Source organism: Moschus berezovskii, chromosome 18 (assembly GCF_049115385.1).
Source record: "Moschus berezovskii isolate FMDL1 chromosome 18, NW_MosBer_1.0, whole genome shotgun sequence".
NCBI classification, from domain to species: Eukaryota; Metazoa; Chordata; class Mammalia; order Artiodactyla; family Moschidae; genus Moschus; species Moschus berezovskii.
The window spans coordinates 33,358,716-33,430,804 of NC_142477.1; positions in this window are offsets into that span (position 1 = coordinate 33,358,716).

Consider the following 72,089-nt stretch of genomic DNA (forward strand, 5'->3'; position numbering starts at 1 on the left):
ACTCCCTTATAATTATACAGTGGAAGTGAGAAATAGATTTAAGGGACTAGATCTGATAGAGTGCCTGATGAACTCTGGACAGAGGTTCGTGACATTGTACAGGAGACAGGGACCAAGAACATCCCCATGGAAAAGAAATGAAAAAAGCAAAATGACTGTCTGAGGAGGCCTTACAAATAGCTGTGAAAAGGAGAGAAGCAAAAAGCAAAAGAGAAAAGGAAAGATATAAGCATCTGAATGCAGAATTCCAAAGAGTAGCAAGGAGAGATAAGAAAGCCTTCCTCAGTGATCAATGGAAAGAAATAGAGGAAAACAACAGAATAGGAAAAACAAGAGATCTCTTCAAGAAAATTAGAGATACCAAGGGAACATTTCATGCAAAGATGGGCTCGATAAAGGACAGAAATGGTATGGACCTAACAGAAGCAGAAGATATTAAGAAGAGATGGCAAGAACACACAGAAGAACTGTACAAAAAAGATCTTCATGACCAAGATAATCACAATGGCGTGATCACTGACCTAGAGCCAGACATCTTGGAATGTGAGGTCAAGTGGGCCTTAGAAAGTATCACTATGAACAAAGCTAGTGGAGGTGATGGAATTCCAGTTGAGTTATTTCAAATCCTGAAAGATGATGCTGTGAAAGTTCTGCACTCAATATTCCAGCAAATTTGGGAAACTCAGCAGTGGTCACAGGACTGGAAAAGGTCAGTCTTCATCCCAATCCCAAAGAAAGGCAAAGCCAAAGAATATTCAAACTACCGCACAATTGCACTCATCTCACACGCTAGAAAAGTCATGCTCATAATTCTCCAAGCCAGGCTTCAGCAATACGTGAACTGTGAACTTCCAGATGTTCAGGCTGGTTTTAGAAAAGGCAAAGGAACCAGAGATCAATTTGCCAACATCCACTGGATCATGGAGAAAACAAGAGAGTTCCAGTAAAACATTAATTTCTGTGTCATTAACTATGCCAAAGCCTTTGACAGTGTGGATCACAACAAACTGTGGAACATTCTGAAAGAGATGGGAATACCAGACCACCCGACCTGCCTCTTGAGAAACCTGTATGCAGGTCAGGAAGCAACAGTTAGAACTGGACATAGAACAGACTGGTTCCAAATAGGGAAAGGAGTACATCAAGGTTGTATATTGTCACCCTGCTTATTTAACTTCTATGCAGAGTACATAGTGAGGAACTCTGGACTGGAAGAAGCACAAGCTTGAATCAAGATTGCCAGAAGAAATATCAATAACCTCAGATATGCAGATGACACCACTCTTATGGCAGAGAGTAAAGAGGAACTAAAATCCTCTTGATGACAGTCAAAGAGAAGAGTGAAAAAGTTGACTTGAAGCTCAACATTCAGAAAACAAAGATCATGGCATCTGGTCCCATCACTTCATGGGAAATAGATGGTGAAACAGTGGAAACAGTGTCAGACTTTATTTTTTTGGGCTCCAAAATCACTATGGATGCTGATTGAAGCCATGAACTTAAAAGACACTTGCTCCTTGGAAGGAAAGTTATGACCAACCTAGATAGCATATTAAAAAGCAGAGACATTACTTTGCCAACCAAGGTCCATTTAGTTAAGGCTATGGTTTTTCCAGTGGTCATGTATGGATGTGAGAGTTGGACTGTGAAGGAAGCTTATCACCGAAGAACTGATGCTTTTGAAGTGTGGTGTTGCAGAAGACTCTTGAGACTCCCTTGGACTGCAAGGAGATCAACCAGTCCATTCTAAAGGAGATCAGTCCTGCATGTTCATTGGGAGGACTGATGCTGAATCTGAAGCTCCAATACTTTGGCCACCTTATGAGAAGAGTTGACTCACTGGAAAAGACTCTGAAGCTGGGAGGGATTGGGAGCAGGAATAGAAGAGGACGGCAGAGAATGAGATGGCTGGTTGACATCACCGACTCGATGGACATGAGTTTGAGTGAACTCCGGGAGTTGGTGATGGACAGGGAGGCCTGGCGTGCTGTGATTCATGGGGTCACAAAGAGTTGGACACGACTGAGCAACTCAACTGAACTTGACTGAACTCTCATGTGGAGGCCAGATTGTATCATGCTTCACTGTACCAAGTTCATAGTAATTCAAAGAGGAGACTGTGAGGAGTGTGTTGAGTCATCTCTCTCCACACAGGAGAACTGAAGGGTCATTCTCCCCTCCCATTATCTGATTAGAAATAATAGCAGTAGAAATGTATTTCTAATATTCGGTCTGTGTTTATTTATGTATTATTAACATTAAAACAGTAGCATTTACTCATGAAATTCAAGGAGAAATTTTTCACTTTAAAAGGTGAGCTATCTACCATGTAAGTACACAAAATATTTCAATAATAGAAGGAGGAAAACCTGTCTGTCCTTATAACTGACAGGTTGATAAAAGCATTGCATTGTCAATGGATGTTAACTTCTCTAAGCCATAAATTTTTTCTGGCAAGATGAAAGAGTTTATCTTAAAAATCTCATGAGGTTCTAACTGTTGGTGATTCAATATACTACAGAGAAATTACAGGATATTCATGTGAACCATAAATATATGTAATGAATTTTGATCAATTTGGATATCTTCCTTCTTTAGCAAAATAAACATCAAAATAAAAATTAGGAAAAGCAAAACTGTGCTAGCAGTAAGGGCAGTCTCAAAGATGTTCCTGTCTTCAGTTTAAGGAGCTTACCATCACGGACATAAGAAATTTAAGCATTTGTTTTTTCTAATTCCATTCCGTTCAGTTCAGTTCAGTTCAATCGCTCAGTTGTGCCCGACTCTTTGCGACCCAATGGACTGCAGCACACCAGGCCTCCCTGTCCAACACCAACTCTTGGAGTTTACGCAAACTCATGTCCATTGAGTTGGTAATGCCATCCAACCTTCTCATCCTCTCTCGTCCCTTCTCCTCCTGCCTTCAATATTTCCCACTGTCAGGGTCTTTTCCAATGAGTCAGTTCTTCGCATCAGGTAGCCAAAATATTGGAATTTCAGCTTCAACATCAGTCCTTCCAATGAACATTAAGGACTATTTCCTTTAGGATGGACTGGTTGGATCTCCCTGTGGTCCAAGGGATTCTCAAGAGTCTTCTCCAACACCACAGTTCAAAAGCATCAATTCTTTGGTGCTCAGCTTTCTTTATAGTTCAACTCTCTCATCCATACATGACCACTGGAAAAACCATAGCCTTGACTACATGGACCTTTGTTGGCAAAGTAATGTCTCTGCTTTTTAATATGCTGTCTAGGTTTGTCATAACTTTTATTCCAAGGAGTAAGCATCTTTTTATTTCATGGCTGCAGTCACCATCTGCAGTGATTATTACTAATTCCATAATAATAAACAAAAGTTGACAGACCTGAGCTACTGCAATACTGAATCACAGTCTATAACCAGAAAAGCTCTACAGAAGCATGTGTACCTTATATCCATCTCCCTTAAGAGACTTCAGATACCAGGTTAATTAAAGTAAATATTATTCTGTTCTTTATAAATGTTTAGTGTGTACTACTGAATCTTAATAAATATTTAATAATATTAGGAACCAACAGAGTGACAAAGTCATTTTCCATTTATAGATACAGCTTTTTAACTGAAGTCAAGGAATTTTATCTATAAAGGTCAAATGTTCTATAACTAGCGTATTCAGAACCCATAATCTTTAAGAGATCACCATAGCAGTATCTGCGTCAGCATTTAAATGGAGCAGAGTTTTTTGAAACCGGTACCTCTGTTGAAATAATATGGCAGATTAACACAAAACAATCTGTTGAGCTATGATTTTTTCAATAAAATACATACACTGCTTCTAGAATTTGCCTAGAATAGATTTCATTTCTGTTATTTAATTTTAGTTCCAACAAAACTTTCTATTTCTCATCCCAGGAAAATTCCTTCAAAGCTCTCATTGCTTAGAAATAATAAAACTGACATGTAAAGGTGTTTCTATGTAGGATTGTATATATATCATATATGTAGCTGTAAATAAATCTTTAAAGTTTGTATTATGAAGAAAAATAACTGAAGACTACAATTAGATTTGTTTTTGATAATGATTTTCCAAAAGTCTATGGAAAACTAATGTGCCTTTTTTTTCTGTTTTGTTTTGCATGAATATTATTGGAAACCCTCTTCTTGTTAAACATCTTCCCTAACTGTTCTAGTTAGCTTGGATTGCATAAAGTGAATATGAGGTATAAGCCATGTTTCAGCTGCCTTTTGCATACCATGTGTGCTATGAAGTAGAAAAGTTCTTTCATGGACTGAGCAAGGAAAGAAGGAATATATGTATGAAAAAGAAAATGTACCATTTCCCTTGGTTCCTCACCTTTGCATTTTCCTAACAGACTTCCCTTCATTGACCAATGTATTCTTCTATTTCCTGAAACTTAAGGATTTTGAGTGAGAAATCTTAAAATATTAAAATTTCTAGAGTCTAAATGAGTATGTAGGAAAAAAGATAAGGCTAATTATTGATTTTATTTCTTTCACATAAAATAGTAAACTCTGCTAAGTAGACAACATACAAATATCTTAGGAGATCTTGTTTCAAAGAAGTATAGTAATTTCAAGGACTTAGTATCCAAATGGTGGGTTAAGACAATCAATCTGTCTCATGCTACTACCAGAGTTTAGATTTGTTCACAGTGAGCTTATTCAGAATTGGTTGAGGTGGTCTGATGGACTTTACATGAAAATTTTAAGCTAGGTTCAAATGGACTGAATATACATAAATAAATAGGCTTAATTTTTGTATTATCTCTGATATTTACTTATGTAAATATTAATTTGGAAGTTTTTTTTAGATCAGTGTTTTGAAAAACGCAAAAATGTTTCAACTCAAAGCACTGTGGAGAATTTTAGCACAGGATTAAGATCTGTTATGATTCTGCTGCTGCTGCTGCTGCTGCTAAGTCGCTTCAGTCGTGTCTGACTCTGTGCGACCCCATAGACGGTAGCCAACCAGGCTCCCCCGTCCCTGGGATTCTCCAGGCAAGAACACTGGAGTGGGTTGCCATTTCCTTCTCCAATGCATGAAAGTAAAAAGTGAAAGTGAAGTCACTCAGTCGTGTCCGACTCTTAGAGACTCCATGGACTGCAGCCCACCAGGCTCCTCCATCCATGGAATTCTTCAGGCAAGTGTGCTGGAGTGGGTTGCCATCTCCTTCTCTGGTTATGATTCTATTTTCAGAATATCAGAATAAAGCTTAATTTCAACACTGCATTCTCTAAGATTTTAACCTCCAACTAGGTATAAAAATGACTTATTTTTGTATTTACTGTTGTTTTTTACAGCAGAGTCATGATGCTTACTGCCTACTTGGAAGATGGGACACCTGCTTAATTCAGAAAAGCCAGTGCTAGACAATGTATATAATTAGATGACATCAAATAATGACCCCTAGTCTGTTTTCTAAGGATACATTTTTGTTGGTTCAGTAGATTACACTGATTTGTTTTTTACGATTCAACACAGAAGAGCATACATTTCATAAGGTAGCACAGGTATTTCAATGTCTTAGGAAACGCCTCTACATAGAAACACATGTTCAATATGAATAAACTTAAAAATAATGAGTTCATCTATTTTTGTTCCTGTTAATATTGTGCCTAGATCTTTGCACATGTTAAAGCAATTAATCCTGATGTTGGGAAAGATTGAAGGCAAGAGGAGAAGGGGACAGCAAAGGATGAGATGGTTGGACAGCATCACCAACTCGATGGACATGAATTTGAGTAAGCACTGGGAGTTGGTGATGAACAGGGAAGCCTGGCGTGCTGCAGTCCAGGGGCCATGAAGAGTTGGACGCAAATAAGCAACTGAACTGAAAGCAATTAAACAAGAAGTCATTAGACTGAGGTGTCTCTAATCCCTTGGTGACTTATATAAGCTAACAAAAACCTAATCCAGTCAATTGTGTAAATTCATTCATATCCCAGAAAACAAAATTTAAGAACAGCCAATCACAAACAGCAAAGTCAGTAAGTTCAGTTGCTCAGTTGTATCTGACTCTTTGCGATCCCATGGACTGCAGCACATCAGGCTTCCCTGTCCATCACCAACTCCCAGAGTTTGCTCAAACTCATGTCCATTGAGTCAGTGATGCCATTCAACCATCTCATCTTCTGTTGTCCCCTTCTCCTCCCACCTTCAATATTTCCCAGCATCAGGGTCTTTTCCAAGGAGGCAGTTCTTTGCATCAGGTGGCCAAAGTATTGGAGTTTCAGCTTCAGCATCAGTCTTGCCAATGAATATTCAGAAAATTAGGCTTTCCCAAATAAGGCACTTAAGCTATAGCTAATCAAGCAATGTCCTCACTTAGCTTCTGGGTCTGCCTTATGAGGGCTTCCCCAGTGGCTCAGTAGTAAATAGACAGACAGCCAGTGAGAATTTGACGTATGATGCAGAGAACCCAAAGCCAGTGCTTTGTGACAACTTAGAGGGGTAGGATGCATGCGTGCATTGGAGAAGGAAATGGCAACCCACTCCAGTATTCTTGCCTGGAGAATCCCAGGAACAGAGGAGCCTGGTGGGCTGCAGTCTATGGTGTCACACAGAGTCGGACACAACTCAAGTGACTTAGCAGCAGCAGGGGGTAGGATGGGGAGGGAGGTGGGAAGGTAGTTCAAGCGGGAGGGGCCATACCTATACCTATGATTGACTTATGTGGCTGTATGGTAGAAACCATCACGACATTGTAAAATAATTATCCTCCAATTAAGCATAAAAATTTTAAAAAAAGAAAGAATCTGCCTTCCATGCAGGAGACACAGGAGATGTGGGTTGGATCCCTGGGTCAGCTTCCCCTGGAGGAAGGCATGGCAAGCCATTCCAGTATTCTTGCCTGGACAATCTCATGGACAGAGGAACCTGGTGGGGTACAGTCTATAGGGTCCCAAAGAGTCAGATGCAACTGAGCAAACTCACATGCACTGCACTATTTCCCAACTTCTGTTGGCAGAACACTGCTAACCACTTTTGATTTGTCCACTGTAAGATTAGAATCAATCTAATCAAGTAAACTCTTAATAATTCTAATATAGTTCAGCTTATCTTGGACCAAATTGTAGATATGGCTTTTCATACTCAGTGCATTCAACACTGGGTGAGAAATACACTTATAACATAGAAAGAGCACATTTATCTGACTCAAAAGACTAAAGTAACAATTTTTTAAGATATAATTCTAGGTAATTTGAATTTTGAATAATACCACTCAGGAAAGAAACCTATGTCTAACCAGTTCTGTTGTTTTCTAGATAAGGACAGTTCAATTCCAAACCATGAAATCCCCTTTGCCACTGTAGTCAGAGAAGATACTGATGATGTTACACAAAAAGCATCATGTTTTTTTTTTGTCCTTGTCTAAGGCAGGATTTTTGCAGCTTAGATTCAATCATGAAATTACTACTTAGCAAGAAAGAGTTCTAAAATATCACTCTCATTTTTATGAAGAAAGTAGAGTACAGGTGGATCAATATGTTGATTTCAGATTTAAAAAAGAGGAGAAGTGTAGATTACTGGGAGAAGAAACAACAGCCATTGTGGTATAGCAGACATAATTTTATTTTCTAAAAAACAATTCACTTTTCCACTAGACACACAAGAATAAATTATCAGTTACCTTTAAGTGTGACTTTGCTCTGGCCACAGGAATATGACATTTTAAGCCTGGTTTCCTAAATTCTGTCTGTTCTCCTGCATATATATTGGACTCTGTCCTCAGGGGTGAATCTGAAGAATAATGATATGACAAAGCCACACAATGGAAGAAGCCTCGATACTTCTATGAGTATATAGATACTGCAGATTTCAAGAATCAGGTGAGCCAGATTCTTTGTATGCCTTTCATTCTTTCCCTTTCTAAGTAGATTTCATTCTGGTTATTTTTTCTCATTACATCCATGTATATTTAGAGAGAGTATGTGTGTGTGTGTGTGTGTGTGTGTGTGTGTGCGTGTTTGTGTGTGTGTGTTTGTGCATATCCCTGCAACAATTTGTCTATAATTATCCATAGGTCACTTTTCTGGAAAGAAATATCTGGACTTAGTGGGAAAACCTATGAATAAACTGGAGATTGGGGATTTGATCTGTGAAGATCGAGAGATGAAATTTTTTGTTATCACTCTTAGGACAAAAGGGAGGGCATTCTATGTATTAAAAGAAAAATGAAATGCAATGCTTGGAAAAAAGGATGGAGGATATGTCCAAGAGAGCCACTCAACCTTCATGAAACTATGAAATTAACTAGAAATTGTTTTAAGATGCTGAGATTTGGGAGGTTTTATTATAAAAATTATCATGACTTGTCCCTCTTAACACACACAAAAATACAGATGGTAGTGTTTAAAAAATGGTGGTTAGAGCAAAATAACTCTTTTGAAAAGTATGACTGAAAAATATGTAATTATTATAAACTGAATATTTAGAGACTTAGAATTATCTGTGTATGGTAATATGGATACAAATATAGGGTGTGGTCAGCCAAGAACATGATGATATGGACATGAATAGCATGAATCAGGCACAAGAGGATCAGTAACAGAAGAGAAATTCAAAACAAAAGAGAACAGAGTTTGTGCTGGGTTTTAAAATGTCATAGTTAGGAAGAAACTAAAAATTAGTGTCTGAACCCCCATAGCCTATCATTTAGATGTTTGTGCATATGTAGTTAATTTACTAATAAAATATTCATCTAGGTTCTACCACTATCTTAGGTTAAATTCTTTATCTTAATTTATAGAACATTTATTTCCATTGTGTTTCAGAGTATGACTCCCATAGTTTTCCTGCTTCACAGTTTCATTAACTTCATCATCACTAAGAATTCTTAATATAACTGTTATTTGGTAGACCACATATGACATGTGCAGGGGGATAACATTGCCAAATTGGGCAAACAAGTAGAAAACAATATTGCACATGGTCAAATCTTAAGAGATATTACTGTTCACTCTGCATTACTATAGAATGTTTAAAAATTATTACGGGAAATAATATTATGTCTTTTGATGTAGAATCATTGCCACAATTCCATCTGTTATCATTATTTTACAAAGTAGTATGGGAATAACACATGATCAGGTACTCCTTAGAATTAAGTATATCCCAGATATAAATCATTCTCTTAAGGATACATTTCTCAGTTCCTTGATTTGTATTGTTTCTTTCAGTTCAACCAAAATGGCTTAGCAATCTTAAAATGAATAGTTTGTTCCTATATAATATGCTTATCTACAGGAAGTAAAATATAGACACAAGTAAAATTTTATACTCCTTCCACTTTTTTTCCAGTAGCATTAGTGGTTCTGATAATGATCAGCTCTATTTTTCTTCATGATAATAACATTCTTTGACACTGTCTCATTCATAAACATATTATTATCCAGGCTACATGCTGTAAATATGTTATTAAGTCTTCCTTTGGAGCATTTGGAATACCCTGGTTTTATTGTCTAAGAAAGTACACAAAAGCAGAACATACAAAGTCACACACAATATCAGAACTGAGGTCAATATCACTGGGCTAATGTGTCAATGGAAAGTGGGAAACTAATTCACAATTCTGTTCCTCTCATCTTTATAAACCAGCCATTCTTTAGAATTGTGAATCTTTGTTTTCATATGTTTGGGGGTAGGCAAAGAGTAGGGACAGTTCATTATAGTCATCTTTAGAGGATGAGGAAAACAGAAAATTAAACTAAATATTAAAGTAATTAATGACAAAATCATTGCTTTCAATTCTGAGATCATCCTTTCTATGCAATTTGAATAGTTTATAGAGAAAATTGCCTAGCTAAAATGCAGCTTTGGATATTCTGATTCCTCATCTGATTCACAGTGACCAAGTTTTCATTGTTTGGAGCCAGGGTATTTGTGTCCACTGCCATAATTTGTGAGGTGTAAAACTGAGACATGCTTTTAATTTGCATTCTTGTATTTTCTCAAGCAATGCAGCTTCCTCCAGGATGTTATTTCTCATTACTCATGATTTTGTCCTTTATGCATGGAAGTAAAATGCTCAATGGGGGGAAAATCTCCATGAAATCAAGTCTTTATCAACTATTTGGTTATCATATTGGTTTTAACAGTGGTTTTACTGCAAGACAATTCTGGACTTCTTGAGAAATAGAAGTTTTAAAAAGTTTAAACATGGATAGTATAATGTAATTTTATTGCAAGTCTTGTTTTTTCAACTAGCCTAAGGCTTAGAAGAAAATGGATAAATGAGTTTCTGACTGTTGGTGATTTAACATACCATCTGGTTGAAGGAAAGTATTCACAGCATTTTAAAGCCTATGAAACACAAGAGTTTATTCTTTGAAAATTCTATTTAATAGTTACTAGATAAATATCTGTCAATATAATTCACATAAAGTAACTTCCTTGAGAGTTGTGTGTGCGTGTGTGTGTGTGGCTCATTGTCAATTTCCAATCAGGAAATTGATGGCACAAAATAGACACTTGATAAATAAATGTTATTTAAATTGAAATAGTTGGATGGATATTATGAAAGAACAAAACGCTTAGTTTTTTTTTGTAAATTCACACTGTATACTACTTTTTAAAAAAACGTGTCATATAAAACATACCTTCCCTAGTCATCAATTTTTGTATTTATAAATGAGGGATTCTGCCGTTCAATTTCCATGGCAGTTTTTGCTCCAAAAAAGTAAAGTTCTAGCTTCATCTCAAGAGTTCCACTTGCAACAATATGTGGTAGACAATGATGTGAGTCCCCAAGCCTCACCCATAGCCTCTGGCTTCCACACTGTTAAGAGAGAATCTTCTTCTCCTTCTCTTGTTCTAATCCCTGTCAGTGACCTTATATATTTGGTATCACCACAGAGTGTTTAACAGGCTCATCTCTTCCCCACAAAAGCCATAGAGGAAGCTGACTGATAATTCTCTCTCTTCCTGGATCTTGAGGGGAGTTATTAAAATAGCACTTGTGTTGAAAAGGGAAACATATTTTCAGCTTAGGCAGACTAAATTAACTAGAATGGAAGTGAAATAGGGTACTTTAGGGATATGAGCCAAAAACAAATATTATGTCAGCTTCCTGGAGATAAGATAAAGTGCATTTTCTGCCTCAGGTTAAGAAGCACATTCTTGCAAATAACCTGGAGTCTACATATCCATAGTTCAGGCCCTGGTTAATTTTTTTTTTTTCCATGAGAAGAATTTACATAAACTACCCTTATGACAACCTACGTTCATGTTTCTTATGCCATTACATTTAAATGAAATAGTAAGATGTAACTCAGGCTAAGGTGATTAATTTTATATGCTGACAGCATAGAAGTTATGTTAAAAAAGAATACAATTTTAAAGTTTACTCTTTTCATTTCTATGGTATTTACACATAGTTTAATACCCCCCAAAAGAGTGCACACTCTTTGACATTGAAGACTCACAGTATTTAAACATTTTTTTCTTTACATGTATGGCAATAGTTGATTTCTTGATTTCTAAAATTTGACAAATAAAATGAAAATTTACCTGGAATGAACCCTTTTCCTAATCTCTCCTTGCTGATGCTTCATTTATTTAATTTCTTGATGACCTGATACTTTCATCACAAAAAGAATAGATTCATGTAGGAAAAACAGAATTATGGAGTCAAGATTTCATCCAAACTGAAAACTGAAAATCATATATATCTATTGGCTTCCCTGGTAGCTCAGCTGGTAAAGAATCCACCTGTAATGCAGGAGCCCCAGGTTTGATCCCTGGTTTGGGAAGATCCTCTGGAAAAGAAAAGGCAACCCACTTCAGTATTCTTGCCTGGAAAATCCCATGGACAGAGGAGCTTGGTGGGCTATAGGCAGTCCATTGGTCACAAAGAGTTGGACACAACTGAGCACCTACACACACACAAACATACACACAAATAATTTATAACTTGCAATGTGTTATGGAGAAGGCAATGGCAACCCACTCCAGTACTCTTGCCTGGAAAATCCCATGGACAGAGGAGCCTGGTAGGCTGCAGTTCATGCGGTTGCTAAGAGTCGGGCACGACTGAGTGACTTCACTTTCACTTTTCACTTTCATGCATTGGAGAAGCAAATGGCAACCCACGCCAGTGTTCTTGCCTGGAAAATCCCAGGGATGGTGGAGCCTGGTGGGCTGCTGTCTATGGGGTCGTACAGAGTTGGACATGACTGAAGTGACTTAGCAGCAGCAGCAAGGTGTTAAAACTATCATAAAGAAAACAAAGATATGTCTTCAGAGTAAACCCGCTTAAACTTTATAAGTTTCTTCTGGTTTACATCTATGTGTAACATCAAGAAAAAAGAGCTAAGGAAATATTTCATTCTGTGTAAATCAACTATAAGAGAATGTATGAGAAAAGCAGTATTGAGCAAGAAACCTGGCTCTTACAAGCCCTTCTTCTTTTTCAGTTGATTAATTCTGGGGAATTTTAGTGATGGGCAGCTTAGGGCTTAGCTTGCCTCTCTTTGGTGAAAGCCATGGTCCCAAGAATAAGTAAAGTTTATTTCCAGTTAGTCAGAAAAATATGTGGTTACCAGTACCAGATTGAGGACTCTTAGATAAGTAACATGGGGTCCAAGAACCTTTTCACCTGGGTGATTTTAATTAGCAATATATAACTACACAAAGCACCTATTTTTACATAAAAAATTAACTGAACCTCTCTTTAAGTAATTTCCAGTAAATGAAGCTATAATAATTTATGTTTTTATGGAAATAGAAATACTTAGTTAACATCATAACCTAAAACTGACTTGATAGCATATTTCGATAATTGTGTTCTAAACACTGGGAAATAGATTCTCCCAAAGAACTTCAGATTATTAGTTTAATTATAAATTTCATCCACTAAATATAATTTGTAGAAAAAAACTGCAAAGATCTTTCTCTTTTTCTAAAGCAACAGTAGTATGTTTTATATTATTCATTTTCCCATTTTCTGTTTTATTATTTGTAGGTATTTCACAAATATAGAGTACATTTTATGAGTTTATCACTTTCCATAATAACTTTTGTCTAGCTAAGTAGACTGTAAATTATTTAGGATTATGGAAAAGTTCAATTTTCTTTCCCTACAGAGTAACTTGCTTAGATTTTATATCACAAGAGATGTTTTTATTTATAGATGAGAAATAGGTCATAAAGGAAAATGCACTTGGTTATTTTAGTAGTTTACTCAAACTCAAGTTTTTCACAACCATTGAAATATATTAAAATAGTAATAATTTGCACCATTAATCATTCCATTCATATTAACAGTAGAAGTATTGTTTCCCCTACAGTAGAACTCTTCCTTCTTCTACAGACTAGGTATTGTAAGTGAACTTTAACTGGAACTGTACTTGAAAAAGTCACACCATTCCACTATCAGCAAACACACAATTTGATTAGTTCTGACACTAAGACCTTTCTGGTAATCTAAAGTATGATGTCTCATGCAAGTTATTGTATAACAATCACACAGAAGGTTAAGTAGCAAAAAGAAGATGAGTGTTCCTGGACACCAGCAGTATATCATCAGCAATATTTCTGACAAATAAAAGTCATTAGTTTGCCAAAAATTTTAATGAAATCATGATTAATAAATGCATCTCAAAGGTCTGCATCAAAGTCAAGGCATTTGGGTGATAAATGTAAACATGCAGAACTTGCTTTGCCAAAAGCTGTGTGTTTCACTTATACAGCTCCACTGATTGATCTGTCCATTATTCTAATGCATAATTTATCACATCAAGGGAGACAATTCATTATATGCATAGTATAACCAGGGAGTTCCAAACACCAAAACCTGTTTAGGAGACTTAACAGGTTGCTTAGGTACTCAAATTATTTTTTCATTATGGAGACTTCAAAAAATTAACAAAAATATCATTTACCAAAACAAAAAACATCTCAAATGTTTTAATTTACTTGAGAACATCTGACACATTCTTTCCTCAGGTAACATTTCTACAGCCCTCACTGTTTTCATTCCTTATGAGGGGTCCATCTTCTGTTAAACTTAAATCAATAAGAAATGGGATGGTGTTCCAATCCCTGTCAAGTAAGAATTTTGCGACTGTATTGCTTGAACCATAAACAGCAGTATGTACCATTGCTTCAAAGCTCATTGAATTGAATTATAGACTATGGCATTCCTCTCTCTTTAAAACATGAGATATGGAATAGTATAGCACATTGGGGTTTCCAATCATTCTTTCTTTGATGCAGTCATCCAAAGAACTCAAAGCTACTGTCATATTTTGATGTAATCTAGAACTCAAGAAATGAATTTAAGAGATCCTATGAATATCTTATTAGGAAAAAAATACATTCTTTTGTTGAAGATAAAAACTGTGGTGATGGATAGGATATTCCTCTGAGTTTTTGATATGTACTTGATTTTAAGAAAGCTAAGAATTTGAATATAACCTTCAGATAAACAAAGAAGGTAGCACTATAGAAATGCTTTTACTTTTTAAAACATAAAGTGAGAACAGATGACTGAGCATAGTTATTAGTTGATAGTACCAAAGTTTTTGCCCCCAGAGCTCACAATCACTTAACTGTACTTCCTTCCTTCTCATCAGCAGAATTTAAAAAAAAAAGGGAACATTTAAATTGCATGTATGTGTGTAAGTTAGGGGAAATGCACTTAGAAATATCTAGTTCTGAATTACAACTTTAAAACTATATTTTAAAGTTAAGTTAATCTATTTCAATTTGATATACAGAAACAATGAGCCCATTTAAAAGGATCAAATGTTTGACATTGTTTTTCTTAAGGATAATATAAAAAGTAATTGAAATGGAATATATGTATTTGATAGTAGCATCTAGTTTAGTAAGGAAAACTGTCAGAAATTATAAAAGGAGACAACTTTGCAGGTTTATATCCACAAGATTATGTTTTCGATCTGAGTGGCAATATAATCAAAAGAACATAATAAACAGTCACAGTATTAAAGACCTCCATTTTCTACTTCTAAAACAGTTTTATATCCTGCTCCAAAAACTGTCTGATCAACTTTCATTCAGCCTTCAGTACATTTAGTGGCTATTTTGGCATAGGGAGATATAGAATCAAAGCATTTTGGAGGCTTCTAGAACTGATTTCGGAGAAGGCAATGGCAAGCCACTCCAGTACTATTGCCTAGAAAAGCCCATGGATGGAGGAGCCTGGTAGGCTGCAGTCCGTGGGGTCGCTAAGGGTCGGACATGACTGAGCGACTTCACTTTCACTTTTCACTTTCACACATTGGAGAAGGAAATGGCAACCCACTCCAGTGTTCTTACCTGGAGAATCCCAGGGACGGGGGAACCTGGTGGGCTTCCGTCTACGGGGTCACACAGGGTCGGATACGACTGAAGTGACTTAGCGGCAGCAGCCCCAGAACTGATTTACAAATCCTAAGTCCTAAAGTTTGAATTTTAGTTTTGTTAAGTAACTGCCATTATAACTGCATTACTTTACACTCCAAATAGTCCATTTAACATTATTTGGATAGGGATTATCAACATGGTGGGATAAAAGTCTAAATATTTCACATATTTTATTTAATATATTCTATTTGCATCTATAAATGTTTATTTAGCTTTTCAGTTCATATAATTAGCATCTCTCCTGCTCTTTGACTCAATCACCTGTGCCTTCTTTCAGGCCCATATCACCAGAACACCTGCTTCTGAGAGGAGCTATTTGATCCCTCACAAAAGTATTTGATGGCTGTGTCCCTAAATGATTCTATAAACCACTTCAGAGTGTGAGAGAAAAGGATCTGTCTTACCTACAGCTTTGTCCATAAAGTTATGGACTGAATGTTTGTGTCTCCCCCAAAATTCATATGTTGAAAACCTAGCCCCAGTGTGATGATATTTGGAGGTGGTGCTTTTAGAAGATAATTAGATGATGAGGGTGGAACCGTCATGAATGGAATTAGTGTCCTTATAAGAGGAGACCAGAGAGGTAGCTTGCTTTCTGCCTTGGGAAGACACAGCAGTAAGATGGTTGTTGGCAACCAGGAAGAGTTCTCACCAGACACTGAATCAGACTGCAACTTGATCTTGGAATTCCCAACCTGCAGAATTGTGAAAAATAAATTTCTGTGTTGATAAGCCTCCCAGTTTATGGTATTTTATTACAGCAGCATAAGCTAAATCAATAATATCTGTTGAATTTCAAATAAGACAGTCAATTTGCTATCAAATTGCCTTTAAAAGTATTTATTTATTTGTACTTATTAACACTGATTTTAATTTTTTAAAATATATGTATTTGCCTGTTTTTAATCAACAGATGCTTTCAATTTGAATCAACCAAACTATTTAACTGATAAAATATTTCTGAAGGGATCAAAAATGTGTATGTCATCAAAGACCGTGAGGTAGAGTGAGAAAGTGCACAGAGGTGTCATATCCCAGGTTAAAATCTCATCGTGCTCTGCACTGAGCAGTCCTGAGTAATGACCCACTCTCTTTAAACTCCAGTGTCCCATAAAATCAGAGGTTAATTTTACCATCTCATCTCTAAGATAACTTATGAAATGGCTGATGTATAGGGAAAAAATAGCTAATTTAACCTTCAAGTAATATTTGACGTAATGGGTCTGTATCCAAAATTCATAGAACATCTGTCTTTACTTTCTAAAAGAAGTATAATACAATTCTGAAAATAAATAGAACAAATTAAAGGCTAGAAATAGTTCCTTCTCAATACTTACTGTGCTAACAATAACCAGAAAGCAAAGAGGACAGTTGATAAGAGAATCTTATTGATTTTTCTCCCAAATTACGTTAGGCAGATTCTGTTCATCCACTCTCTTAAATGGATATGAATATGAATTCCCAGAGGTATTTTTAACGAGATTTCAGGGAAAGGTTTCCATATCACTGCACTAACAGGATTTGCATGTAGTTGACAGCTGTGGCACATAAATTAAATAAAATTTTATTGATGTGTTAAAAAACATGGCATTTACACAAAACAAAGCAAAGCTAATGTTTATTTTACATGAAACAGAAAATAAGAAACATTTGCCCTGAACCAAATGTTAGTTTCACTAGAAAAATACTTGTTTGTTTGATTTTGTTTTATTTTTGTACATATGCTTTGCAACAGCAACAAGCAAATGAAATAAATGTGAAATTTCAGTAATTATGAAATAGGAACTCATGTATGTCTCTAAAATAGATTACTTGGATGAACAATTTAAAGTTAAAGCAGAAAACTAAACAGAATATGACAAGACCTGAGTACTAGTTCTCAGTCTGTTATTAACCATATTTCTTATGTGATTTGAATAGTTTCTTTACTGTTGGGTTCCTTATTGTTAAAAATAAGGTTTTCAAGGGCGACTGCTAGCTATAAAATTCTATAGTACTATCGTAATTTGAAACTGAACAAAATCGTACTGCCAACAAAGAATAATTTACATAGGAAATAGCTTAACACAGGGAGCATCTTGTTCACAAAATGTTCATGTATTTGTTACCATCTCCCATTTGCTTTTCAGCAATTTAGTCAAACATGATTCATGCACTTATCTAAAATGTTATGATCAGCACATTTTATAAAGCAAAATAAAACAACAACAGCAACACCCAGAAATATTCTTCAATGAATTGCTCGAGAAAGCAAATCAGAAATCAGCCTTTCTGACAGACCAATGGTATCATGTACTTCACACATTGAAGGAATCACTTTCATAAAATCAGCTCAGTAAGCTTTCAAATTGATAAAGAAATGTCTTCAGTTAATCCCAGGAAGAGCACATGGCTATAGGCCAACAGAATATGCATTTCCAGAAAATAGTTGGGGGGGAGTCTTGATATTGGTCATTGTCATGCAATAAATCCAAAGGCTAGTTTTCAACACATGAAGACTGAGGAAGAGACAGTGAAAGAGTAAGCTCTGCCCTGAAGTAGCACACACATGAATCAGAGAAGCAGAGCATCTTGTCGATAGCTCTTATCATGCTCTTAGGTTTCTCTGCAAAACACTACAGTTAATGGGCTTGGAAGGAATCATACACAGAGAATCAGCTGTTTTACCCAAATTGCCAAGGGCTAGATATAGGTAGAGATGAGTGTAAAGAAGTGTGTTTCACATGACTTCTTAATTACACATGACACATTTTTCCTGTTAAAGCAATGACATGGACAATTGTGTATCTGCATATTTCACATTCAACTAAAACCAGTTCTGTCATCTGCAATGGTGGTTTTCCAAACACGAGTGGTACATCTTCTAACTTGAACATAAGAAAGATGATAAAATGATCACCATACTTAATTGAAGAAAGAAGAGAAGAGAAAGAAAGGGATAAAGGGAAATTTATACCCAACTGAATGCAGGGTTCCAGAGAATAGCAAAGAAAGATAAGAAAACCGTCTTAAATGAACTATCCAAAGATATCAAGAAAAACAATAGAATGGGAAAGACTTAGAGATCTCTTCAAGAAAACTGGAAATATCAAGGGAATATTTCATGCAGGATGGGCATGATAAAGTACAGAAATACAAGGACCTAACAGAAGCAGAAGAGATTAAGAAGAAACGGCAAGAATATACAGAACTATACTAAAAAAGTCTTGAAGACCCAAATAACCACAATGGTGTGGTCACTCGCCTAGAGCCAGACATCCTAGAGTGTGAAGTTGTGGGCCTTATAAACTTTTACTATAAACAAAGCTGGTGGATGTGTCAGAATTCCAGCTGAACTTCTTAAAATCCTAAAGGATGATGTTGTTAAAGTGCTGCACTCAATGTCAGCAATTTGAAAAACTCAGAAGTGAACACAGAAGTGGAAAAGATCGGTTTTCATTCCAATCCCAAAGAAGCGCAATGCCAAAGAGTGTTCAAACTAAAATGAAATTGCACCCATTTCACATGCCAGCAAGGTTATACTCAACATCTTTCTAGCTAGCCTTCAGCAGTATGTTAACCAAGAATTTCCAAATGTAAAATCTGGGTTTAGAAAAGGCAGAGGAACTAGAGATCAAATTGCCAACAGCTGTGGGATCGTAGAGACACAAGGAAATTCCATAAACCATCTAATGCCGCTTCATTGACTATGCTAAAGCCTCTGACTATGTGGATGACAACAAACTGTGGAAAATTCTTAAAGAAATGGGAATATCAGACCACTTTATCTGTTTCCTGAGAAATCTGTATGCAGATTAAGAAGCAGCAGTTAGCACTGTACATGGAACAATGGACCGGTTCAAAATTGGGAAAGGAGTATCTCAAAGCTGTATATTGTCACCCTTATTTAACTTCTATACAGAGTACTTCATCTGAAATGCTGGGCTGGATGAATCACAAGCTGGAATCAAGATTGCTGCGAGAAGTATCAACAACCTCAGATAAGCAGATGACACTACTCTAATGACAGAAAGTAAAGCAGAACTGAAGAGCCTCTTTATTTGTGTGGAAAAAAAAGAGAGTGAAAAAACTGGTTTTAAATTCAACATTCAAAAAACTAAGACCATGGCATCAAGTCCCATCACTTCATGGCAAACAGAAGGAGAAAAAGTGGAAGTAGTGACAGATTTTCTTTTCTCTGGCAGCAAAATCACTATGGATGGTGACTGAAGCCATGAAATTAAAAAAATGTTTGCTCCTTGGAGGGAAAACTAAGATAAATCCTCATAGCAGAGTCATCACTTTACTGACAAAGGTATACATATAATCACTGTTATAGTTTTTCCACCATGGATGTGAGAGTTGAACCATAAAGAAGGCTGACAGCCAAAGAACTGACGCTTTCAAATTGTGGTACTGGGGTAGACTCTTGAGAGTCTCTTGGACAGGAAGGGGATCAAACAAGTTGATCACTGGAAGGACAGATGCTGAAGCTGAAACTCCAATACTTTGGCCACCTGATGCCAAGAGTTGACTCATCAGGAAAGGCCCTAGGTCTGGGAAAGATTGAAGACAAAGGAAAAGTGGGCAGCAGAGGATTAGATGGTTAGATAGCATCACCAACTCAATGGATATGAATTTGAGCAAACTCCGAGTGATAGTAAAGAGCAGGGAAGCCTGGCATGTTTCCATGAGGTTGCAATGAATTCGCAAAGAAATTGAACAGAGATAGGACAGCATTTACAATCTTTCATTTTAAATCTATAGATAAGTATAATTTTGAAATTTATACACTATCTCATGAGTGGATATTCTTTGATTTTAGGTCAAAAATTAATGATGGTTTGCTAAATGAACCAAGGAACAGGCAAGATTATAGTTTTGATTTTATCTGTACTGAAAAATTGATTATCAGTTATCTTAAGGATAAATTGTGGACAAAAATGGAAACACCAAAGAGTAAAACAATGGATTAGTTATACAATAAAAGAATATACCTACTCTTTAAAAGTAACACCATTGAAAAGTTCATTGAAATGATAAATATTCCTTTGGAGTTTCCTCCAATATGCCTTACTTGTCAATCATTGAGAAAAAGGAATTTAAATATGTGATAACTGGCACTGGCAATTGTAGCAAGTTAAGTTTAAGAACAACTACCTACCAAGTTCATTTATTACACAACTATCTGCCCATTACTTCCATATACTATATTTCATATGGGGAAGCATCACACTTGCAAAACAAATCTTGCCTGCTGTAAAAAGAAAACACATACACACACACACAGGAAATGTTTCAAAAATGTAGCCACAACAGGGGCAATTGCAATATTTATGTTGAAGATAAAGTGAGGAATGCCTAGCAGAGCTCAAATTCACCTTTGGTATAGTACTGACCTTCTTTGACAATGTTTTGAGTATTACATCTTGTTGCTTTAGAATTACATAATTGTGACCAACAGTGATATTTTGTGATAAAAGGATCTTGAAGCTACGTTAACAGTAACTTATTTGCATGTATGTACTAGTTGGGGCTTCCCTGGTGGCTCAGATGGTAAAGAATCTGCCTGCAATGAAGGAGATCCAGGTTCGATCCTTGGGTTAGGAAGATCCCCTAGAGAAGGGAATGGCAACCCACTCCAGTATTCTTGCCTGGTGAATCCCATGCTTAGAGGGGTCTGGTGGGCTACACCCCATGGGGCCGAAAAGAGTCAGACACCACTGAGTGACTAACACTTTTTCACTAACTGGTAAAATGTGTCACAAATACACTGTTTCATTTGTTCATCACCAAAATCATGCAAGGTAATAAAATAGGTTTTGGTAATTTCCATTTCACAGATTAGGAAACTAATGCATTATAGGATTATAATCCCCAAATCTAAAATCTGTGTGTAATTAGTACAGACAAGTATTTATACCTGTGGTTTTCTCCATTCCTCTGCCACTCCTCCCACCCAAGACAACATAAAATCATCTGGAATGTTCTGCATATATAAAATATCATCAGATCTCTGAAGGCAAGGCCTAGGGACTAGGGTTTACTTAACATTATAGAGGTGATTTTTGGGTTTCCCAGGTGGCTTAGATGGCAATGTGTCTGACTGCAATGAGGGAGACCCAGGTTCGATCCCTGGGTCAGGAAGATCCCCTGGAGAAGGAAATGGCAATCCACTCCAGTATTCTTGCCTGGAGAATTCCACGGACAAAGGAACCTAGTGGGCTACAGTCATTGGGGTCGCAAAGAGATGGACACAACTGAGCAACTTCACTTCACTTCACTGTAGACGTGATTCTTAATAACATGGTCAAGACCACAGCTTTATATCAAGTATTCTGACTCTAAATTTACTTTCCTTTCTAGTCTCCCACAATGGATTTGATAAACAACCCCTGAATATAAAATCAGCCTAACTAGAACAAATAGCCAGCCTTTGACATAGCATAACATAACAGTTCACATCACAAATTTTAGATGCAGAAAGTCTGGATATGAACTACAGTATAGTAGAAAATATTTGCAAACCATCCACTGGATAAAGGGTTAATATTCAAAATATATAAAGAACTCAAACAGCTCTGTAACAAGGAAACAAACAATAAATTTTAAAAATGAGCTGAGGAACTGATAGATATTTTTTCCAAGAATACATCCAAATGGTCAAAAGGTACATGAAAAGATATCCAACATCACTAATCATAAAGGCAATGCAAATCAAAACCACAATGATTTATCACCTCACATCTGTCAGAATGGCTTTCATGACAAAGACAACAGAAAGAAAGTGCTGACGAGGAAGTTAAGAGAACTCTCATACACTGTTGGTGTAAATTGGTGCAGCCACTATGGAAAAAAAAATATGGAGGTTCCTGACTATGTCCAGACTGTATATTATCATGCTTCTTATTTAACTTATATGAAGAGTACATCATGAGAAATTTTGGACTGGATGATGTACAAGCTGGAATCCAGATTGCAGAGAGAAATATCAATAATCTCAGATATGCAGGTGACACCACCCTTATGGCAGAAAGTGAAGAGTAACTAAAGAGCCTCTTGATGAAAGTGAAAGAGGAGAGTGAAAAAGCTGGCTTAAAACTCAACATTCAAAAAAAGAAGGCATCTGGTCCCAATACTTCACGGCAAATAGATGGGGAAACAATGGAAACACTGAGAGATTTTATTTTCTTGGGTTCTAAAATCACTGCAAATGGTCACTGCAGTCATGAAATTAAAAGACACTCTTTGGAAGAAAAGCTATGACCAACCTAGATAGCATATTAAAAAGCAGAGACATTACTTTGTCAACAAATGTCTGTCTAGTCAAATCTATGGTTTTTCCAATAGTCATGTACAGATATGAGAGTTGGATCATAAGGAAAACTGATCACTGAAGAATTTCTGCTTTTGAATTGTGGGGTTGGAGAAGACTTTTGAGAGTCCCTTATACTGTAAGGAGATCCAACCAGTCTATCCTAAAGGAAATCAGTCCTGAATATTCATTGGAAGGACTGATGGTAAAACTGAAGGTTCAATACTTTGGCCACCTGATGCAAAGAGCCAACTCATTAGAAAAGACCCTGATGCTGGGAAAGATTTAAGGTGAGAGGAGAAAGAGACTACAGAGAACGACATGGTTGGATGGCATCACCTACTCAATGGATATGAGTTTGAGGAATTTCCGGGAGTTACTGAAGGACAGGGAAGCCTGGTGTACTGCAGTCCATGGGGTCACATAGAGTTGGAAATGACTGAGCAACTGAAGAATCACAAAAAATTAAAAAGGGAACTACAATATGACCCAAACCCCACTTTAAGTACATCCTCCAAAGAAATGAAAATGTGATATTGAAGAAATACGTGGACTCCCATTTTGACTACAGCATTATTCACAACAACCAAGATATGGAAACAATACAAATGTCCATCAATGGGTGAATGTGTAAGAAAAATGGACTTTATACATACATCTGAATATTACTGAGCCACAAGAAGGGTGAATGTGTAAAAAAGATGGACTTAATACGTACATCAGAATATTACTGAGCCATGAGAAGGAAGGAAATACTACCATTTGAAAAAACGTGGGTGGATCTAACAAGCCCTATGCTAAAAGAATAAGCCAAAGAGAGAAAAATAAATACTGAGAGGCATGTCTTACACATGGAAACTAGAAAAATAACCAAACTCACAGAAAAAGTGGATTAGAAAAGTGGTTGTCAGGGACTAATAGGTAGAGGGAATAGGGAGATTTTGTCTAAAAAGATACAAATTGTTACCTATAAGATAAATAAGTTCTGAAGATCTAATATATAACATGCATTAAATGGTTATAGTTGTTAATATTGTATTGTGTAATGGAAATTTGCTGAAAGAAAAACAAAGGTTCTCACTAAATGTGTGTATACACACACACACACACACGTAAGGTAATGGATGTGTTAACTAACTAAATTATAGGTATGTTTTCACATACATATGTGTAACAAACCATCATCATATATATTTAAAAAGCTTTCAATTATACTACCTCAGCTATGCCTCAATAATGACAAAAAATAATATTTATAAAACTAGCAAATAAACAAACAAAACATGAGACAAAAGATGGAGTTAATATTGTCAGAACTCCTTGTAAAACACTCAGAATCTGGTTTTTCTTTACACTTTAAAACTGCATTCAGTTCAGTTCAGTTCAGTCGCTCAGTCGTGTCTGACTCTTTGCGACCCCATGAATCACAGCATGCCAGGCCTCCCTGTCCATCACCAACTCCCGGAGTCCACTCAAAGTCATGTCCATCAAGTCGGTGATGCCATCCAGCCATCTCATTCTCTGTCATCCCCGTCTCCTCACACCCCCAATCCCTCCCAGCATCAGAGTCTTTTCCAGTGAGTCAACTCGTCACATGAGGTGGCCAAAGTATCGGAGTTTCAGCCTTAGCATAAGTCCTTCCAATGAACACCCAGGATTCATCTCCTTTAGAATGGAATGGTTGGATCTCCTTGCAGTCCAAGGGACTCTCAAGAGTCTTCTCCAGCACCACAGTTCAAAAGCATCAAGTCTTCAGTGCTCAGCTTTCTTCACAGTCCAACTCTCACATCCATACATGACCACGGGAAAAACCATAGCCTTGACTATATGGACCTTGGTTGGCAAAGTAATGTCTCTGCTTTTTAATATGCTATCTAGGTTGGTCATAACTTTCCTTCCAGAGAGTAAGCGTCTTTTAATTTCCTGGCTGCAATCAGCATCCACAGTGATTTTGGAGCCCCCCAAAAATGAAGTCTGACACTGTTTCCACTGTTTCCCCATCTGTTTCCCATGAAGTGATGGGACCAGATGCCATGATCTTAGTTTTCTGAATGTTGAGCATCAAACCAACCTTTTCACTCTCCTCTTTCACTTTCATCAAGAGGCCTTTGAGTTCCTCTTCACTTTCTGCCATAAGGGTGGTTTTCATCTGCCTATCTGAGGTTATTGATATTTCTCCCGGCAATCTTGATTCCAGCTTGTGCTTCTTCCAGCCCAGAGTTCCTCATGATGTATTTAACCAGCACAATTGTAAATGCTCATTATTACTTATTAGATTTTTACTTAGAAAATTGTCCAGATATTTTAAGTAGTCACCATTTAGGATAAAATTAGTTTTAGAACCAAAGCAAAATTAGTCCTGTTCAATCAGAGAAACATCCTTAGGCTTCTGCAAAAGAGTGCAATAAAATTTCCTAAACTTAAAATTACATACAATTTAAAAATTAAGAAATGGGATATTTGATCTATTATATACTGTCAGTAGGAGGATACTTGAATTAATAAATGATATTGAGTAACACCAAAAGGACTCTACACCAAATTCAAATACATTTGTATACCCATGTATGTGAGTGAAAGAATAGCAGAAAATTAGGAGCACAAATGATAGGATTTAGTAGTCATCTAACAGGACTTCCAGAAACAAGGAAATGAAAAATATAGTGGTAATATTTGAAAAGGACATTGCTTAAAAATTTCCAGAATTACAGAAAAGTGCAAGTTTTCATATCTGAAACAAGCTCTACTGTGAGCAGAAAAAATAAAAAGCAATTTTGCCTACAGAAATCCTAATGAAACTTCATAAAACAAAGAATAAAAACATAACGCTTACCAATGTATAGCTTTATTTAAAAAAAATAAAGAGTATCATTAAGGGATAATTGAAAAGCATATAATCACACAGCGGCAAAAAAGCAAAGCATAAACTATAAAAACAAAATGGTAGTTCAGTTCAGTTCAGTTGCTCACGGATACAACACGGGTTGCGTCCCTAGTTTGAAAAGATTGGATGTGCCCCGGGACAACTAAGCCCATGAGCTGCTGTGAGCTGCCACTACTGAGCCCATGAACCGTAACAACTACTGCAATAAAAGAAGTCGCTGCAAAGAGAAGCCCGTATACCACAAGAGAAAGCCCGCTCACAGCAATGAAGACCCAGCACAACCAAAAATAAATAGAATTACACATTTTTCAAAAATGAAAACCTTAGGAAAGAAGACATACTGATATTAATAATACTAGTATTTGTATAAGAGCCACTTAATTGGCTAAATGAACTATCACATTAAAATACCATTATTTTTCAATCCTTTTCCCCCCTTTATTTTCAAGATAATTTAACATCAGCCTATTTTTGTGTCCTATATTTCTAGTCCAACACACCTTGAAGGGACAAAATATAATTTTTGTCAAAAGAAGCTATTTTTTTTTTGAAATGTGATGAGGAAATATAACTCTTCTGTATGTCAAGGAAATGTGATGGCAAAACAAACACAATTTGTTATTTTAAGCATTTCTTTTCAAATGGAAGAGTTTCAGCTTTAGAAAGTATTTGTTTTACTCTTGGCGGTTTGTGCACCCTGTGGAGAATAAGTGCATAGAGAAGGTAACCTTTCTTGGGCCTCCATTTTAATCACACATTGCCTAATCTTCATTTTATTCCTTGGAGGCACGAGTCATCCTTCAAGAATGCCTTATTGTAATTAAAAAAAAAAATACACTGGGTTTGATGTGTTGATTTTGCAGATATTTTTGTTGGAAGTGTACTCAAGTATAATGTAAGTGGAGTACATTATAATTATATTTATATTATGAACTCAGTAATAAACAGAAGTCACAGAATTGCAATCTACAGGTTTTGTAGACATCTCACACCTCTGTGATTGCTTCATTAAAGGTATTAACATCTATGTGTGTATATATATATATATAATTTAAAAGGCTTTTGATCATTCATATAAAATTTGATAGATCTGCCACTAAAGAAATAAATTAAAAAATATTGTCCTGAGGAAAGCAGAGCAGGAAAAACTTCATTTTTCAACGATCAAAATATGTAGGGACAAAAATACAGTTCTGACAGGCTAGAGTACTAGCCTGTTACTCATATTGTTAGGGGAAGCACACTGACCGAAACTGCCCACCCTGGACAGGCACCATAGTAGCCATTTGAATGAATTTTTTCATGACACGAGGTCCTGGTAAGGAACACAGAACTAATAAGCCACCACCAACCAGAAGAGTTCTGGAAAGATCAAAAGGAGACACCGCATATCTGACCACCTCACAGGATCCTCGCTGGTGTCCATCTTGGCTGAACAAAGCATGCGCTACCAGGAAGAATTATGTGTCAGAACGATCAGTTAAAGATCATCAACCCAGAAACAAATCCCATCATCATAAAACCCAAGACTGTGAGCAACGTGGCAGAGCAGTTCTTCTGGGTTCCCTTACCCTACTGCCCTCCTCCCAGGCACCCTTTCCCAATAAAATCTCTTGCTTTGTCAGCACATGTGTCTTCCTGGACAATTCATTTCCGAGTATTAGGCAAGAGTCCAGTTTTGGGCCCTGGAAGGCGTCCCCCTTTCTGCAACAATATCATTTTTTTTTTCAAGTACAATATATAAAAACATTTGACCTCTATACTCAGCCTCAGTATTTCTACATGTAGTTGGGTTATTTATGTATCCAGGCTTCCAAAGGTAAAATGGTGAGAGCAACTAGCTGCCTTAGCATCACTCCACTTAATCCCTATAAGGCATCACACTGCATGATCTAGTGCTTAACCCCACTTACAGGGAGGATTTAGAAAGTAGGTAGTTTGTATGTGTGTGTGTGTGTGTGTGTGTGTGTGTGTGTGTCTTGGAAGAAAGGAGGACAGAGGAGGAAGGATGGAAAAAAAGACAGGGAAAGAGAGGGAAAATGTGAGCTTGAGAGAGAGAACAAGAAAGAGCAAGGGAGCATGCCATTTGTTAGAAAATTATTGTAGTGTTCACTTCAGGTCCTGTTTGAGGAATTTCTCCAACTGCAGATATTTGTTTCCAAACTCTGTGAACTCAAGTTCCCCAAATCACTGACCCTTAGGAAAATTCCTCTGGGGCTCAGGAAGTCTCACAGAACTCATTTATCACACTGTGTTATTACTTATTTCTGGATGTATGTATTAGTTTCCTGTTGCCACTGTAAAAGATTATCACAAACTGAGTTCCCTAAAAGAGCACACATTTATTCTCTTAGAATTCTAGAGATCAGAAGTTTGGAGTCAGTAACACTGAGCTAAAGTCAAGCTGTCGGCAGGGCTGGTGTTCTCTGGAATCTAGGGGAATCTTCTTGTCATCTTTAGCTTTGAGTAGCAACGGCAAGCCACTCCAGTACTCTTGCCTAGAAAACCCCGTGGATGGAGGAGCCTGGTGGGCTGCAGTCCGTGGGGTCGCTAAGGGTCGGACACAACTGAGCGACTTCACTTTCACTTTTCACTTTCACTTTTCACTTTCACACATTGGAGAAGGAAATGGCAAACCACTCCAGTGTTCTTGCCTGGAGAATCCCAGGGAAGGGGGAGCCTGGTGGACTTCCATCTATGGGGTCACACAGAGTCAGACATGACTGAAGTGACTTAGCAGCAGCAGCAGCAGCCTCCAGTATTCTTTGATATATGGTCACTTTCTCTGAATACAAGTCCAGTTTGTCTTTCCATCATCACATTGCCTTCTCTTTTCCAGTGTCTCTGATCTCCTACCTTCCTCTTAGAAGGACTTATTTGATTAACATCATACTTTCCTGGTTAAGCCAGAATAATCCACCCCTCCCACCCCCCATCTCAAGATCCCTAAACACATTTGCAAAGTCTCTGTTGTCATATAAGGTAACATACTGGGATATGGACTTTTGGGGGTGCCATTATTCAGCATATTACAGTGTATAAAACCATCAGGTTAAGAAAAGTAGGTTTTTCATCCTGGTATTCAATAGATTTATGATAATACAAGAGTTTATTCTGAACTTAGAATACAATAAAAAGACACCAACATCAAGACATATGTTTTGTACTTTATAGTACTAACAAAAATCTTTCATATCAGTCACTGAATTTAACTTTCACATTGTACTTATACGAGATGTATTGTTTCACATTTTGCAAATGCATAGCAATCAGAGAAGTTAATGACTTGATCAAACAAGCCTAATTTTTATGTCACCAAATTGACTGGTATCAGCTTTTAACATGTAAAGAGCTTGGAGTTGTGTGCCTTGCCCTTGTGTTAAGAAAAACCTCTGGACAAACTGAAAGTCAATGACTTTTCTTGGATCCACCAGAGAAGTAAAGTCAGAGAATAATCTGTTGCCCTGAGATTTGAAGAACAGGTGCCTCCAGAGTAATAAAGTAACCTAGAGCTGCTTGCTGCTGCTACTAAGTCATGTCAGTCGTGTCCAACTCTGTATGACCCCATAGACGGCAGCCCACAAGGCTCCTCCATCCATGGGATTTTTCAGGCAAGAGTACCGGAGTGGGTTGCCATTGCCTTCTCCCAGTGGTAAAGAATCCACCTGCCAATGCAGGAGATGCTGGCGACAAGGGTTCAATCCCTGGGTTGGGAAGATTCTTTGGAGGAGGAAATGACACCCACTCCAGTATTCTTGCTTGGAAAATTCCACAGACAGGGAAGCCAGATGGGCCCCAGTCCATATGGTCTCAAAGAGTCGGATATGACTGAGCACTGCATTGTTCTGTACTATGTGAGATATTAACCTAAATATATCAATAAGCATTGGCTTCCCTGGTGGTTCAGTGGTAAAGAATCCACCTGCCAAGCAGGAGATATGGGTTCAGTCTTTGGGTCAGGAAGATCCCCTCGAGAAGGAGATGGTAACTCACTCCAATATTCTTGCTTAGGAAATCCCATCAACAGAGGAGCCTGGTGGGCCAGTCTATGGGGTCACTAAAGAGTCGGGCACGACTTAGGGACTAAACAACATGGCCACCAAATATCAATAAGCACTTTATATGTGAATGTCCTAACTACACCACTGACAGATATTTTTCAGAGGAGAAAAAACTTGACCTAAATATACTCTGCGTAAAAGAAATCACTTAAAATATAAAGAATCCACTAAGTTAAAAGTAAAAAAAAAAAAGAAAAAATATACCACACTAACAATAATCAAAAGAAAGCTGGCACAGCTATACTAACCTCAGACAAATTCAACTTCAGAACAAGGACTAATATCAAGTTTAAGGAGAGTATTATATAATGATAAAGGGGCCAGTTCTCCAAGATGATATTATAATCATAAATGGCTGTGTCTGTGACAAAAGGGCTTCAAAATATATCAAGCTAAAGTTAACACATTTAAAGGAATAATAAATTGCATTATACAACAGTTCGGGAATTCAATACCCTTTTTTCAGCAATTGGTTAAGCATGAGTTAAATCAATAAGGATACAAACAAACTGAAAGCACTATCAACCAACCTGATCTAATTGACATTTATAGAATATAATACACAAATGACAGTATAATACATACCTTATTCCTCTATCGTACATGGAACATTTATAAGACAATATAAAGACAATATTCTTGGCCATAAAACCCCTTAAGAAGAAATCACACAAATTAAGTGCTCAAGTAACAATGGAATTAAACTAGAAATCAGTATCTAGAAGACATCTGAAAATCTCCAAATATCTGTAGATTAAAAGACACATTTTTAAATAAATATATGCATTATAAAGGAGAAAATATAAAAATAACTTAAGCTCTGCACTAGAAATCTTGAGAAAGAAGAGCAAATTAAGTCTAAAACCAAACTTAAAAGGAAATAATAAAATTAGAGCCGAACTCAACAAAATTGAGAAAACAAACTGAGAAATATAAGAAATCAAAACCTTTTTTTAGCTAAACATTAATAAAACTGATAAATCTTTAGCCAGACTAACAGAGAAAAAAATAGATCACATACAAATTACAAATATCAGAAATGAAAAATGGTTTATCACTACTAATACATGGACATTAAACCGTTAACAAGGGAAAATGATGAATATATGTAAATACAATTGAAAATTTAAATGTAATGGGCCAATGTCACAATAACCAAAATTCACACCAGGAGAGACAGATAACATTAACCTATAACAAAACTTTATCAATAATTGTAAATCTTCCAAATAGAAAGCACCAAACTTAGATGATTTCACTAATTAACTCTACTAAATATTTAAGAAGAAAATATTTATTTGCCAAAATCTCCTCAAGAAAATAAAACAAGAGAATCAGTCGTTACATATGCTGTGATGCAAGGATAATCCCAAAACAAAACTGATTCAAATATTCCAAGAAAGAATAGTACAGACCAAACTCTTTCAAAAAATTCACACAAAATCCTCAACAAAGCTAACAAAGTATAAAAAGAATTATTCACCAAGACCAGGTGGGATTTATTCTAAGCATATAAGGCTGTTTCAGCATTCAAACTCTACAGATTTAACCTACTATATCCACAAGTTAAAGGGAAAAAATTTACATGACCATATTCATTGATACAGAGAAAGTATTTGAAAAAAACTTATTCCATTCATGGTAAATAATTTCACAAATGTTCCAATTAAGGAACATTCTAAAAATTACCTCATCAGTAGTCTTCAAAATTGTCCAAGTCATCAAAACAAGGGAAGTATGAAACATAACAAAAGACATAACTGTAGTTTCCTGGATGGGATCCTGAAATAGGAAAATGACATTAAACAACCTAAGGAAATCTGAATAAAGTAGCTTCTTTAGTTAATAATTATGATGTGTCAGTACAAACATACTATGTATATATGTACGAATTATTAATAGTTGGCAACAATGGGTGTGGGGTATGTGAACACTCCATTCTTTTGCAACCTTTCTATAAATCTAGAACTCTTCAAAATTCAGAAAGGTTTACTTCAAAACAGTCAACAAAAATTAGACTAAGTAAACTAACATATTCTCTTCAAATATTGGTCCCTTTAGAAAGAATATTAAGCATTTCTACAAATACAAATGGTGCTATTGTTGAGGGTCATTAACTAATTTGAAGAAATAAGGAGAAAGTATGTATAATGCTATATGAGATAATAATATTGCAACTTACAAAGAAAATTTCTGATTCATTGTCAGAACTCTTTAAAGACAGCTTTCAATTAGACCTTTAAAATGTTTGTACTTAAAATTGTTTTAAATTGTAAATTTGTCCTCTACCACCAACTCTTTTTCTAATGTAAAAATACCTAGATTCTCTCATTTGAATTTTAAAGTATTCTCAGATCTTCAGTGAGTGTTAAAACCATGTCTTTATTTAAATACATGTTTTAGTATAGTAAAAGAGTGCGTGTGTGTGCACTCACATGTGCATTTGGGCAATTTATATATTTTGTCAACAGATTCTATGAATTACACGTTTTGAAATGCCTCAACTCATAGAACAATAAAGAAGTGATTTATATGACTGCTTCTTTGAAGGTAGAGTAAGTATATTACTTCCACATGTACCATGAGAAAAAATAGTTGAACTGGGGGTTAATTATTCAGTCCTTTGGATTTGCTCCATTTAACCCAATATCTTTCACAGGCTAAATTTTGTGGAGTGTGTGTGCACACACATTTGTGTGTCAGCACACAGGAAGGTATGTACACTTTTGGGGCATTAGTCTGACTTTTAATTTTTTCCCTTTGATATAATATTAAGTAAAAAATATTAATATGAGACAAACAGAAATGCATAAAAAGAGTATTGATTGGTACTATTTTTTGAAAGGAAGACATAGGCCAGCTTATTTGAAAATTACCAGTACCACTACCCCACCCAAGAGAGGAGGTTGATATTGTGTTTTTTCTTGCTTTCCAACACTGCTTTTTAAGAAGGGAGAAAATGAAGATTGATGTTATTATTAAGGGCTTTCCCAGTGGCTAACCAGTAAAGAATCTGTCTGCAATGTAGGAGATGCAGGAGAAGCTGGTTTGATCCCTGGGTCAGGAAGATCCCCTTGAGGCAACCCACTCCACTGTTCTTGCCAGGAGAATCCCATGGTTAGAGAAGCCTGGCAGGCTACGGTCCATGGGGTCGCAGAGTCCGACACGACTGAAACTACTGAGTAGGCACGAACGTTGTTATTAAAATGCACATTTAACTATTTTATGACTTAATCCTTTCCATATAAACCACTAACAACTGTTGTCTTAGCTCATTTTAATATATTCTCAGTTGATTATATAATAAACTGCATTCAAAAAAAGAAAATTTCTTTTTGAGCATTTTAAATTAGGAACTCTCCCAAATCCTGAATGGATTACCATTATCTTCTTCTCTCACCCTGTATCTACACTTCCAGGCTGTATTGAAAAGGGAAGAGGTAAAGGAAAGAAAAAAGGAGGGAGGAAGAGAGGGACAGAAAGAAGGAGGAAGGGAAAGAGGAAAGAAGGAAGGAAGGAAATGGAAAAATCTAAACTTTATGTTGATGCCCAAAGCAATTCATCTACGTAACTATCCTCAGAATGTTTTCCAAAAATGCTCATGTCTATAAAAAGGTTAAAGAGGGAAAGTAGTGATATGAAAAGTTATAAATTCTACAAATGATCTGATTGTTTTTTAAGAATGGATTCTGTATATGATAAATCATATTCTTGGTTTAATTTCATTTTTAAAATACTGCTCTTCAAAAATAATATTTAAAATACAAATTATCTACAGTCTTCTTAAAGTTCCAAGGACATTATATAATAATATTTCCTTAAAAATTTTTTAAATTACAGATTTTTATTACTATAAGAAGTAGACTTGCATATTTCCTCTTGTATATATCCATGCTGTGTACATGCTCTGTTCCTGCAGTTGTGTCTGACTCTTTGTGACCTTATGGACTATAGCCTGCCAGGCTCCTCTGTCTATGGGATTCTCCAGGCAAGAATACTGGAGTGGGTGTCATGCCCTCCTCCAGGGGATCATCCTGACCCAGGGATCGAACCTGCATCTCTTGGATCTCTTGCAATGGTAAGTGGGTTCTTTATCACTAGCGCTACCTGAGAAGCCCATATATATATCCATATTTATTATCAAATAAAATAGCCTGTACTTTACTTTATAAAATATCAAGCATATAGGCTTCCCATGTGGCCCTAATGGTGAAGAATTTGCCTGCAATGCAGGAGACACAAGAGATGCCACTTCTATCCCTGAGTTTGGGAAGATCCCCAGAGGAGGGTGTGGCAACCCAATCCAGTATTCTTGCCTGATGAATTCCATGGACTGAGGAGCCTGGAGGGCTATAGTCCAAAGTGTAGCAAAAAGTTGGACTTAACTGAGCAACTAAGCACTAGCAAGCAAGTATATATAACAAAAATGTGGCTTATTTTAAAATGATAAACTGCCTAACGTATTTTTTAGAAAATAAATTTTTGAATGTTAACATATAATAAGTAATATGTTTATTTTTTCATAAAGCATATGAAGAAATTACGTTTGAAATACTTTCAATTTTTTAAAAATTCTTTTTAAAATGTGTCTGGGTTACTCTTGGTTATTTTCTATTGAAGAGCAAAGTTACAAAGACAGATTATAGACAGGTAGATAGACTGAAATGTATAACAAGGAGCTTCCCTGGTGGCTCAAATGGTAAAGAATTTTCCTACAGTGCAGAAGACCCAGGTTCAATCCCTGAATTGGGAAGATTCCTAGGAGAAGGAAATGGCAATCCACTCCAGTATTTCTTGCCTGGAGAATTCCATAAAGAGTGCAGCCTGGTGGGCTACAGTCCATGGGATCACAAAGAGTCAAACACAACTGAGCGACTAACTTTGATCAGTATCGCCTTATTTTATTTTTCTTGATCTTCTTTATCTGTGATAAGAATAACAATTTATTAGATGTCCATTCTTCTTTCCAAACTTTACATCTTTGTTAGAGTAACCTGTATATTTAGAGCAGAAATCAAAATCTGAACAAAGAAAGAAAAATAAAAATTTTGGTGTGAACAGTTTTACAAAACACTATGGATTAATTTCAACTTTCACACCATAAACTTTATATCTGGGCAGAGGAATTCATTGTGTTGCAGGTTAAGCAACATTAAATTTTAAAACACCACCATGATTTCATCCTATGAGCATTTGAGAAACTTTTATATTTTAGCCCAGTTGCATATTTAATGGGTTATACTCTACTAGGCAGCAGCAGCATTATGAAACTTCTGAATAATTGAGGTCTATGGGAATGACATATAGGAATGTTATTAGGATTTTTCATTTTTTATTACAGTCAATTAGATACTGATATGCTAATAACTTTTGAGATCATGCATTTATCTGCTTAAGAGAGCAGGCAGGGAAAAAAATTATCTGTGTTCTAAGCCATAGAATAGAGTAGCATAGAAATATTCACAACCAAAATTTCAAAGATCCTGTTTACTCAGCAGATCGAGACAGCTCTGGTGACAAGAGGGACAAATGGGTTAGCTATTATTTACCAAGCCTCTTAAATAACATTAATGGATGCAACATTTAAATTACCAGTCCTAGTAAATCTGTGTCTATCTTAAATTTATGCCTGCTTGGGCAAAATACAAGCATGTTATTTCAAGGCATACTGCTGGGCTCTCAGGGTCCCACTCCACAAGACTACAATTGTAGTTCGCAAAAGCTATGCATCAGTATTAGGTATTGTGCAAAAGTATCAGTTAACCATGTATATGTTCAAAGTTAGTAGAAAGAATTAGCTTTCACTCATCAGAGTTTGTCCATCAGGTCACATTATGCTCTGGCTATTCTGAAATATGGTCCTCTCTCTCCTCATGGAGTCTTCTACAGTGATTTAGATGTCTGACTTTCACAGTTTTCTTAGTTTCTTTCCACTGTTCCTGCCTCAACCCTCACTTGATTTAGGCTGGCCCATACACTCATACATCACATCTCTGTCAGCCCATAAAGAAAGTCACACAAGGTGTCAGTTATAGCAACAGTTTGGTTTCTTCTGAGACCTCTGTCCTTGGCCATCTTCTTGGGGTATCATCACATCTTTTTTCTCTATGCAGGCATTCCTGGCTTCTCTTCCTCTTCTTATAAGGACACTAGCTATGCTGGATTAGTCTCCACTCTTAAGAGCCTCATTTTAACTTAACCCCCCTTTTAAACAGACTTCCCTGGTGGCTCAGACGGTAAGCATTTGCCTACAACACGGGAGACCAGGGTTTGATCCCTGGGTTGGGAAGGTCCCCTGGAGAAGGAAATGGCAACCCACTCCAGTACACTTGCCTGGAAAATCCCATGGATGGAGGAGCCTGGTAGGCTACAGTCCTTGTGGGAACAAAAAGTCAGACATGACTGAGTGACTTCACATTCTTTCTTTCCTCTTTAAACAGCTTATGTCCAAGTTTGGCTATATTCTAAAGTACTGGATTTGGGACTAAGAAATATGACCTTTTGGAGACAAAACTCAGCTCCTAACAACGATCTTTGGGTGGAAAGTGAAATTCAGTCATAAAATGCCACAGAGGATGCTGCTCAAATCTGTTATAACCTAAATGGGAAAAGAATCTGAAAAATAATAGACACATGTGTATGTATAACTGAATCACCTTGCTCTACACCTGAAACTAACACAACAGTGTTAATAAACAATGCTCCAATATAAAGTAAAAGAAGAAAGAAAGAAAGAAAAATAAAGTGCCAATACATAAAAAATGCTTGAGGAAAGTGAATGTCAGGGATTGTAGTAGCTCATCAGAGCCAGAGAAGAGATTCAGAGGAGGCCAGAAATAGAAAGAGGTATTCTAAGGCAAGCAGGATCAGAGGACCAGATCACAAAATTCTTCAAGATAAGTGGTTACCAAAACCCAGTGTTCTTCTCTTTCTCCTGAGTGCACAGCCTGATTTCATTTTTCAGGCTTCTTTGCAGCTATTAATAGATGTTACTGTAGAATTGATTTCTATCCAACAGAAAATGAGCACTATTTCTAGGTTTTTAAAAAGTGGTAGTGCCTTTTTATATTACCCATGATTTGTTTTCTGATGGATGTAACCAGACTATAAAGAGCCAGAAGATGGTAAGAATGTGGGTCCTTCAGTGAGTGTACAGTGGAGATCTGTCTGAAAAAAAAATATGAACATTCATGAGGCTGATTCATAAGCAAGAAATTTAACATCTTCTGTCACCAGCTATTGTACACTTTGGGGAATTTATTTGATTCTACCGTCTAATCCACACTAACCTATCTATATAATTGGATTTATACACAGTCAGCAAAAATAAGACCTGGAGCTGACTGGCTCAGACCAAGAGCTTCTTATGCCAAAATTCAGGCTTAAATTGAAAAAAGTAGGGAAAACCATGAGGCCACTCAGGCAAGACCTAAATCAAATCCCTTATGATTATACAGTGGAAGTGATGAATAGATTCAAGGGCTTAGATCTGGTAGACAGAGTGCCTGAGAACTATGGAGGAGGGTTTATAACACTGTATAGGAGGCAGTGACCAAAACCATTCCAAAGAAAAATAAAAACAAAAATGCTAAGTGGTTGTCTGAGGAGGCTTTACATATAGCTGAGGAGGGAAAAGAAGTGAAAGGCAAGGGAGAAAGGAAAAGATTTACCCAACTGAATGCAGAGTTCCAGGAAATATGTACAGCAAGGAGAGATAAGCAAGCCTTCTTCAATGAACAATGCAAAGTAGTAAAGAAAAGCAATAGAATAGGAAAGACTAAAGATTACTTCAAGAAAACTGGTGATATCAAGGGAACATTTCATTCAAGGATGCACATGATAAATAGAAGAAATGATAAGGACTTAATAGAAACAAAAAAGAGATTAAGAAGATGTGGCAAGAATACAAAAAAAGGTCTTAAATGACCTGATACCAAGACAGTGTGTTCACTAACCTAGGACCAGACATCCTGGAGTGTGAAATTCAAGTGGGCCTCATGAAACAATACTAGGAGTAAAGCTAGTGGAGCTGATGGAAATCTAGCTGAGCTATCCCAATAATCCTAAAAGGATGCTGTTAAGTGTTGCACTCAATATGTCAAATTTGGAAAACAGCAGTGGCCACAAACTGGAAAAGGTCAATTTTCATTCCAGTCCCAAAGAAGGGCAATGCCAAAGAATGGTCCAGCTACCATACAAGTTTACATGATAACAAGGTATGCTCAAAATCTTTCAAGCTCGGCTTCAACGGTTCAACTGTGAACTTCCAGATGTACAAGCTGATTTAGAAAAGGCAGAGGAACCAGAGAACAAATTGCCAACATCTGCTGCATCACAGAAAAAGCAACAGAATTCCAGGAAAACATCTGCTTCACTGACTATACCAAAGCCTTTGACTGTGTGGGCCACAACAAACTGTGGAAAATTCTTAAAGAGATGTGGGTACGAGGCCATCTTACCTGTCTCCTGACGAACCTGTATGCAGGTCAAGAAGCAACGGTTAGAAATGGCTGTGGAACAATGGACTGGTTCAAAATTGGGAAAGAAGTGTATCAAGGCTGTTTGTCAGCCTGCTTATTTAACTTCTTTGATGAGTACATCATGTGAAATGCCAGGCTGAATGAATCACAAGCTGGAATCAAGATTGCTAGGAGAAATATCAACAACCTCAGATATGCAGATGATACCAATCTAATGGCAGATAGTGTAGAGGAACTAAAGAGCCTCTTCATGAAAGTGAAAGAGGAAAGTGAAAAAAGCTGGCTTAACACGCATCATTAAGAAAACTAAGATCATGGCATCCAGTTCCATCACTGCATGGCAAACAGAAGAGGAAAAAGTGAAAACAATGACAGATTTTATCTTCTTGGGCTCCAAAATCTCTGCAAACTGTGACTGCAGCCATGAAATTAAAAGATACTTGCTCCCTGAAAGGAAAGTTATGATAAACCTAGACAGCATATTAAAAAGAAGAGACATCAATTTGCCCACAAAGATCCATGTAGTCAAAGCTACGGTTTTTCCAGTAGTCATCTACAGATGTGAGAATTCTACCATAAAGAAGGCTGAGTGCCAAAGAATTGATGTTTTTGAATTGTGGTGCTGGAGAAGACCCTTGATAGTCCCTTTGATTGTAGGGAGATGAAACTTATCAATCCTAAAGTAAATCAACCCTGAATATTTATTGGAAGGACTGATACTGAAGCTGAAGCTCCAACTCTTTGGATACCTGATGCAAAGATGCCAACTCACTGGAAAAGACCCTAATACTGGGAAAGATTGAGGGCAAGGGAGAAGGGAGTAGCAGAGGATGAGATGGTTAGATAGTATCACTGACTCAATGGACATGAATTTGAGCCAACTCCAGGAGACAGTGAAGGACAGGAATTCTGCAATGTTGCAGTCCATGGGGTCACAAAGAGTTGGACATGACTTGTCAATTGAACAACAACACTGTATTTCCTGAAAACGCTTGGAACACTATAAAACTGAAAGAAGGGGAGTGACCTAATCAATTCTGACTTAGAAACTGTTCTCAATACACAGTGAGAAATATGATAAAGAGAAATAACTATCCAGACAAATTGGAGTCTCAGTGATCATCATGAAATGATAATAGCCTGAATTAGTGAGTAGGGATTTAAAAACGGCAGATAGTATGACAAAATATTTTATTGTTGTATCTATTTTCTGGCAGTGATTGACTTTTATACAGCAGGAGAGATGGTAGGAGGGGAGAAGGAAAAGAAAGATTTTGGAATGATATCCCAGTATTTACTTTGAGATCTGGTTGAATTAGGTCTTGTGTGAAGAAAAGGGAAGATGGACACATAATGTACTCAATTTTAAGCAAATTTAAGTTTCCACACAATTTCTATGTAGAGACAGGTGTGAGTTTGCTATACAAGTCTGTAACTTAAGAGAACAACATTAGGTGATAAAGATCTGTGAAACAGAATTCTATTTGCATTTCTAGTTTCTACAGGTGAAAAATATCAATCTGAATCCTTGACTATTTTCTGGTCAAATCACTTGCAAAATTCTCATGCAAAGTTTTACATGAATATTTGACCTATTAAGCTAGTCAATAGTTTTATTATTCCTCTAAAATACTGGGAGTTTGAGCTAGCTCCAAGAGATGGTGAAGAACAGGGAAGCTTGTTGTGCTGAAGACCATGGGGTCACAAAGAGTTGGACACGACTGAGTGACTGAACTGACTGAAAATATTGGGAAGAGCAAATAAACTACATAGCATAATAAAATATTATAACAAATGTACCCACGTGTAATTTATGAAAAATTATCTTTGAAATATTTTACCAAAATGGCTCAGACAGTAAAAGCATCTGCCTACAATGCGGGAGACCTGGATTCAATCCCCGGTTTGGGAAGATCCCCTGGAAAAGGAAATGACAACCCATTCCTGTATTCTTGCCTGGAAAATCCTATGGACTAGGAGCCTGGCAGGCTACAATCCATGGGGTCGCAGAGTCGGACACGACTGAGCAACTTCACTTCAAGTGATATGTTAGTCATTTTGAGCTATTTGCTTTTCCGTGTGCACAATGCACACCTGTTTGTGTATGTGTGTGTGTATGATTCAGATTGTTGAGAGAAATTCTTTGCAGATTTTAATTTTATTTTATTATGGGTTTTATTTAATATGTTTCAGATTAAATCTATTGGACAACTTCTTAAGTACTGACATCTTAATTTAAACTCTTCTACTCTATAACATGTTATATATCTCAGTTTATGTACGTCTTTTTTGTTGATATTGTTCTGTCGCTCAGTCATATCCAACTCTTTGCAATCCTATTATAAAGGTTTATTAAAATATTTTCTCTACTGGTCGTATACAGCTTTTGTTAGGTATATTCATTTTGTTTATGCTTTGAAGCAAATCATCTATGTGATTTTTAATTACATTTACTTTTGGGTAATGGTGTCATTTTTAATGTCAATTTTGTATCCAGAATCCACGTTAAATTCTCCACAGAATTTGCCTGCAATGCGGGAGACCCAGGTTTGATCCCTGGGTTGGAACTCTCTCCTGGAGAAAGAAATGGCAACCAGTATTCTTGCCTGGAGAATTCCACGGACAGAGAAGCCTGGTGGGCTACAGTCCATGGGATCACAAAGCCATGACTGAGAGACTAACAAACAATACTTAATGTATAGCATTTAGGGGTTTCTATAAAAATAATCGTTATTATTGGAAAATAACAACACTTTTAAATACCTTTACAAACTTTGTACCTCATATCTCATTCATCTCTGGGTAGTATTTCCAAAATAATATTAAATAAGATTGTGTAACCTTGTTTTTCTTTTGATCTTGAGTTACCATTCTTTTAGTATTTCAGGATTAAGTATAATATTTGCTTCATATTTTTAGATATATTACACGTAGCAAAGACCAATGACTGTTGAAAATCTATATCCTCTCCTACTTTATGAACAAAATGTTTGACCAAGTTTCCTAGTCAAGCTTGCAGTTCCATAAGCTGTATGAAAAATTTTCAACACATAAAGCTGTTTAAAAGTCATACATGTAACTTCAAGATGGCCAATTTAAAATTTCTCAGGTTAAATATTTGTATTCTTCCATATTCTATGACCCATCCTAAAGACAGAAATTGCTATGACCAAGAAGGATCCTTTTGAAGGATGACCAACTAGACTAGATTGTCTGGGGCAACAAGGACTTAAACCTGGCATTTTAACAGAATGATTAATAGTCCTCCCAGCCACTGTTAAAGATATCCCATTTTTAATAATATAAGTTCATCTTATTTTATAACCATATGATGACACCATTATTTGTTAGAAAAATGCAAATGAAAACTACAATGAGGTATAACTTCATACCAGTGAGAATGGCCATCATCAAACATCTGCAAATAATAAATACTAGAGAGGGTGTAGAGAAAAGGGAACACTCTTACACTGTGGGTGTGAATGTAAATTGGTATATGCACTGTGGAGAACAGTGTGGCGATTCCTTAAAAAACTAAAAATAGAACTACCATGGTGGAGGTTGTGGTTAAATCACTAAGTCATGTCCAATTCTTGTGACCCCATGACCTGTAGCCCACTAGGCTCCTCTGCCCACGGAATTTCCCAGAAGAATACTGGAGTAGGTTGCCATTTCCTTCTCCAGCAGATCTTCCATATGACCCAGCAATCCTACTTCTGAACATATACCTGAAGAAAACCACAATTCAAAAAGATATACGCACCCCAACATTGACTGCAGCACTATATACAATAGCCAGGCAGGGAATCAGTTGGGATGGATTGGGAGATTGGGACTTACATATATGCATTATTATATATGAAATAGATAACAAATGAGAACCTACTGTATTGTATAGGGGACTCTACTCAATGCTCTGTGGTGACCTAAATGGGAAGCAAATCCAAAAATAGTGGATATATGTATACATTTAGCTGATTTGCTTTGCTGTACAGCAGAAATTAGCACAGCATTGTAAAGCAATCATACTCCAATTAAAAAACAAACACACTATGAGAGAGAAAGCAACTGACCCCTGAGGTCACTAAGGGACAGCTGGCTCAACAATGTGAATCCATACTGAACTGCTAAGTGAGCTCAAAATAAACATAATATTTTTGAATACAAGATACAATTTAATTATTCTGATAAGGTTATCAGGCAATGGAAATACCCTTTAATAATTAGATGAACTTTTTGTCACAGATGGAGAAATTTTATGAAAATACTTATTCTGTGGCCTATTACGTAAACATTATGAATTACTATTCTGCTAACATGCTAGTGAATTAGATCATCTAATTTTATAATGTTAAACAAACCTTGCAATCCTGAAATAAATCCAATTTTATTTCCAGATTCATGATTCTACCACAAATGTCAAATTTAATATTTTTAAATTCATAATCATGAATGAAATTAGAATAATTTTTTCATTTGTTTATGTCTTCATGGTCTTTAGGTTAAGGCTGTACTTCTCATAAGATAAAGGCTCTAAAATAGTTTGAGTAAGCCTGAAACTTATGAAATGGTTAGAATTCACTGAAAACAAATTCTACACCTGTTAATTTGTTAGATAAGAGAGTCAAATATGACTTAGCAACTAGAAAACAACTGTAATATTGATTCAATTGAATATATTATTACAATGTTAATAAGTTCTTTAGGGTCATTTTTAGAAATTATTGAAAAATAAATTCAAGTTTTCCTAGTGATATAAATTTTAATTAATATATAAGTATTTTATATTTACATTTGCAGAACACCATGTTATTTCATTTTCTTCTGACATTCCTTATTTTTTCTTTAATCCTCTTTAAATATTTGTCTATATTGGTAACTCTGAATGATGACATTATTTTGGCACTTTTGAAATGTCCTATTACATTTTTTTTCTATTTCAATAAACTGTGTTTTGTGTATTTTATATGCTAAATTTCATATACCCTATATATATATTTATAGTCATATATATATACACATATCTGTTCTTTTTCAGATCCTTCTCTCTTGTAGGTTATTAACAATATTGAGTGTAGTTTGTGTTACACAGTGAGTAGAAGGCAATGGCAAGCCACTCCAGTACTATTGCCTAGAAAATCCCATGGATGGAGGAGCCTAGTAGGCTGCAGTCTGTGGGGTCGCTAAGGGTTGGACAGGACTGAGCAACTTCACTTTCACTTTCACTTGTTGGTTATCTATTTTATATATAGTAGTGTGGATACATTAATCCCAAACTCTTAATTTATCATTCCCCCTTTCCCCCTTGGTGACTATAATTTTGTTTTCTCTGAATGGGGGTATATTTTTATTTTGTGTATAAGCTCATTTATATCAATTTCTTTTTGGATTCCACATATAAGTGATATCATATATTTGTCTTTCTCTGTTTTGCTTACTTCACTTAGCATGATAATTTCTAGGTCCATCCACATTGCTGCAAATGGCATTATTTAATTCTGAACTCCGGGAGTTGGTGACGGACAGGGAGGCCTGGAGTGCTGTGATTCATGGGGTCGCAAGGAGTCAGACATGACTGAGCAACTGAACTGAACTGAACTGAATGGCTGAGTAATACTTTACTGTGTCTATATACCACATCTTCTTTATCCATTTAGCTGCCAATGGACAGTTAGGTTGCTTCATGTCTTGGTTATTGTAAACAGTGCTACAATGAACATCAGGGTGAATATATCTTCTTGGATTATGATTTTCTCCAGATACATACCCAGGAGTAGGATTGCTGGATAATATGGTAGCTTTATCTTTACTTTGCTTAAGGAAACTTCATACTGCTTTCCCTAATGGCTGTACCAATTTAAATTCCCACCAACAATGTAGGAGGGTTCCCTTTTCTCCACACCCTCTCCAGAATTTTTTATTTGTAACGTTTTTGATGATGGCCATTCTGACCAGTGTGAAGTGATATCTCATTGTAATGCTGATTTGTACTTCTGTAATAATTAGTGGACTGATGCTGAGGCTGAAACTCCAATACTTTGGCCATCTCATGCGAAGAGTTGACTCACTGGAAAAGATTCTGATGCTGGGAGGGATTGGGGCCGGGAGGAGAAGGGGATGACAGAGAATGAGATGGCTGGATGGCATCATCGACTCAATGGACATGAGTTTGAGTGAATTCCGGGAGTTGGTGATGGACAGGGAGGCCTGGCGTGCTGTGATTCATGGGGTCGCAAAGAGTCAGACACGACTGAGCGACTGAACTGAACTGAACTGACTGAAAAATTAGTGATGCTGGGCATTTTTTCATGTGCCTTTTGGCCATCTGTCTCTCTTCACTGGAGAAGTGTCTATTTAGGTCCTTTGTTCATCTTTTGATTGGATTGTTTATACCATGAACTCATTTATTGTGAGACCTGTTTGAGGAAAAATTTGAGGCCAGCGTTGAAGGTAGTTACTCTGGAGACAAATTGTTCCTGTTTCTACATTTCACATGGAAGCAACGTCACCTCCAACAAACTGTTCACCTGAGATTGCCTGATATCCAGACAGTGTGAATTTGGTATGCAAACCTACTGTGATGTTGACTTGCGATTATGAAATCTAAAGAAAAAAAAAAAAATTCCCCTCCTGAAAGCCAAGGTTTATATATAAGGCTGTTCTCCTTGAAGTCATGAACTGTGTATACTTTAGAAATAAGGTTGGGCAATTATAGTTAACTGTTTCAGTAAGGATTAAGTCTTATGTATCCAAGTTTAATGGAGCAAAGGGTCTCTTATGAGCATTCACACGATTCAGTAGGCTGTGGGCTTTATCCACAGTGGACTGAAAGTTAATAAGTTTTATCAAATGTTTTCAAGACAAAAGAAAGTTTTAATGCTCTGGTAAACTCTCTGCATCCCTCTTACAATGAAGTTTTAGCTTTTGAATATTCTACACCTCCTTTCCAACTGATTAAGTTAAATATATTTAAGTCACCATTCTTGTTGTTTTTAGTATAAAGATGGGTACTCAATCTACTTAGTTGCTATGAACAAAAGTCTGTAGGTGTTTTTAAAAGTAATACACACATGTGCACACACACACACATATACACACATCCTGAGTGGAAGTTGTTTGACCACAAAATTATCAGAATATTTCATGATAGTAACATTAGTCAAGATAATGAACATTATAAATATATAGTTACATATGAAATATTTTATTTACCAAAGATTGGACATTATTTCAGTCAGAATATTTATCTGTACTTATAAAAAAAAAAGCATATAGATGCTTGGTGTGAATTGACCGAGAAACACCAATATCTTGAATTTGGCTTTCCACTTTCCCTAATGCTACATCTTGATGAGAATACAGTCTCTATTCTGAGGCATACACAGCTCTTTACAAATGTTTTACACCTGATAAAAGAAATCAAAGTGAAAGTCGCTCAGTCGTCACTTTGTGACCCCATAGACTATACAGCCCATGGAATTCTCCAGACTAGAATAATGGAGTGGGTAGCCTTTCCCTTTGCCAGGGCATCTTCCCAACACAGGATTGAATCCAGGTTTCCCGCATTGCAGGCAGATTCTTTACTAGCTAAGCCACAAGGTAAGTCCCATAAATGAAATGACCAGCCTCCAAAAGTCAAATACTGAAGTTAGCCCCTTGCTTCTGATCAATGGGTGAAACTACTTTCCACTTAAGATAAATCCCACCCAAAGGAACTAAAATTTAAGAACAAAAAGATCTCCCATAGTAAAATATACAGAAGTAGAATTATTCCAGAGTTGGTTATCTTTATCTTTGCACTTTGATTTCATGATGTCTTTATATTTTTTTCAATTTTCAAGTTTTTATGTTTCTAAAAGATGACTTTTTCATTTTCAGATGTCACATTCAAATAGGACAATGTTTGCTGTAGATAGAAATTCACTTTTTATGATAATGATGAAAAATTTCCTAGAATTTACCAGAGGACTTGCTCTTTGCTGTCACTGCCAAATTGATGCTGCTGTACATACCATTGATTACCATATTACCAGGATGAGCTTAACCTAATTAGGACTTACACCTGAGCATCAAACAAAGCATTGCACTGAGGAGTGAGAGCATTTTAAAAATCATGTCAACATTAATAAGTATAGGGGAGAGAAGGGATTATTAGTATATCCAACTTGAGAAATTCCCTGTGAAGACTGTCTTCAACAGGCCCTTACAATATTGATAATTGCAAAAGTTCAAAAATAGCTGTGGCAGAAACCTGTATCTAGTATTGTCATTGGTGGTTGCCAGAAGCAGGGATAGGGAGGTTTCACATAATGGGTAACTGAGGAGCCTGGTGGGCTACAGACCACGGAGTCGCAAGGAGTCAGGCACAACTGAGTACAGTACAGAAGCAGCAGCACGTGTGTGTGTACACACTGAAACAGAAGTTTTAGAAAGAGTAAGCAACATTCCCAGAGACATAAAACATACGTGGAAATCTGAGTCTGTCAATCCTTAGAAACAGCGTCTCTATCTGCAGGTACAGCTTCCTATATACGTTTAAGCATAAACATATAAATACAGAAATGAGTAGTAACATACATGTTTATTTTAATGTACTTCATTGTAGCACTTATTCATTGCATATCAAAATTTTTAATGGCTGGAACCATCTACCTTGCATCTGTACATGCAAAAACACCAAACGTCAATGTATGATGTTTTTAATCTAGAGTGAGGTTTACACTAGTTGTGTATAAACTCTGGAAGTTTTGTCCTATACCATGATTCTAATGACACTGACTACAGGCTTTAAAATCCTTCCTCTCATGTTGTACTATCCTTCACTCGATCTTCTGAAAGGGTTTTACTAGACTGGAAAAATTATGAATGATTAAATATTGGTATACTCATTTGTCCAGCCTCATTTTTTCCTTGCAGTAAATATATTTGATGAAAGATCTTCAAAAGGAATGCCTAGAGGAGGGGAAAGGAGATATATTACTGATTCTTAGCAATTTAATTACAAATGTGTTTCTGGAAAAGGGTCTTATTTTCTTTTTGCCTTCATCAGTGGTTAGAATTTCTCATTTCAGATTACAAAAATAATGTTATTTTGTTTAAAAGAAAAAAAAAAAACCACCACCACCTGATTCCTTTTGCTTCATCTTAAAATAAGTTAAAAGACTTCTTGGATTTTATTTTTCTTTTAAGAGTTAAGCATTACCACCCTTCTCCCTCCTTATTGGCAGCCTTCTGAAGAGAAGAGCAGCTCATATGTTTATCTAATTAAATTATTGATAAGTTATATATTAAGGGGGAGAAATGAAAAGAATTCTTTACTTACCACAGAATAGCACAAAATAAATACAAGATGTTTTCTTCTGAGTGTCAACCTTGCTTTTCCAACTACTAAACTTCTTTCTAGCTTACTCTGATCTCAATAGCATTTAAAAGGAAAACTCCCCTTGGTTTCTTAGGTGTGATTTATAACAAACATTAAGTTTAAAATTAGTTTTTTTGTTGGAATTTCTCTGAGTCAAGTCCCCTTAGGAAATTACCACCCTCACTTGAACCAGCATGTTCTGTAGCAGATGAGTTATAGCTCAAAGGACAACATTCATTAAGGAAAAGTTAAGAAAGACTGGGGAAATCAAAGAGGTGGCAAGAACAAAATTCTTATTTAATTTGTTCAGCCAATTTCTGAAAGGACTGAGTTCTCCTGTCTCTACCACAAAATGCAATTTACTTCACAAAAAAATAAAGAGCATCATCCTTTCACAATCACAAGCATACTTCATTCTCCTTTGGAGAAAGTGAACAGGCTGCTCTAGAGGACTTAATTCAGGAGCTTTCACGTTCTTTTCAGTGGTAGATTTTAGAAGCTAGTTCAATATAAAATAAGGTATGAATAACTTTAAAGAATGAATAAAGCTAGAGAATGACATAAATGCAATTATCAGGAGGAACTGCCCCTATATCATTAAACCTAAGACATTAATTTTTAGAGAAGCAGATTGATTAGGCTTTATTTTGTCTTGTTGAGAAATAGATAAGTGAACATTAATTAAAGGAGCATTTAACCATAATCATTCCTCTTTAAAGACTTTACGAAAAACTAATTCTAATGAAAATTTATACAAAATTTATACAAAATTTCATCATAGAATAATGAGTAGAATAAGATCAAAACCATATGGTTTAAACTAGGGTGGGGAAAATCCCCTGAACATGAGCTTGCACAAGCTCCGGGAGTTGGTGATGGTCAGGGAAGCCTGGTGTGCTTCAATCCATGGGCTGCCAAAGAGTCAGACATGACTGAGCAACTGAACTGAACTGAACTGAACTGAGGGTGGGGAAGATCCCCTGCAGCAGGAAATGGCAACCTACTTCAGTATTCTTGCCTGAAAAATTCCATAGAGGAGCCTGGTGGGCAACAGTCCATAGGTCACAAAGAGTAGTACAGGACTGAGCAACTGTGCACACACACACACACACACAGAGAGAGAGAGAGAGAGAGAAATTTACTTTCTTGCATTTCTTGAATACTACAAGTTCAAGTTTCTGGCTGATTTGGTTTCTGGTGAGAACTCTCTTCCTGGCTTACGAATAGGGATGGAGTAGGGTGAGGCTGGGAAGAGGAACTTTCTGGTCTCTTCTCTCTTATCTACCTATGTTCATAGTAATATTATTCATAATACCCAAAAGGTGGGAACAACCCACATGCCCATCAGTAGATGAACGGATAGACAAACCAGAATGGAGTATTATTCAGCCTCACAAAAATTCTGACACATGCTACAACATGGATGTATCTTAAAGATATTTATGCTAAAAAAAACATAGTGCTGAGTGAAATAAGCCACAGAAGTACCAATACTGTGCAATTCTATTTATATGAATTACCTAGAGTAGTCAAATTTATAGAAACAAAAAGTAGAATTGTGGGAAAGTAGAATAGAGAGCAGTTTGATGGGTACAGTGTTTCAATTTGGGAATATAAAATTTCTGGAAAAAAAATGGATAGTGGTGATAACTGCACAGCAAGGTAAATGTACTAATGCCACTGAAATGTACACTTAAAAATGGTTAAAATGGTAAATCGTGTGTATATTTTACCATATTAAAAATATATGAAAAGTGTGTTGCTAAGTGAATTCAAATAATATAAAAATACGCAAAGCAAGTATATCTCACTATTTATATGTAAATCTTTAATTCATTTGCCTTTATTTTGGTGTTAGGAATGAAGTGGGATATACATTAGGTATTGTTGCTGTTGTTTAGTTGCCCAGTCATGTCTAACTCTTTTGCGACCCCTTGGATTGGGATTATCCAGGCAAGAATACTGGAGTGGTATGTTATTTCCTTTCTTCAAGGCATCTACCTGACCCAGGGATTGAACCTGCATCTCCTGCGCTGTGCGTAGATTCTTTATCACTCAGTCACATGGGAAGTCCAGGAATGAAGTAGATCCAGCCGTAAAAAAATAAAAACTATATGGGAGGTATTACTACTAACCTATATGGAGAGGTATTACTGCTGATCTAGTAGATACAGGCCTTGAGGGTTCCATTTGTTTATTTTTTTTTCCTTATCCATGTAGTTTTTTACTTATGGGTATGTACACATACAGTGACCCCTAGGTGTCTTAGAATTAGTGATATCTGACTGATAGGTTTGGAGAATTGAGACTGACTGGTCTAGGGTAAGAATTTGTGTAACATGGAGAATAACCATTTGCTAGTTGACTGTAAGTATGTTTTCAATACTTAAATAACTATAAGTCATTTAAATCTAAAGAAATAGACAATCACTTTTTCTTCATAAATACCTCAATCTGACTAGGAAAGAGGATCATAAAACTGTAAAGAATGGCTCTTCTTCTAAACACACAAAGATCTCTCTCCTTCAAAGGTCTACTGAGATATTTTTAGGTTTTGCACCTCACTGCACACTTATATCTCACCTCACCTACAACTTCTTCTTGAGAAGAAAACTTGACTAAAGAAAATAAATCCTGAACCATAGGAAGGTAGGACTTGAGACAATATTTAGGAAAGAAATTATTTCCTTTGAGTCTCAGTGTTTAATAAAGAGAAAAAGAGAGAGCCCTCCCCCTGCCAGCTTCATTATGTCTAATTTGCGTCATCAAAGCTAAGTTCAATTTTCTTTTCAGACATAGTGGATACAGGGGGCAAAGTTTACAAGACCACTTTGCATTGCTTGAGTAGTAGGATAAGGTTGAGGGTGAGAGAAATGGGAAGATCCTACTCTCACAAATATGAAGCTAGAATCCAAAGTCAGAATTACCTTCATTTTGCTATCAGAAGTACAAGGCAGAAATTAAAGTTCAAGAACTGCTGATTTAAAAACACTCTAATCTTTGCCACTGCCCATATCTGAATTGTTTAGACTGTTCTGTTTCCCTCTGGTGATTTACCTTAAGATCCACTATAAGAAAACTATTTATCAAAGAAATATAAATGCAGTATTATCTCACCTACATTAAAACATAGAAACAGAGAGTAGAATGGTGGCTTCCCAGGACTGAGGAGTTGGAAGAATAGGGAGATATAGGTCAAAGAGTGAGCTTCCCAGGTGGCTCAGTGGGTTAAGAATTGGCCTGCAAGGCAGGAGACACATGTAGATGCAAATTCATGCTTGGGAAGATCCCCTGGAGGAGGGTTAGCAATAAGAGGAAATTCAATTTAATTTGTAGAGAGAGGCTAGGTCCTGAAGTGAATATGCCAGTGATGGAGGCTTCTGAGATGTGAGGAAAGCAGCCTGCATTAAATGTCCTTAATTAGGGGATGAAAGGAAAATGCAGGGCAATGATTTAAACTTGAGAAGGGGCGTTGTACCTCAGCATTTATAAGAGAGGCTTGGGGAAGATTAAGTTAGAAGGTAAAGTGAAAAAAGTTTGGAAAGTACATTTGATACAAAAGCATCAGAATGAACTTATTCTACACAAGCTTTCACCTGTATACGTTTGAGTTTTAGGAAAGCGAAATAGGTTCTATGCTGTTAAAATATGCCAAACACTAGAAATTAAATTTTAGGTTGAAATACCATAAAACCTAAGAATTTTTTAAATCCTAAAGTTTAGGAGCAGCCTTTGCTGTATTTTCGCCCAGTGCCAGACCCCCTAGATTCCAACTTTAGCCCATTTCTCATCTTCCTCCTCAGAACAGCTGGAGAAATCCTTCAAGATTTTCCGTGGTTTAAATTAGTCACTACTTACAGGCTGATAAAATGCAACTTTGGTGCCAGTTTTCCCCTTCTGCACAGTTGCCCTTGGTAATTCCGATTGTCTCAAATCCACTGGAGGCTCAGTTGGTAAAGAATCTGCCTGCAATCCGAGAGACCTGGTTTTGAATTCCTTCACCAGTTTCCAGAACACTCTCGCCACCTGACTTCCCTCTGGCCTTTCATTTTACTCCTTGTCAGTCATCTCCCAACTCTGTGTCATGAAGGTTGTGCTTAGTTGCTCAGTCATGTCTGACTCTTTGCGACTCCATGGACTGTAGCCCCTCTGTCCATGGGGATTCTCCAGGCAAGAATACTGGAGTGGGTTGCCAGGCCCTCCTCCAAGGGATCTTCTGAACACAGGGATGGAATCCAGGTCTCCTGCATAGAAGGTGGATTCTTTACCATCTGAGCCCCTAGGGAAAATTATGAGGGTAAATGAGAGAAAAAGTAATATTATTATTTTTAATATTATTACTATTATTTTTTTCCTCTAAGCATTCCTGTTTGATGTGCACTGATAGTCTTCTCTTTGCATTTATTTTCTTGGTGATCTTATAAAACCCTAGTAACTTTCAGTTTTGATCTCCTACCAGACCTCTATAGGAATTTCAGACTAATACATGTGAGAGCCTATTAGCTTTTTTTTTAAAAAAAAAAAACAAAAACGTTTCTAATTAGCCTATCAAATTTGGCATTTCCCAAACTGGTATTCTGACCTCCTTGACTCCAAACCTGTTCCAATTGCTGTTTTCCTCACCTCAGCTGATGGCAGCTCTCCTCCTGCTAGACTAAAATATCTCTGAGGAGGCATTGTTTAAGTCCTCTTTCTTTATCCCTGGTGGCTCAAACAGTAAAGAATCTGCCTTGTACTGTGGGAGACCCGGGTTTGATACCTGGGTCTGGAAGATCCTCTAGAGAAGGGAATGGATACCCACTCCAGTATTCTTGCTTGGAGAATTCCATGGCTAGAGAAGCCTGGTGGACTACAGTCCATGGAGTAGCAAAGAGTTGGATACGACTGAATGGCTAATACCAACTACAGCTAAACCAGTTTTCTTAGACACTCACCAGTTACCACTTTTCAGTCACTGTATAATAACACCTACAACACATACCTATATAAACACAATGAGAGGTCATCTCCCAATTATATATCATGAGGGTAAATGTACCCTCATAATACAAATGTACCCTCATAATGTATTTTATTATATCTCCAGCAATTAACATTATATCGAGCTTATAACAGAAGTCCATTAAAGGGTGACATATTAAATGTATAGAAGAGGAGAAATTGAGTAAGGTGGTCCCCACACAATGACTAAGTAGTGATGGGAATAAAGTGAAGTCCAGATCTAGGGAAATAACTCACATGAGAAAGGCTCTGAAGGAGTTTAGGGGGACAGAACACAGGCATGCACAAAAGGACAACCATGGGAGGACACCGTGAGAAAGCGCCATCTGTAGGCCAAGGAGAGAGACCTGGAGAAGACCCTTCCTGTACAGCCCTCGGTGGAAGCCAACCAACTTTGATCTTGGACTTCTAACATCCAGAATTGTGAGAAAACAAATGTCTGTTGTTTAAGCCATACAGTCTATGGTATTATGTTAGATTAGCCCTAGCAGAGTATTGCAGGTTTTAGCAGGTGATGTCATTAGATGCCAAAATCAGTATGTGGCAGCTAGTGTGTCTAGAGGAGAAAATAACCTCTATAAAATTAAAAAAAAAACAAACTGGGTCTTCAACCTGAAGAGTAGACTAGAGTTCAGTTGTAAGCCTGTATATATAATCTGAAAGAGGAAAAGCTATTTGATGAGAAGTTTCTGTTTTCCATCAAGATTTAAATGCAATTATAATAAAACCATGTTTGCTTGCAGTAGAGTTAGATGTTTAAACAAGTCGATAAATTTTTGGAAACACAGGAAGGAAAGAGGCTTTGTTTACTTTTATTTCCACATTAACTTTAGTACTGACAGAGAGTGACAAAGCGATGGCCTCAGAGACCACTAAAACCATTTCATTCACAAAATGGGTGTTTTATGAGTAAGCACTCTGCAGACTGCTCCTCTGTCAGGAGGACTGCTCAGGGCTCAGCAGATGGTCACTGAAGTTTGAACGCATCTGTTCACTCTAGCTCCTCTTGTCAGTACAGAATCCACTAAAGATAAAGTCTTTCATATAATCATGTTATCTGCCTACAAAGACCATGTTGTATCTGGCAAGGACCAGGAAATTGGATAATTTTGATGAATGTGATTAAAATGGAATCAAGGTGTGAAAAAGTTTTGATGGCATCATAGAGGCTATATCCTACAAGACAGAGTAGCAAACGCAATGTCATGAACTGACTGATGTTTGAACTATTAAAGTAACTCACAAGTTAAAACACAGCTGCAGCAATGCAATTTTAATTTCAAAAAGTTATAAGTAACCCAAACCCTGAAAAAGCTTAATTTTCTAATATATGTTTTTTTTTTTTCATATGAAAAACAATCACACTGAAAATATTAAGCACCTGGTTGGCTAATACAAAGTAGTTAGTTCTGAGGGTTGGCAACAGTATAAATAGTATTTCTGCCTTTTAAAGCTAAACAAGCTTTAAAACAAAAGACATACCAAAAAGTAAGAATAATGTAAGGGAAGCACTTATAAATTACACCTGAGTGGTCCACCCAGTCAGGTGTAAAGATGGTCAGCTAAAAAGTCACATGGAGAAGAAAACAGGTGAACTCTGAGGGACTGGTTGTGACAGGGACATAGGAAATAGGCATCATTCATAGTGAAAGTTTTATTAAAAGAAGGATGCAGTCAGAATTCCAGGGGTGATTTCAGTTATAATGGCTAGAATAGTCTAGTGTTTTTCAGTCCTTTTTAAGTCATTGACTACAATATATTTTACTACACTTCATCTTGTTTTAATTTCAAATTTACAGATAAGTTGCTTCATGCTTTTCTCACACTCATCAGTAGTTGACAGTTATCCTCCTTTACTTGAACATTCTTTATCTTTTGCTCTCTCTGCGAGTATATGGCCCTCCCCTGACCTGCCTCTGTGATTCTCTAGTGCTTTAATGCCTGGAACTACAGGATAGCCCAGACATGCATATCACTTTCTCTGGCTCAGCCCTATTATTAGCTCTACTCCTTGTTCCTTATATATTGACAACAGTTCTTAGAAAATAAAACTGGACACTGAGTATATTCATAGCTTCTACACCTTACCAGTGAACAGAACTTGAACATACGAATATTTCTGTATCTACTGCAAAGAGCTGACTCATTGGAAAAGACCCTGATGCTGGGAAAGATTGAGGGCAGGAGGAGAAGGGGTTGACAGAGGATGAGATGGTTGGATGTCATCACTGACTCAATGGATGTGAGTTTGAGCAAGCTCTGGGTGATGGTGAAGGATAGGGAAGCCTGGCATGCTGAAGTCCATGAGGTCTCAAAGAGTCAGACATGACTCAGCAACTGAACAACACAACACAGCTAATGAGCTCTTATTGATGTCTCTAATTTTATCCAACACATTAGGATGCCTTCTAGATATATTTTTCTTTTTATCATTTTTAACTCCCTTCCAAACCAGTGAGAAATCTGGCCCTCATTATACATTTGCTTTAACTCAGCAAACAGAATACAGTTTCAAAACTGGTAACATACTACTAAATAACAAATAAAAAAGGAAACCTACAAACAAGAGTTCAATGTTTGTTTACTTGTGTTTTTGGTAGTAAAATTTAAATAGAGGAAAATGAACAAAGCTTAAATGTATAATTTATTGAGTTTTGATAAATGCATATACTAAGACAATATTTCCATCACCTCATAAAGTTAACATTTGGCTGTTTTTCATCAATACTTTCACCCTCTAAAGAGGTAAACAATGTTATAATTTTTTTCCATCATGGATTAGATTTCTCTGTTTTAGAATATATTACAAATGGGACCATATAGCATTTGGAATCATACAGCATTTCAAGAAAACATAATTTCTTGAATTGGACTCGTTTGTCAACATTTTTGTGAGAGGCATCTATTTTTATATGTATTAATATTTATTATTATTGGTGAGCAGTATTTTTGTTATAGGAATTTACCACAGAATATTTATGTATTTTCCTATGAACAGACAGCAGAGCCACTTCATATTTTTGACTCTTCGATAAAGCTGCTCTAGATATTCTTGTGTCAGACTATTTGTAGACATGGAATTTCACGGACCTTGATAGGTAGAATTTCAGGGACAGGTATATACCTTTATATATACCTTTATAATAGGCAACCAAACTATTTTTTTGGAATAGAAGGTATATTATTTACATTCTTATCAACACGTATGAGAGAACTAGTTGTTAGGAATCCTGACCAATGTTTGCTGTTAACAGACTTTTAAATTTTAGCCTTTCGTGTATGTGTGTGTGTGTGTGTGTGTGTGGTGGGTGTGTGTGTGTGTTTTAACTTTTAGCCTTTCGTGTGTCTGTGTGTGTGTATTTGATTTTAAAGTTTTCCTTATGAATAATGTTGAACTTTTCTATCATCTTTATTTCACACTTTACGTCTTTCTTTGTGAACTATCCAAGGTTTTTGCCCATTTCTTAGATTACCCTTTTATTGTTGAGTTTTAAGAGTACTTTACATATTTTTATACAAGATTGTCAGTTAAATATTTTGCTTTTACTTATTGTTTTGGCAGTTCACTGTACTTCTTTAATCTATCAATTCATGCTTTTCCCCAAATTCTAAGAATTACTAGTGTTAAATTTCCAACTGTGCTTCTGTCCTTCTTTCAGTTCTTTCATTCTGCATTTGAACGACATACATGTTAGACTGTTTTTGATATAATCACAAAGGTCATGGAATCTCTGTTATTTCTCTCTTTCATTTTTTACTTCTGTGCTTGATTTTCAGATTAGTTCACAGTCTTTTGACCTTTTTTCAAGCTCAGGGGTTATTTATTCTTGCAGCTCCTAACTGTATCGTCATAATCTAGTGAATCATGTTTGAGCTTTTCATTTCTACTATGCTCTTTTTAAAACTAGGTTTCATATTAAATGTTTTTAGTTGCTCTAAAAACAAAAAGAACTACAACTAGGAAAGAAAAAAAGAGAGAAAGTCCCTCCGCCAGGGCCTGGGTCCTATTCTAGGAGGCTTCAGGTCCTAGGCTGGGGCTGGAAACCAGGTCTCTTCACCCAGGTGGGAGGTGGTGGCTAACTTTTGTCCACCTGCTTCAGGCCAGTCTTGCCTAGGCTGGAGGCGGAAGCTATAGAACTTGCAATTGCCAGCTGGTAACACCTGCCTTTGATGGGATCAGTGGATTGCTATTGAAAAAACATCTAGTCCAGAATCCAGTCAGACTCTGGGATCTTCTAGGTAGTACTTACTGTTAATATTTTAACACCTCAAGTAGGAAGCAGAGGACTAAAGCAATGATAAGTCAAAGGGGAGGACCCTTGAAGAGGATGCAGAAGAGAGAAGGTTCAAGGACAGGAAGAACCAGCCGTACTGGGAGCATCTACTCACCTTGTGTCTTCTCTGTTCTCAGGAGCCTACTACATCCGCTCAGCACCAGCAGGGGTACCATTTCCCAGACCACCTTTGCCCACGAGATGCTGGCTAAGAACAAAGTGAGGTGGGTTCAGACAGTGCCCCGCGGAGATATGGTTAAAGTCTACCTGCAACACAGAGTTGGGGCGTTCGGGTGGCCTCGACTGGCCTGGATGTACCGAATGCAGGTTACAAGTACTGACACATTTGAGAGACGCTTCAAGCGGCTGCAGGTGATCTGAATATCGAAGGCAAGGTCAGGATTCCAGTTTCCTTGGGGGCTTTTTTGGAAATGCCCCTCCATCTTGGGGATGATGGGAAAAGGAATCAGCCCTTGTTGCTGGGTGGGCCGTGGTGGGAAGTCCCTGCGGGCCAAGGCAGTAGCTCCCGTGTCACTGGTGCAGTTCCTGCAAGGAGCCGCCTGGAATCCAAGGAGCGAGGCCTCCGCCCAGCGCCCCGCAACAAGTACACCGCGGAGATCCACGCCCGGAGCAAGAAGCTCTCCACCCGCGTGTCCTGCTTCTCCAGCTCCGAGGAGGGCAGATGCTCAACTACCTCCTGGTGGAGATGGATGGACTGGGCATCACCGACCAGTCGTCCTGAGCTAACATGTCGGAGTCTGTCCTGCTGAAGCCAGGCGGGTCTGGGAAGAGCCAACGGCCACGCTGCGTGGGACGCGCGGGCAGGTCCAGTTCCCCGCGGCCCGCTTGGAGCGCATCACCGCCTCCAACGCACTGAGCGCGAGCTTCTCTCCAGCGAAAGGCGGAAGGTGGCTGTGTTTCTGAGTCAAGCAGTGCTTCTGTCTGCAGGTGGCTGGAACACAAGGAGCCAGCGAGGACGGTCTCCATCACACCAGAGACAAACGCTCGCAGACTAGACTGCTCAGATGCTTCCCAAGAAACTTAGCACCTCTTACCATGAACGCTTTTGGAGATGTGCATGGCTCCAGGGTGGCCGCTCCCCTCTGGACACCATCTCTCTCAGTAAAGTCACTTTCATGGATGGACGACCGGCAACTACTACTGCAGAACTTGAGCGGGGGTGGTGTCCTGATTTGCTGGGCTTTCCTTGTCCCGCAGCAGGTCAGTTTTACCACCTAAAAGTCCCCAGGACTCACTTCCCTGGAGAGAACACAGGTGATAAATGTGAATACAATGGGGCTTTTCCTCTTCTAGCTGTGGTCTGAGGGTGTGGTTCCAGCAAGCCCTCATCCTAATCTGTTCTGGGTCACAGGATTCGGGAAGGGGGTGAAGTAGTTTCTTGGTACTTAGGGCTTTCATTGGGCTTAATGTAAAGACATCATTTTATAATCTTAAATTTAGATGTAGAATATTGTGTTAAAATAAGAAAAGGTAAGCTTATCCAAGTAAATTTCAGTTCAGTTCAGTTCAGTTCAGTCGCTCAGTCGTGTCCGACTCTTTTCGACCCCATGAATCACAGCAGGCCAGGCCTCCCTGTCCATCACCAACTCCCGGAGTTCACTCAAACTCATGTCCACAGAGTCGGTGATGCCATCCAGCCATCTCATTCTCTGTCATCCCCTTCTCCTCCCGCCCCCAATCCTTCCCAGCATCAGAGTCTTTTCCAGTGAGTCAACTCGCCGCATGAGGTGGCCAAAGTATTGGAGTTTCAGCTTTAGCATCAGTCCTTCCAATGAACACCCAGGATTGATCTCCTTTAGACGACTGGAAATGCACACCCTGCATTCACTCATGAGCAAGGCAAGCAGAAATGAAGACTGAGAAATAAAACATAAAGCACTCCATCTTTCAATGAGTAAGGGGAAACAGAACTGGCTTCAGGGAAATTAAGGAAAATGTAGGCTTGGAAACAACTATTAGTTTTGTGAATCCCTGATATTTTTTGACAGTTGAGAGGAAGGAATTTGGAAGATGGGGATAGATAAGGAAAGAATATAGTTAGCATGGAAAGGCAGTGATTGTGAGCTACTAATCCTTAGATATTAGTCATTTAAAAGGAGTTTAAATAGCCATAGTTTAAAGATAAAATAATAGCATCAGTGTTCAGCGGTCATCTCTGTGTTAGTTGGTTGATGAATTTAAAAGTTACCTGTTTGATGAAATTAGAAGTTGTAAAGGAGAATGAGAACTGAAGCATACAGGGCTTGGATTATTCTGTAACTGAAAACTTAAGTAGGGAAATTAGTTTCTGGCAGTGGTGCAGATGCTTCTGGCCTGAGGCTAGAGGGTAGGAAGAAGGAGCTACGTAGCAGAGAATGAGGACAGACATCACTTTAGATAACTTTGATTTCTCCATAAATATGTTGGAGTAATATCAGTGAATATGAAATTGAGAAAAATGGAAAAGTTTTGGAACAGATTTGGGGAAGTACAGCCAAAAATGAATGGATGATGATGTGAAAGTCGCTCAGTCATGTCTGACTCTTTGCAACCCCATGGACTGTATAGTCCTGATTCACCAGGACACAATACTGGAGTGGGTAGCCATTCCCTTCTCCCAATCCAGGTATCGAACCCAGGTCTTCTGCATGGTAGGCGAATTCTTTACCAACTGAGCCACAAGGGAAACCTGAAAGATGAAGGGAAGCATTGTAAAAATATTTGGGGGCTGAATAGATCTTAGTATCATTCCCATAGTAAGAATTCAAAATGTTGGTATAGTATATGATTATCATGAGATAAGAATTCTGCATAAACCAAAAGTAAACTAGCCTGGATAATGAATAATCCATAATTAAAGAAAGCTATCTAGAGAAAAACAGATTTTTATCCTTCCTCTTCCTCGTGATTTCAAATGGATGATTTTTAAAACATGCTGACATAAAATCTTATCACTATCATAACTTATTATCCTAAGTGATTTTAAAAATCATTTCATTTGAGTATAGTTCCCGAAGAATATGTTTTCCTTACTTTTCCTATAATTTTCTTTATCTTTTCTATATTGATTATTAGCTTATTATTAATGTCCAAATGGGCTTTCCTAGTGGCTCAGACAGTGAAGAGTCTCCCTGCAAGGAGGAGACCTGGGTTCAATCCCTGGGTCAGGAAGATCCCCTGGAAAAGGTAATGGATACCCATTCCAGTATTCTTGTCTGAAGAATCCCATGGACAGAGGATCCTAGTGGGCTACAGTCCATGGCGTTACAAAGAGTTGGACATGACTGAGCGAATGTTTACTTTCACATATAATATATGTGATAAAGTTTAAAGAAATCACCATTCAGGTAAAGCATTCTTTTAAAGTCTAACATTCATGAGTGGAGAATAGTGACATATAATATTATGCATTCTAGTAATGATGGACAATGTATATAAGTAAAAAACTCTGTACCAACAATCTGTTTGTATAATTAAAATATTGTATAAATTCAATTCTGCAGAATGTCTTCAAATAAGTGTTATAAGCATTCAGTTGTGACAGGAACATCATCCTTTGTATCAGACCACACAGAGATTTTCCAGAATGATGCCAACTTAAGTATATACATGTCTTTTGTAGTCCTTTGAATGTGTAAACCTGGTTCTATGCAAAATGTTTCTTTTCTACTTAAGAGGACATGCCTTTGTGTGTGGTAATAGGACACATGGATGAACACTGCACAACCACAAATGGTTGCAATTTACCCTCCATTTCTTGAGAAAAGTCCCAGGAATTGAATTTTTAAGGATGACTTTGATGGAAATCTTCAGAAGGAAAAGAAACAAAAAAAGTCAGCAAATGTTATGGTCAACATTATTTACATTAGTTATTGGAATTATTAGCTGAGAACTTCAAATTAGTTCAATTGAACAACTAGGTAAGTTACATTTTATTTATCCTGATATTATAAAGCAAAAAAATGAAAATTATATTTCTCTAGTTATTAATATTTTATTACCTTTCCTATAGGATTTCCTTGATTTTTCTGTCAGATTCTCTATTAAAAAAAAATTCTTCTGTAACATATATTAATTTTTTTTTTCCTGAGTTTCCTTTTAGGTTTCTTTTTTTTCTTCCTCCTACATTTCTTTTTTGTCTCCTTTCTTTTTCTCTTTCTTCCTTAGAGGACCATGTCTTTCCCCTTTACATGTATTTTCTTTGCATTTTTTTCCTCACCTACAAACATTGTCTCTGTTCATTTAGCATATTGACATATCACTGTAATCTCCTATTACATGGTTATCTCAAATGTTAGGTGCTCCTTGGTGATTTATATTTAACACTGAGACGCAAAGAATCTGCTTAGAACATCCTTCACTACAACTGGCCCAACTGCCACATTACTGACTATTGGGTCAGCACTAAACAATAAAGATTTTCTCGTCGTATTTGCTTTCTAGAAAATAACAGCATCATCATTTGTTTCTCTCATAAGTTTTATTTTTGTCTTTCTAAATATTGAACTAGAGAATGGGTGCTGGGGATCAAACTACTCAGATCAAGTCATCTTAGTTTCTTGCTTTCCTTTTTAATGGATAAGCAATAAAGATAATAAAAAGGTGAACTTACCTATTACATCTAGTCTATTACCTATTATGTCTAGTCAAAGCTATGATTTTTCCAGTAGTCACATATGGATGTGAGAGTTGGACCATAAAGAAAGCTGAGTACTGAAGAAATGATGCTTTTGAACTGTGGTGTTGGAGAAGACTCTTGGGTCCCTTGGACTGTAAGTAGATCCAACCAATACATCCTAAAGGAAATCAGTCCTGAATATTTATTGGAAGGACTGATGTTGAAGCTGAAACTCCAATACTTTGGCCACCTGGTGTAAAGAACTGACTCACTGGAAAAGACCCTGGTACTGGGAAAGATTGAAGGCAGAAGAAGAAGGGGACAGCAGAGGATGAGATGGTTGGATGGCCTCACAAACTCAATGGACATGAGTTTGAGCAAGCTCCAGGAGTTGGTGATGGACAGGGAAGCATGGCGTGCTATAGTCCATGGGGTTGCAGAGTTGGACACGACTGAGCAACTTCACTTTCACTTTTCACTTTCATGCATTGAAGAAGAAAATGGCAACCTACTCCAGTGTTCTTGCCTGGATAATCCCAGGGACGGGGGAGCCTGGTGGGCTGCCGTCTCTGGGGTCGCACAGAGTTGGACACAACCGAAGTGACTTAGCAGCAGCAGCAGCAGGTAGTAGTAAGTCAGTTCAGCAAAAATTGTCACATGGAATAAAATATATAATGCAATTTCAGGGCTAAAAAGTTAGAAATAAAATGAATGAATAAACATGTAAATAAAGGGAGATGAGATATCTTAGTATAACCATGGAGAAGGAAATGGCAACCCACTCCGGTGTTCTTGCCTGGAGAATCCCAGGGACGGGGGAGCCTGGTGGGCTGCCGTCTATGGGGTCGCACAGAGTCGGACACGACTGAAGCGACTTAGCAGCAGCAGCAGCAGCAGCAGAGCAGCAGTATAACCATAAGAGGCCTAATTTTCTTTTCCTCTTTGTAAATTTGTATTTTGGGTAGCAGGGTTAAGCTGCCTCACTTGTTTCTTTTGATATGCATTCATTTATATTAAACTGAAGGACTTTGAGACTCAAAAATGGATTTCTCCAAAAAGACTCCTCCAATTTACATCATGCACTCATGGTTCAGTTCAGGATCAATGCCTTCATTAGTGGAGAGGCTCTATCATGTTCCGGAAGTAACAGTTCCTGGAATGGTAAAATATTTCACATTTGATATTGGTGGTAAACTAGAATTTATGACCTATCCTAGTTGGCACTGAGAGCCCCATTTTCCCTCTCCAGCCTGCCTATTGTCCTGATCAGAAATAATTCGTTTTCACTGTTTAGCCAAGTTACAACTGAGATGGTTGCCAGGGTTTGGGAAGCACTTATGTAGCCTTCTTCATTTTCACACACAAAGAATGAGTGGGTAACATTTACTATGAATAAATCAATAAGACTGATGTACTAGAAATGCAGTTTGAAAAGGGCAGCAGCCTTCTAAAAGCTTTGGAAGCTAACTTTTAACTTTAGAAAGAGAGGTGAAAGTTGAAACTCACATAGAGGACTTATAACCATTATCTTTTTTTATGTGTATAAGAGAACTATAACTCACTGGGGCTTACAGCTACAGTAAGAACTTTTCCAGGAGTTAAAGAAACATGATCATTGTTCATTGGTGCTGCAAGACACTTTGTTCAGTCTGTTTTTAAAAAGCTGTTTATTTTACGCAGTGTCCATGTATTGGTCTGGAATTAGAATAAACCTTAATATATGACAATGTTTGTAACAGAGCTATTAGACCTGAAACCAATCTTTATATTTTGAAATGTGATTCTGTATGGAATCGACTTTCTTTAATAAAATCAGAAAATAAATAATAGAATTCCCACCCAATAACATTATTTTCTGATTAAATAATAATCACAAGAATTTGTGATTTATATTCTTTATAAATAAAGAATATTTATAAAGCAATAATTTGTGATAGTGACACTTTTTGGTTTATGACCCTTAATGAGGTACTGAAATTCTGACTTCAAAAACATTTTGGAGAATGCAGTGTTTGTAGCTATAAATTATAGTAAGAAATTGCAGGATACAAAATAACACCTGTGGAACATTGTAAAGTCTTTCATAGGAAATGATCTATTTCTAGAAGCAATGAAATAGTGGGGCTGCAGGTAATAGAGCTAATCCATTTTTATTTTGAGGTCATGGTTAGAAGATAAAGGAGTGTAGAGATACTAGTTCTGAAGGCTTACCACAGCTCCTAGAAAAGTTTATTCTTCTACATCAAACTTGGCAAGGATTCCTTAAAAACTAGGCAAACAGCACTTCAGGCTGCTTTATTTCTTAAGCAGATAAGAGGTATATTTTAAAGTCTCTCTGTTTCTTTAGTAGGTTGATTTTAACCATAAGTTAATTCTAAAGACGAAAATGTCTCTTTTATTTTCTGGTTTATTCCATAAAAAAATGGGTAATAGGAACAGAGTTATTAGAGAAAATGGGGTTTAAGAATGAAGATACTTGGTGTTTTGTCACTTTTAAAAATACTGTTTTAAAAGTTGCTGATGTGCTGTATCTAAAGCATTATTTTATAGATTCTGCAGAGATGAAATAAGTGGGAGTTTGTGGAGAGTGATGGATGATGAATGTATGGCCTCTGTCCTGTAAGAATAATACTGTATAATGGAAGAATCAGACATCATATAAGAGTAATTTAAGTAGAGGCCCACAGAGTATGGGTTGAGAGGAGAGAAAGCTAGGATTTATGTTGCCATTTTGTTTCTCTGATACCTCAAGAACACCTAGAGTTAACTGATATGCTGAGATCAAGTGAGGAAAGACTAGTTTGTGTTATGTCAACAGTTCTTTGGAAGAAGAGTGACTAGGGGGAAAGGTTCATATTATACTTATATCAGGGAAATTTTCATGACATTTCTAATTTGGAATCTCTGTTCTAGCTGCAAAGTTCCTTTTCTCTGCAATGTAATTTATCACTTCCATCTTTCATCACTTGAACATCTGCTAACTTTTTTTTCTGAATTCCCCTAAACAATTCATTTTTCTCTTTAAACTGGCATGCTTGGCTTAGCAAACAGAAACCTGGTGACTAAGATTAAATATATATTTCTCATTTATGTGACTAAAATCACAGAAATCTATGAAAACCAGAGTCAGTACTTTCATTGCTAATTTGAAATTCCTAACAATGCTAGTGGAGAATTTCTGTTTAATCATAAGATTTAAATTCTGAGAACTGTATCATCACTGAGATTATGAGATGAGAACTCATAATCTGAGTTTTCATATTCACTGAGAACAACTGATGTTCTCCAATAACATTTTCTTTCCTTTTCTCCTTTGTTTTTCACTTCTCTTCTTTTCACAGCTATTTGTAAGTCCTCTTGAGACAGCCATTTTGCTTTTTTGCATTTCTTTTCTATGGGGATGGTCTTGGTCCCTGTCTCCTGTACAATGTCACGAACCTCCGTCCATAGTTCATCAGGCACTCTATCTATCAGATCTAGTCCCTTAAATCTATTTCTTACTTCCACTGTATAATCATAAGGGATTTGATTTAGGTCATATCTGAATGGTCTAGTAGTTTTCCCTACTTTCTTCAATTTAAGTCTGAATTTGGCAAAGTGTCAAATTTTTATTTTTTTTGGAAACAGTATCAGACTTTATTTTTGGGGGCTCCAAAATCACTGCAGATGCTGATTGCAGCCATGAAATTAAAAGACACTTACTCCTTGGAAGGAAAGTTATGACCAACCTAGATAGCATATTAAAAAGCAGAGACATTACTTTGCCAACCAAGGTCCGCCCTAGTCAAGGCTATGGTTTTTCCAGTGGTCATGTATGGATGTGAGAGTTGGACTGTGAAGAAAGCTGATCGCTGAAGAATTGATGCTTTTGAACTGTGGTGCTGGAGAAGACTCTTGAGAGTCCCTTGGACTGCAAGAAGATCCAACCAGTCCATTCTAAAGGAGATCAATCCTGGGTGTTCACTGGAAGGACTGATGCTAAAGCTGAAACTCCAATACTTTGGCCACCTCATGCGATGAGTTGACTCACTGGAAAAGACTCTGATGCTGGGAGGGATTGTGGGTGGGAGGAGAAGGGGACGACAGAGAATGAGATGGCTGGATGGCGTCACTGACTCGATGGACATGAGTTTGAGTGAACTCCGGGAGTTGGTGATGGACAGGGAAGCCTGGCGTGCTGTGATTAAGGGGTCGCAAAGAGTCAGACATGACTGAGCGACTGAACTGAACTGAATTGAATAACATTTTCCAGTATGGGATGTCTGTGCCTGTGTGTGTGTGTGTGTGTGTCCTTGATACATTTATAAACTGTTTTGCCTTTTGAATATAAGGAATTTTTTCTGATGATCTGCTGTGGTCCACCAAGTACTGATTTTGTACATATACAGCCACAGCACACAAGCACATGTAGTACAACCCTTTTTCCTGTCTAAAGTCAGGAAATGTGAGGCTTAGATAACAACTGAATCAGGCAAACATGCAGACATTCCTTTCATTTCATATCTATGCTCTCATGATAAATGCCCCAATGACTGTGATTTTCTAGAAGATGATCCTAAGAGTCCTAATGAAATGTAAAATTAGTTGAAAAATATTAAGTATTCATGTTTAGGAAACAAAATATTGATTGAAATACACTTAAGTTTATATAAGAATATCTTAATACATCAAACATTTTACTTTTTATACTCTGGGAACAACTAAAACAATTCATTAATGTATTTTATTTTGTTTATCTAGCATTGCTCCACTTTGTCAAGATATATTTTTAAAATGTTTCCCCAGTATTCACAGCATCTTCCAAATTCTCTCAAGAATGATCTACTCACTTCAAATCTATTGATTTAAATTTCATCTGGAGTGCAGAAATGTTATCTACTTTTTCAAAAATTAAATAAATATAATAACTGCCATGTCTCCATGCTCCACAGGATAGTAAGAAAGATTCCAAGTAGTATGCCCTTTGGGAAAGTTCACTCTTACATGCTAAAAATTGTTTTAAAGATGATTGGAAATTGTGGATTTCTTTCACTCAGTACCAAGCCATATTTTTCCTCATTTTTTAACGTCACTGCTGATGTTAATGAGCAATGCTCATTCCCCTTGCTCTATATGGATCTATCCAGAACAATAAAAGTAAATATTTAAAAATTACTAACACAGCTATGGTTTTTACTGGTGTCAGAAACCTGTCAAAACCAAAGATGGGTCTTTTATCCCTAACATTTGGTCTCAATGTGTCTGATGTCCTTCATAATGTCAAGAAAGAGATTTGTACTCGCTGTTCCAAGACTGAGTTGTAGCAGTGCTGAACCAAACACACAGGGAACAGAAGTGCACATTTGAAGTAAGGCTAATCTGAATTCAGATGCACTTACTATGTAACTGGGCAATTTCCTTATCTTCTCCACTACCATGTCATCTTTTTTTTCCCGAATATTGCAACAGATATTTCAAGGATATCTGCCACCACCTTTGCCTCCCTATGAACATTCTTTGCATAGTAACAACCTGTGAAGTGGTAACTGTCTGAAAAAGACATCAGGCAAAATGTCACATTAGGAAGAAGTGCCATGAGCAGAACGAAACTCCAAAATTGTGGACTCAAAGATAATCAAAACCATTTCAAGACAGCTCGCTCTCTCTCTTTCACAACCACATACAACTGCCAGCATCAGTAAGACATTCTTAAACAATACTTTTTTTGTTTAGAGGAGGGCAATACATTTTTGGAAAGCCAGTATCTTTCCTTTAAAAGCATCTTATGGAGTACCAGTGAATAATTTTTAGAATGCAGTTGTTATATCTTAATATTTATTGGTCTGTCAGTTATTAAATTCCTGAGTGCTTTCTCTTTGATTATACATCTCTTTGATGTATCTTGCTACTTCACAAAAATATACATCTATTGTAAAAGAAAGTATGGTTAAATTGTAATAGAAATAATCTTGTCTTTTTAGTTACTATTTAGGCTATTTAAGCACTTAATCACTTAATCCAAAGAGATTAATTTTACTTTAATTTTAGTGTAGAAGATCTAATAATGACATGAATTTAAGTTTTCATTTGGTTAATCACTTGAGTAGTGGTCATCTACATCTAACATCAGAAGCAGATAGATGAAGCTGTTAAGTTACAAAAATAAGTATATCCTCTAGAACTAGGGTAGGTAGGTAGGTATTGGGATGCATCAAAATGGAATGAAATATGCCACACAAAACATGCGAGGAGAGTAGCTCATTTTCATACTCAGGGTTTCTATACTCAGGGTTTCATACACAGGGTTTCTATATTTGATCCTTTAATATTTTTATTTGTCAGTGTTTCACTACTTCTGGGTTTTCTCTGACACTGAAAGGTAATTTTCTTCTGTTACTCCCCTTAATGAATATGAATTTTTTCTACTATATTCCTTCCATTCACGATTATTCTTCTTAACAATTTTTGTGACATTTAAAGCCTTTTAAGTTTGCTTTCACTCAACTAAAAAAAATGTAGCCATTAATTATAGCCTAAGTCCAAATATTTTACACAAATTTTCTTTAGCAATAATCTCCCCTTGCTTTTTGGGTAAGATTTGAATGGTTAATGAGAATTTATATTCACAAATAATTTTAAATTGGGATAAACTTTGGAAATTTTGAATCTTAGTGAATCCCAGACTGTTTTTTATAACGAGGCCATTTAAACGGGATGCTTGGGGCTGGTGCACGGGGATGACCTGGAGGGAGGATATGGGGAAGAGGGAGGTGGGAGGGGGGTTCAAGAAGGGGAAAACATGTACACCCAGGGTGGATTCGTGTCAATGTATGGAAAAATTAACCAACATATTAACGTAAAGTAATTTGCCTCCAATTAAAAAAAATAAAATGCATGGACAAAAAAAATTTAAAAAAATTGTCTTAGTAAATGTTCTAAAATTTAAAAAATTAATATCCTTTAATATAGATTTTACACACACACACACACACACACACATGTGAAACAAAAACATACTGTGCATTTTCACATTTGTGAAGTAATTTTGGAAAAAATATGTAAAGATAAACAAAAAACACTGACCTTTCAAAATGGTAGAGATAGGAAGCCTTCAACCCTCATTTTTTTTCACAGGCACACCAATTCAACAATAATACACAAACATATTCCTTTTATGAGAAATCCAGGACCTGGTTAGCAGTGTGAAACCAGAACCTGGGTGAGTATAAAACCAGCCACATCAAAACCAAGAAGTTCATTCAGAAAATATAGGGACATTCCAGACACCCTCTTGCCATTAGTCTTATTCCCACAAAGTGCTATACAATCTGTGTGAAGACACAGATGAAGCTTCTCTTTGGGAAGAAAAGAATTGTATTGTGTGTTCAATGCCCCCATTTTTCCAGTGGCTACTGTGAGGATTCACCTGTCCTAGACTACTGAGAGGAAATGGCATACTCTAGCTACCCTAGGTCAGTGAGAAAAGAGATGGTGGTTCAGACTGACAGTACCCTGACCACCCCTTCCAGCCCAGCACAGAGCCAGCAGTTGAAAAACTCCAGCTCTCAGCTGATCCCAGGAGAGGGAAAGAGGTACAATGAGCACACAATAATCCAACTTACTGAGGACTGCCTGAGGAAGGGGTTTCAGTCTCTCTTGTCTTAGAGTGGTTATGGGACCAGCATACTTTCGATGACTTGGAGCATCTAAAATGCATTTTATGGGAGCAGAGCAAGTGGGTTGGACTACCACAAAGATCTGAGAATCTCTGAGCAGCCTAAATGATGATGCTCTTCTCTAGTACAAGACTAATCCATGAAGACTAGGAGAAGTGGCTATTTTGTGTAATATATGGACAACAATATACAGAGTTAAAAAGTGAATAAACAGGAAAATATTTTTCAAACAATGGACTTTTCAGACAAGCTCTAAGAAAATGAAAATATATCATTTATTTAACAAAGGATTCAAAATAGCTGTATTGAAGATGCTTACCAAGGTCACTATAATAATTTCATGACAAGCTGACAGATCTTTAGCTAGACTAACTACAAAGAGAAAAGACCCAAATAAATAAAATCATAATTGAAACATGAGGCATACGGACAATTATCTGCCAACAAACTGGATAACCTAGAAGAAATGAATAAATTCCTAGAAACGTATTGTTGTTGTTCAGTCACCAAGTCGTGTCCGACTCTGTGAACCCATTGACAGCAGCACACCAGGCTTCCCTGTCCCTCACCATCTCCTGGAGTTTGCCCAAGTTCATGTCCATTGAATCGGTGATGCAATTTAACCATCTCATCCTCTGCCACCCTGTTCTCCTTCTGCCTTCAATCTTTCCGAGCATCAGGGTCTTTTCCAGTGAGCCAGCTGTTCCCATCAAGTGGCCAAAGTATTAGAGCTTCAGCTTCAGCATTAGTCCTTCCAAAGACTATTCAGTGTTGATTTCCTTTAAGATTGACTGACTTGATCTCCTTGCTTTTCAAGGAACTCTCAAAAGTCTTCACCAGCACCACAGTTCGAAAGCATCAATTTCTGGGTGCTCTGCCTTCCTGATTGTCCAGCTCTCACATCTGTACATGACTACTGGAAAGACCATAGCCTTGCTATATGGACCTTTGTTGGCAAAGTGATGACTTTGCTTTTTAAAGCACTGTCTAGGCTTGACATAGCTTTCCTGCCAAGAAGCAATTGTCTTCTAATTTCATGGCTGCAATCACCATCCACAGTGACAAAACATATAACCTACCAAAAGTGAATCAGGGAGAAATAAAAAGTCTGAACAGATATATTAGTATGCTTATCAAATTAGTAACCAAGAAACTCCAAATAAACAAAAGCTTAGGACAAGATGGTTTCACTGCTGAATTCTACCAAGCATTTATTCATAAATTAAAAGGTGTATTATTATAGACATGTCCATTCTAACTTATCTATTGATTCAATGCAATCACTACCAAAATCTCAATGAACTTTTTACAGAAATAGAAAAAAAAATAAATTTTATTCATATGAAAACCTAAAGATCCCAAGTATCCAAAGCAATCTTGAGAAATGTTAAAGCTGGAGGCATCACAATCCTAATTTAAAATATGTGTTGCAAAGGAATAGTACTTAATGCAGTATGGTACTGTCATAAAGACACACACATAGACCAATGGATTAAAACAGAGGCCCAGAAACAAATTAGTCAATCATTCTTCAACAAAAGTTTGAAAAATGCACAATGGAGAAAAGACAATCTCTTCAACAAATGATGTTTGGAAAATTCTGTATCCACATACAAGATAATGAATTTGGAAACATTTTATAATATACACAAAAATCAACACAAAAGAGGTGGAATAATTAAACATAAGAACTACAACTATTAAATTATTAGAAAAAGACTTAAGGGAAAAGCTTCATAACATTGGTCTTGGCAATGTTCATGGATATGACACAAAAAGCACAAGCAATAAAAGCAAAAATGGACAAGTAAGAACACATTAAATTAAGAAGCTTTTGCATGTCAAAGGAAATAGTCAACAGAGTGAAAAGTCAACCTAGAAAATCAGAGAAAATATTTGCAAACCATGTATCAGATAGAGTTAATTTCCAAAATATTTAGGACATTTCTAAAATTCAATAGCAAGCAAACAAAAACCAATAATCTAATTTTAAAATGGGCTAAAAATGAAAAAAGACACAGAATAATCTTAAGTGCACATCACTAAGTGAAAAAAAAAAGCCAATCTAAAAAGGTTAAATACTGTATAGTTCCAACTATATGACATCTTGGAAAAGATAAAAGTATGGAGATATAAAGAAGGTCAGTGGTTGCTGGGGGTTCAGTTCAGTTCAGTTTAGTTCAGTCGCTCAGTCGTGTCTGACTCTCTGCGACCCCATGAATCACAGCACGCCAGGCCTCCCTGTCCATCACCAACTCCCGGAGTTCACTCAAACCCATGTCCACAGAGTCGGTGATGCCATCCAGCCATCTCATTCTCGGTCATCCCCTTCTCCTCCCGTCCCCAACCTTTCCCAGCATCAGAGTCTTTTCCAGTGAGTCAACTCGTCGCATGAGGTGGGGGGGGGTGTATAAACAGAACACAGAGGGTTTTTCAGTAAAAGTTCAGTTCAGTCACTAATTCATGTCTGACTCTTTGTGACCCCATGGACTACAGCACACCAGGCCTCCCTATCCATCACCAATCCCCAGATTTTACCCAAACTCATGTCCATCGAGTCGGTGATGCCATCCAACTATCTCATCCTCTGTTGTCCCCTTCTCCTCCTACCCTCAATGGTTCCCACCATCAGGGTCTTTTCCAATGAGTCAGCTCTTCGCATGAGGTGGCTCAAGTATTGGAGTTTCAGCTTCAGCATCAGTCCTTCCAAGGAATATTCAGGACTGATTTCCTTTAGGATGAACTGGTTGGATCTCCTTGCAGTCCAAAGGACTCTCAAGAGTCTTCTCCAACACCACAGTTCAAAAACATCAATTCTTTGGTGCTCAGCTTTCTTTATTGTCCAACTCTCATCCATACATGACCACTGGAAAAACCATAGCCTTAACTAGACAGATCTTTGTTGGGAAAGTAATGTCTCTGTTTTTTAATGTGCTGTCCAAATTGGTCATAACTTTTCTTCCAAGGAGCAAGTGTCTTTTAATTTCATGGCTGCAGTCACCATCTGCAGTGATTTTAGAGCCCCCCAAAATAAAGTCTGTCACTTTTCCCACTGTTTGCCCATCTATTTACCATGAAGTGACAGGACCAGAT